The following is a 71,734-nucleotide window of genomic DNA, read 5'->3' on the forward strand; positions in this document are numbered from 1 at the left end:
GTAGCCCTTACTATAATAGTTGCTAAACCAGTATGGTTTTGTTTTTTACTTTTTGGTATGTGAGAAATCATTAATCAAACTCATAAGTATATTAATATTTAATAATATTTAGCCATGGAATATGGTTGAGTATACAAAATTATGACGAAGGATCACGGTTATTATCGACGCGTCTATCCCTGTGATAAATATTGTTTTTTTAAGTAATATTCTCATGTCATAATTGTCTGTTAATTAATTTATTGACTATAATGATGTATTTTTATTAATTATTAGTATATGCATTATGCAAGTGGGTACCGTATGTACCTAAATGTTTATCTCACTATTACGCGATTTGACATATATTAATTATTAGTATATTTAATATTACCATCTTTGAACTTAAAATGTTTTCTTAATAATTAATATATCGTGATGGTGATCTTTCAAATTTAGTGCATGATTTGTGATCTATACGACTATACCAATACAGATTAATTATAGAATACCTCATAATCTACCTATTATTCTACGACTTAAAGAACGATAGTGGGATAGGCTTATTTTTTGGAACAAATAAACTTATGACGAGCAATCTGATTATGGTTTATGAAATATATCGCGGATCTATCATCATTTTCGAACCATATATTCACGACTCGTGCAGTATCTATTGGCTATTACTATTAAAAATTTAAAAATAATATTGTAATAATGGATTCAAGGTCATAACTGTAAAGAAGGCCCAGGAACCCCCTCATAAAAATGTTTACAACTTTACAAGTAGAAACATTTTAGTGGTGATGGTGAATATAGTTTATTGACTATAGTGACTACCTATGCATTTTCAGTATCTATAAAAAATTTGGACCCCTCGAAATTTTTTTAGTTACGGCCTTGAGTGGATTAATACAGTTTTGGTCAAATGCTCAAAAACCATTATTGTTTTTTCATCGAAATAAGCTTGAATAAACAGTTTAAAAATATTATTATAATAATTATCATTTATCAGTTGGTAGTCACTAGTTAGTTCACTATTATATTATCTTTAATCGTGAGTTAGTTAGCTTAGATTTTAGTGATCTTACTATGATCTAAGCATTCTAAGCAGTGGCAGTAGCGTATATAGTATTTCTTGGGAGGAAATATAATTAAAATTGTCGATGACAAACAGCTCAAAATTGCATTAACTACTGCAGATAGTGTGATAAATAGAAAAAAAACACAACTATAACCATATAAAAATAGCTAATAAAAGGTGGTTCAAGGGGAGATATCTCCCTAATCTCCCCACGTAAATACGCCACTGGATCTAAGGTTGTTACTTGTTAGTTGTTATATGGCAATTAGTAATACGGCTGTAATCTGTAAATAATAGATATACAATGTACTTGTACTACAATACTACATCTTCTTCAATTGCAGCTGTGATCACTATAAAAAAAAATTTACCATTTACCAAAGGTGTAATTGTAAAGACTAGACTTTTTAAACCTTAGTTCGTGATAAATACTATCGTCTATCAATATACTTTTGAATTTTCAATTAACCTTAAATCCAATAATATATATTATCTAGTCTATGCTTATTACTTATTAGTTATTACCCTTGGATATAAATCTACTTTATCTAAGTACCAAGTTAGTAATTACTTTTTCGTTATTTTTATAGTACATGATACATGAATTGTTTTCTACTCATTTGGCCAATACATAATACATATACATATGTTTTATTTTGTGTATATCATAGACCATAGTTCATAGACATATGTCTATGGTGCATAATGCATAATATTATACATTTTAGTAAGAAATTGCACCCGAGAATACGAGATAGCGTCAGTAGTATGAATGATAATTGTTTACTTATTCTTGGTAGTAGGTCTTGTTGTCATATGTTTATATTATCAATAATAAATTTATAAATGCACTTTTTTTTTTAATTTAATAAATTGGAAAAATAGGCTGATAGTTGATAGTTGCAACTTCGCAAGTCGCTTAATAATCTATAGTTGACATCGACGTTGAGATTGAATTAAAAATTTATAGATTTGACCTTCGATTTCAAGGGCTCAAACTAGTTTAATGTATTTTGTAGTTTACTTAAAAATTAATTCGTTTTACCGTAATCATTAACAACACTATAATATTTCAACAACCTTGAAATTGTATAATCCAATAATAATAAAATAAAGATTGTGAATGTTGATACTTGATATACTATAATAATGAAGCACTACCTAGGTAGTTGTATTTGGTGTTAATACAATAATCATGTAAATGAGTGGGAAAAACTGAAGAATTGTAATTCTTGAGTAAAATAAAACAGTAAGTAATTTTAGTAATTTGCATACTGTTGATGATAAATGCAGACTGCAGTGTTAATTTCTATTAATTTATAATTATGTAGATATGGCATTAGTGGAAGGATTTGGTGATGAAGTTATTCAGTTTTTTGGTATACTATTTGTTGTTGTGCTAATCGTATTGCTATGGATGTCTACACAAGTTGCCGAAATGCAAATATTTCGTGGTGCTGTTTTCATTTTGGAAAGGCGTACAAGAAGAAGACACCACGATACTACAAGAACTGTTGCCGTAATTTCTAATCCATCTAATAGTAAGTATATTGTTATTTGTTGATTATTACAATAATTGTATCGGAACAATACTCTTAAAAAAACTATCGTCATGGAAAATTAAAATTTATCTAGTTATTTAGATTTAATTATTTTATTTCTAAATATATATTTATATAATACTTCAATTAAATAAAATAATAATTAATGTGATGAGTACGTATTCATAGTTATTACTTGGTTATTATTTTTAAAATGCTTTAAAAATATTTTTATCTAGGTCTTTAATTATTTATATTGTATTTGAATTTAAATGGTAGAGGATAAGTAATGTAAATAAACAGTCTCAAAAAATTGATAAATTATTAATGATTAATGATAGACATAATTAACCAGTATCATTAAAAATTACAATTTTATTCTAACTACTAACTATGTGTATATTTTTAATAATTTCAATTATTCATACTTTGTTTTTAATCATAGACATTTTATAGATACAACTATGCAATACACTTGTAATTATTATTGATGAATAAACTTTAAGAATTTATGTTTTTGATTTAAGAAATATTTATTTTTTTATTTTTATCTTTATCACTGGTTTTTAATCATAAACAAAAGAAAAGTTATTACTTTTAGGATTACTTAGTAGTTGTTTACAATAATTTTATTTTTAGTTATACATGTAAAAAATTTATGAAATAAATTACTTCAGGTGAACAATCGACAACTGAAACAGTTCCATTAAATGATGGGGATCAAACAAATTCAACTTTAAGCAATGACAATCCTCAAAATATAAATGATAATCCTGCTGCTGCCAATATTGATGGAACCAAAACTGAACAGTTCAATGAATCTAGTCAAAGCAATTGTACCAATGATATTGCTAATGAACCGCAAATATATGAAGACTCTATAAGGATACGACTTAAGTATTTAAATGACAACTGTCGTTTAGTTCAAGGCAGGTTACAAGAAAACATTGGTGTTTTCAAAAGGTATTATAACAATTGAACAATGAAAATTTTATAATATTATTATATTATTATTACTTTTTTATTGTAAATATTATGTTGTTATTTTTATTTTAGGAGACATTTTACCAATGAGCTAACATCAAATAAAATTATTCGTTTGATATTTCAAGGTAAAGTATTACATGATGATGAAGCATCACTGAGTAGTTGTGGTCTTCATGATAACTGTGTTGTACACTGTCTTATACATCAGCCACGTCCTACTGCTAATGCTCAACAAACCCCTGATACTGTAAACCATGATACTAATGAGCAACCACTACCAAATACGATACGTCATAGTCAGCGTCAACCTGGACCAGTTCAACGTGAATGGAATTTGGCAACATTGTTATCTGCTTTAATCACAATAATAATATCATTACTATGGTATGCCAGAATCCAGTTTTATACATTTTTCTCTTATACATCTACGGGTACACTGGGAATATTGACTGGAATTTTTTTGTTCACTGCCTTTCTCACTTATTTGGTGGACAACGAAGAACAACAACATCATCGACCGCAAACTGGACATTAAAATGTTATTATGCTATATTTCAGTATATAAAATCAAAGTAAGCACAAAAGCGGGTCTCAAAATATTTAAAAATGTATGTAATAAATAAGGTATTTGTATAAATACATGGTGTCTAATTTATTTAGAAAATTTTGTTTTTATTTGTTCTACTAAGACACTTAATATTAATTTAATTTCTAATTTAACTATTACTCTATAAAAACTAGTTGAATTTTTATATATGTTCTAAATTTTTTTTTTATGGCTTTTTAGAAAAATTGACCTCAAATGCTTTGTTGATATGCATGAATTATTATTATTTAACTCAAAAAATAATAAAAGTAACTTTTAAGAATTAGTAATAAAAAAAGTTTTCTGGATTAAATATTTCTTATTTTTATTATTAATAAAAATTAATTAAAAATTCATTTTGCATTGTCGTATATCTAAAATTGATCAAAATTACTCAATTTACATCTACACAACTAAAAAATGTCATAGATTTTATATATTAAAATGAAAACTATATTATAATATATAGTATAAATAGATATATTACTATACAAGCTTTATATGAGATTTAGTTGGTAAGTTTAGAATATTAATAATTGTCTGTTTTTTTATTTATATTTAACTGTTATTATATATATTGAATATAATTTGTTAATCTAATCAAGCTTATTCACAAATGTCCTAAGTAATAAAATTATTTGATGGTAGACTTACATTTTGTTTTTTCTAATATTAGTTGTAGAACATTTTTAAACTGTATTCTATTTCAATGATTTTTATTTAAGTTTAATGATATTGTGATTAATGAAGTAAGCTTATGAAAGTATGTTTAAACACTAAAATGCATTTAATAAGTAATACTATTAATATTATAGGTATTATATTTGCTGCAAAAGATTTAAAAAATAATATTGTTATATTACATTTTAGACTTAAGGGTAGATACTTATTAAATACCTACTTCATAAATATGTAAACTTAACAGTTTTCTAAGAATAGAAATAAATATTCTTCAAAACGAAATTGTTACTTGATTTTTTTACAGTTTTATGTTAAGTGTATGAGTTATAATGTGTAGTGGGTAGTGGGTACTGGATACTGCTTAATGCCTTATAGTGATCATTATAATATAATCAGTAAATTACTTTCACGAGTAATCCAATGACATTAGTATTAGTAGAGTATATAGAGTCAATCTCTTAATAAATTTAATTAATTACCACATTAAGAAGAAATAAGAATCTATATTATCACTTCATTACCTTTAAATAAAGTATAATACAGATTACAATTCACAACCAAAATTATTGTTCTACTTATTTAAATAATTAAGTGGTGAATATTCTCCTACTACATACCAACTATAAACTATAACAAAAATCACAATTATTGACATACAAATAAGTTTATTTTTAGAAAAATGTGAATCTTTGTATTTAATTATTCACGGACCACACACATAATGTGAAATTTTAAAATAAAACAAAACTGAATTAACAATAATAAAAACAAATAAGTAAAGAATATTTTATCAAGTATAAATTGTGTCGCCGACATTATGAAAAAATAATGCAACAGTCCGAGATTTAGGATTTACAACTAAATATGCGAAACTATACGGTATAGAATTTTTGCTTTCTTTTGGAAATAAAACTGTGTCATTAGAATCGAAAGCGACAACTTGGTACATCATGGACGAGACTTGTATTCCAGACCCGGGAATTTTTTCGACACTGAAACAAGCAAAACCTGAATCATCTCAAATTTATCATAGTATATTAAATTATAATTATCATGATTTATAATATGATTTGCTCACGCCAGTAAATCTTTGTAAACGTATTTTATTGCGTCCAAGTACGGTTCAATAACTACGTCGTCTTGACACCATTGACCACCGATAGAGAAATGCTGCAACAGCCGAAACATGAATTCTGCGCGTTCATCTTCGCTGTACAAAAAATATTCGTCGCATTCATCTTCAAACAGCATCTAGACGTTGAGTTATGCATTGGTATATTACTCAATCGCGTCAATATCAATATATTATAATATATTCATAAATTCATAATATATATCATATTACCATACACGCGAGTACACGACACGCTTACCTATATCGGACATCGATGTATTTACTATTTAGGTCTATGACCTGTGTTGTAATATGTGGTACCGCGATTAGAGATAGGTCATGGTAGTTTGCAGTGGAAGTATACAAAGTTTTTACACACACATTCATACTTGTATGCATATTAATATATTATTTTATAATATACCATTTACGTTATACGTATGAATCATCATAATTAAACAAATAATAAATGATACACATCGTGATTTAAAATCCATGATACACCACTTAATCACTGCATAAGCGATCGATTTTATAATATTTTTTAGGTAATGTATTATAAAAGCAATGCTGTAGCATATATCTAATATATATTATATATTAAACTATTAGGTACCTATACTACCTATTAGAACCTACTAGGCTACTAAACTAATTTTTATAAAATATTCTGATTTTAGCGTCAACTCGTAAACAGTGGATTGTTTCTTAAAGGTTAAGTTTTGAATTCATAATAGTGTACGTGTACAATGTATACATATATAATATCATGTTTAGTTACTTCTGGTCTGAACATTTGGCAATTGACAGTCAATATTGCCCAATCGTATTTTATTGATTTCGCGTAGAAACGTAAAATGTTCAACTTGTTTTGTCTTTGAATATTTATAAAATATCCAATTTATACTTCTACAGTTCTACCTAAGACTTGAAAATTTAATTCAAAACTCATTATAAGTATTCCATAGTGAAACCAAAAAATGTAAAATTAATAATTATGATTAATGATAGGTATTTAATATTTTATTAATAAATCAAAAACATTGTTCGTGGGACATAAAACTTTTACGTTTTATATTTTATAGGTACACCTATTCACATTTTCATATCTTATTTATTTGGCAAAATAAAACCTTAATGTATTATCTACGAATAACACAATAAATCAGTTTAATTTATTATAACATGTATTATGTAATATACTTATAGTGATATTATAGAGTAATAAACCGTTTTCTCTTAAAATCGTTTCTTCGTTTCTTGTATACAATGATATATTATAACAGTATAGCTCAATCGATATCTACTGTAGTATAGAGCAATATCCACTTTAAATTTATAAATATATTTCATTAGTTTATTCTTCATCATACCCGTATGCGTTGTCTCTGTCGTACTAACGTACATTATAACAAATTTTCATTCAGCAGAATACATTTTGTGATGTTAGTTTTAATATTAGAGTAAATTTACCTATTATACAATTTAAAGGTAAGAATATTATCTAGACAATGACAAATGCTTTTAATGATATTACAATTTTAAAGTGAGTTACAGCTATATAAAATATAACAACTTTAAAATGTTCATAACTCCCTTTAAAATGATAATATCAATAAAATCATATGTCATTTTCTAGATAATATTCTTACCTTTAAATTTTATAATAGGTAAATTTACTCTAATATTAAAGCTAACATCACAAAATGTATTCTGCTGAACGAAAATTTGTTATGATGTACGTTAGTAAGACAGTAACACATGCGGGTATGGCGTCCTCTTAAATAATCTTTATAAACTTAATCTACATAGGTAGTCAATATTTAATATGTTCTTATTTATAATATATTTATAATTATTCTGTACGTGTGTATAAGTCGCTGAACTGGTTTTAACGAAATGTTTTGTTTGTTTGAGTGGGTCCCTACCACGGATATAGATACTATAGATATAGTATCTATATCCAAATACTATAAATGATTTTATAGTATTTTCTATATCCGTGGTCCCTACTCCCTATCTCGAAAGAGTATAAAAGGTTTATATCCACAATTGGGCAGGTAGGCGGCGCTGCGATCGGGTATTAGGAAATGTTGACATAGTTATGTCTTGAATAACACATTTGTGAATCTTAAATGCCTGCAATGATCTTAGGAACAATAGGAACCACTCATTCTGCTATAAATACCATAATAATTAATAAGTAATTCATAAGTATTATAATATGCTTTGGATAAAGAATGAACCTTCTTGTCTAAGAAGATAAGTAGTTAAAAATTGTTGTGATTTTTTAAAAATGTTATTAGAATTTGAACATTTTGAACTGCAAAAGGATATTAAAATAATTGTACTTTCGTATTTTTTATATTTTTATTGATATATAAGAATAATTTATTGTAGAATAAAATTTTCAAGAATTTTGGACTAATGAATAATTTTTTATTGTCATTAATAGAAAAAAAAATTCAAATTTCAAATAGCTTAAATATCTTTAAGAGTCAAAATATTTAGAAAATTAGATATAACATACATACGAAAACATTCTGAAAATTCCAAGTATTGAATTTGTTATTTTATTGATTTTTTTTTTTTTGAATTACACGTAACATCAAAAATTGTTTGAGGAAAAATTATTATTATGTGGGCCAATATTATATGCTTTAAACGGATATACAAATTAATTGTACTTTCCGGTTAACTTTTTACTTTATTTTTAAGGTAGATTCTACTTAAATTACTTAATGTTTAATAATTTATTGACACAGCCACACAGGTGACAAGTACACAACTACAGAATACACCATTTATGTACCTATATTAACACAATTATACTGATTAAGCTCATAACTCCCAGACTCCCGGTGCTTTTTTAGATTCTAAAATATTATTTTTTGACTTATGTTGTAAGTAGTTAGCAATAAGCATCTATAGAAATCAGTCATCAGTGCTTGTAGATTGTATTAATATTAGAAGATTATTTTATTATCTTGAGTAAAATTATGGTATTATATATTATAATTTATTATACTACAAATTATCAAAGTATTAACTCCTATTAGGTAACACTGTACACGCATAGTTCGCTTAAAAATTAAAATACTTAATAAGAATTGTACCATTTTTAGTTTATTTGAAATGTATATGCCATTTTTGAATACTTCCATACACTGATGTATTGCATGATTACCGTTGTCACCGGTGCCGTTGCAGCAGACGATGCCTTTGTTCGGGTCCAAGAGCTTGTCGAAGAATGCCATCGAAGTAACAGTGCAAGGAATGGACTCGGTCTGAACTCTAGTTACATTGCTTCCTGTAAATACAATTACACTATTACAGTAACTAATGGATTTATAAATCCCTTTCAAACAAAAATTATAATAATATGTAGGTACCTAGCGAGATTATAAAAAATACAGTATAAGTATTGGTTAAATCATAATAGTATTATTATTGTATAAATACATAAGGAACGGGAATATATATTGAATTGAACTTCGAAAACAAGAAACTATATTAGCCTACAAACTGACTTAAGTTATAGTAACAATAGGTACTATAGGAATTTTTTTTAACTTGGTTTTAATTTAAATAACGGTCCGAAAAAAATATTAGTTCTAAAATGCAAGTAGCCGCAAGTGGAATAACTGGGTAGTGGGTAAATACTAGTTGGGGGACAAAAAATGGCTTGTTTGTTTTTACACTAGTTCTAAAACTTATTTTATGGCTTAGAAACTAATTGTAGGTACCCATATTAACATATTCCGACATACCGTTAAATGATATTAAGTACACGAGAGTATAAAAAGAATACTAAACTTATTTGAAAAGATTACGATAATTTGTAATGATAATTGTGTATTTATAATTTATTAAATAATAATATTATAGGTATTATTACTTTGCAACTCATATAATGCTAATTTGTACCTATAGTGTATTAAAATCTTATACAACAGGATACATGTTAAATAAATGTAACCTGTACTTGCAGGAAATTATTGAAAAAATCATTACATTATTTCTATATTTTAGATGATTTAAAGATTTTTACTATTGGCGTATCCGCAAAAAAATCAGAGGAAGGGGAACTGGGGAAGCACTTCCCGCAGTTCTGCTTGTCTCAAATTACACCAATGCGACTTGCGAGTATAGGTACATCTAAGTATCTAACCATTCTAAATTATAATATTATGTTAATGACTAATGTATTTTGAACAATATTATGATTTATTTAGTTATTTAGTAGATACTAGGTATAAATATTATATGATCTAATGATCTATACTAAAAAGTAAAATACTTGCCTGAAAATTGGTTGAAACTTGACTGCAAGTTTTTTGCCACATTTTTATCTCGAAAAAAATCCTATTAAAATAATATTTTTATTATATATATATATATATGGATATATACTTCCTGAGTCTAGTTATAATTATTAAATAGTATAATATTATTATTTGTTATTATGTAGATAAATAATAATTATAATCAAACCAATGCAAACTGGTTAATGTCGTCCGATTTAAACTCTTGATTGAACGCATAATAATTTATGCGTAAACATTCCTTCATTGACCTGTGACAAAACAAACACCGCAGTGTATAAGTATATTTCTATAGCCTATAACTCTATAAGAACTAATAAGTAATAACTAAAGTATTAACCGCATAATATTTTTTTTTAAACATGTATGTAAAATAATTTACATTGGTGCCGTAGATTGGTATAATTTTAACAATGGTACCTATAATACCTATGCTTAAAATGTATATGTATTTCTAAAAATAACTATTTCTGATCAATTATTTTATTAGGTATTTAATATTTATTATGTCTTGTGAGATGGTCCTACAAATATTGTACCTAATCAGTGAAAACAATTGTAATACATTAGTGCTGCAAGATATAAGTGTTACGAATTACCTACCTATATTCAAGTTTTTAGTTTTTTTCAAATTGTAATTCGTTTGGAAATTGGAATTAATTATAGGTTGTATACTTGTTTATAAATAATAAATACAATGTATTATATTACTTATATGTAATATATTATTATATATGTATACTGCATAATTGTACGCGGTATTACTCAATATTATAGTTAAGTAAAATACTAATTTAAATATTAAATAATTAATATGTATGTACAATAACCTAAATGGTAGTCAAAGTTGTTGATTAGGTATAAGATAAGTGATATCCTATAATATTGTTTATAAATTTATAATTATATATAGGTACTGACGGTACCGTGAATGTTTAAATTAGGTAGATATTATATATACATATTATATTTACATTTATTAGTATTTTTAATAATTATATAAGTACCTACAAAATGCTATTATTATTATTATTATTAAACATTTAACACACCATTTCAGAAGATATCCTTGAACAATCTTATTACACAGTCCGACTGGTTCTTTGTTAGAAAGATGATAAAATGTATATGTTAAAGTAGACATGATGATACTGTGGTCTGTGGAAATTACTTTATAATATAGATGTACAGAATAACACTTACTTATTTTTAACTACCTATAAAAAGTTATGGATTTAACTGTAGTAAGCGAAAAATCATAGATCTAACAAATATGAAACTATAGCAACTATCCTCGTTAGTTTCGGTATCTACCTATCTAATACAATTTATAATATAGATACGCTGTTAGGGCATTTAGATAACTAGTAATTGCAAATGATAAATGAATACAAAATATTATTACTTAATAGAAGTATTAGAGCTACCAACTAAAATTACAAAATAATTCGTAAGCAGTACAAGCAGACCCATAGACCCATATTTTTAATTATTTATAGATTTTTATAACATCCAAGGAATATTCAGCTGTAACTATAGGCGCAATTTCAGTTTTTGACTTAAAGTTTGAAGAGGTTATAACTTATAAATATTTAAATTTAATAAATCCGTGAGTCATAGACCATAGTCACTATAGTGTCGTATCCAGGGGGGGAGCTTTTGGGCTTAAGCCCACTCTGAAATCTTTTATTTTAAATAGTATGTGTATATATATGTTTTTAAATTATTTCCTATTTTCCTATAAAGGTAAGTATAAATGTTTAAGCCGCTCCCCCCCGAAAACAAATCTAGATATTCCGTATTTCCACGATTACGACTCTCTGGTTCAGTTTAGGGAAAAAGCACCTAATATATATTTTATACAAAGAAAAGTATTTTCTATCCATTGACCGTATACATTTTTAATATTTACAATTTTGAATAAATTATTAATGATTAAAAATAACCGGAATTATTTTAAATTAAAACATGCTTATATTTATAAAAAATGTAAATATTAAAAATCTATCCGGAAATACTCTTCTTTATAAAATATATAATAGGTGCTTTTGTCCTAAACTGAACCAGAGAGTCGTAATCGTGGAAATACGGAATATCTTTGTTCCTATATAATGTGAAAGATAGACAGAGAAAATAAATGCTGGTGTATCAGCCGCTTAATGAGGAATCTCCTATTGAATTTTCAAAAATTGGATACAAAAAGAGAAGTTTTTATGAATTTTTAACTACAAAATAATTTACTATAATCTTCAACATTTTTATAAATTTTGTAAAAATTTAAAATTTAAACGCTTATAAAAAATATTGTGACTATAGATGTTCGTTTTTTTTTTTTAAATGAAAAATGAAAAACATAAGAAACTTAGTATTCAATAATTTTCAAGCATTTCTACCCATCAAATCATTTTTAATCGTATTTTATAAAAAAAAAAACTAAAAAAATGAAAAAATGTTATGTCGATTAATAGGTTAAAGATTGTAGAAATATTTTAATAATTATAATATCACGAAAAAAAGCGATATATATACATTTGGTGGAAATTCCAAGAACCTATCTACAATTATTTGTTGAGTAACATCAAATAAACAAAATCGATTTTGTTGAAAATTGGATTTGCGTAAAAATTAACTTTTTCCTTAATTTTTTATATGTTTTCTCCGATTATAAAAATAAGTAGGAATTTTTAAATTTAACCTATCTAAAGTACAAACTAAACCCAATTTGATATTCAATACCACCTCCACTTTTGAAAATCGAAGCATTTTATTTATATCTTATTGTGTTATAATACATTAATACACAAAAAAAAACAAATTGTATACCTAACAATATAATGTTATAGGCTTATAGCCCCGTTTTTATAGCCTTATAGGTAATCAAGATAAAACGGGATTTGTACGCAAAATCTTTTTGTTTTTTGATGCAACTAAAAATAAATCGACACAAATATTTGCAACTTTCACTATCATAATAAAATGATATTATATTTATATTATATTATGATTTATCATGATAAAATTATTGCAATTTAAATTATTATTATAATATTTCGATTCTTTTTAAACGTGTGTGAAATTTTCAAAGCTTGTCAATTATTATTAATAGGTAATTTAAGTTTTTTTTTATATGAGCATCTTTAACAAGATATTATAAATTATTATATTATGCTCATGCATAAAATAACAATTTTAATTTTTTTGATGACTTAATTAAATTATAAATAACTGAAAGCACTAAAGAATGATTGTTTTCTTTGCATAAGAAAATTTTCTAAATATTTTAATACTTTTGAGCTATTTATACTTTAAATGCTTCTATTTTTTTTTTATAAATGATAACATTTTTGAAAATATAAATAGAATAACCTTCATAAGTATTGATTTTATATCTGTGTACAAATATAAAAATATAAATTGGCACAAACTTTTTAAATGCATTTAAAGGTGAATTTTTTTCCAATAAAATTTATAAAAAAAAATAAACTTTCAAATAGTTTCAATTATTTACATTAAATTATAATCCCTTGGTATTAAATATTAATTTAAAAATTATAAATGTGATACTAACATTTTTATTTCATTATAAAATGTATTTAAAATTAATTATGCATTCACAATATGTATTTTATTGATAGTTAGAAGGTTAAAAATAATTGAGTGTAGACTTACAAGTGTAATAAAAATAATAATACATTGTTAAGAAGACGCAACCGTGTGTCCATCTTACTAACATAAAAAAAATATAAATAACTTAGGGTTAGTTTAAATATTAGAATGAATTTACATATCATCAAACTTAAAGGTAAAAAAAATTTCTATGATAAGCATCAGTTTATTTTGATATTACTATTTAAAAGCAAGACATAGGTATGTGAAATATCATCAATTAAAAAATCATGAAAAATAAAGCAGACACTAAAACATAGATAATGGGCTTACCTTTAAGTTTGATAATAGCTCAATTCACCTAAATATTTAAGCTAACATGGTACATGAAATTAGTTCTGCTGCACTCAAATTTTATATGTTGTACATTTTTATGACAGATACCACACATGTAAGGGTAGTGTTCTATTAAAAAACATGTTTTAAAACTATTTTTAAAGAAAATATTATATTACATGAATATATATATGTATATTATATATTATTTACATATAAATATATAATACATACAGAATTTAACTTTGTTTAAGTCCTTTAAATCCACGAGCAAGTAAATATTTTTCTGCTGAATCTGATCGGCTGGCTTCAGGTTTTACAAATTTTACATTTGAATAAAACTTTAACAAAGTATTTTCAATCTCTGAATTTTGATTACCATCTAAAATTTTAATTAAACATGTTGCACCAACATTTGAATTTAAAACAGCAAATCTGTAAATTTTAAATGGTACTTATAATTTATTTCATGTTTTTCATTATAATTATAAGTAATTATTTCAATTACTTACCTAACTACTGAATAAGCTAATTTTATGATTAAATCATGGTCTAAATGTTTCACTCCTGAAGCGTTAGGTGCCATATCACTTAAAACAACATCTATAGGACGACCGTTTAATAATTCTTTTATCTTTTGCCAAGTTTTAGGAGATGTAAAATCGGAATTTCCTAATAATGTCACTCCTTTTATCGGATACATTTGTTGAAGATCAATACCAATCAGTAAGCCTGTTGGAATTTCACTATCTAATTAGATAAACAAAAAGTACATGTTGATTTAATTAAATATATTGAATTATGAATAGTAAAAATTACAAAAGCAAATTTTAAAGGAGAATTATCTATCTTATTTTTATTCTTTAATGCAACTCAAACATTTAACAATTGTATATATGCTATCTACTACATATTTTGTTGTATAGTATGCAGCTATCTACAGAAAGAACGTTATCTACCTATGTATATCATACTACAAGTAATGTTTTTTAGGAATGTGAAATAAATAATTTAGTCAATATTTTAGCATATAACAAGTCAGTTTAAGTATTATTTTTTAAATTTAAGATGAGTTTTTTTACTGTGAGTTATTTTTACTGGCACATCCTTGGAAATAAAGATATGTGTGCACAATTTTTAAAAGAACGAGAATTACGTATATCCAAGATTACAGGGGACAGGGCTGAAACTCAAACCATCAAAATTCTTTGGAAACGCGTAAAAAATAAGTATAACATTAAATCATGCAGAGCAACTGACTTGTTAAAATATCAACATCAAGAAGACGGTCGATTCTTGATTTGACAAAAAAAAATATATTTTAATCCAAATTTCAACATAAACAGCAATTTAAACATTGATATAATTGTTGAACAATTAATTTTTTATTATGTAGATAGAATATCAAACAGATGCTATACTTATATACATTGATTATTGGTAACTGAGCAGAACATTGATGGTAGGTAATCAATAAATTTGTACTTTTTAAAATTAATTTATGCTAGGTACCTACTAAATTATAGTATAGTACCATTCTTAAAAATATAACTTACTAGCAGAAGTTGAATTAATTTTAGATGCAGCTACTTGTGACCAGCTACCCGGAGCTGCACCAATATCTATTACACACTGGCCTGGTTTCAATAAAGAAAATCTATCATCCATTTGCAATAGTTTGAATGCACTTCTACATCTGTATTAAAAATATAAAACAAATATTTTATTGTTTTTTTTTTCTGTAGCATTTTGTTTGCCTATTTTGTTAATGATAGTCACATTAAACTAGTATGATCAATTAAATATACTATACGATTAAAAAAAAAATTATTAAACTTCATCTACAATACCTATAACTTTTTATTTTGGCTTTTTCTACATAAGGATCAGTTTTTTGTCGCAATAGCCATTCTTTTGAACTGTGGTTTCTTGTAAATGTTTTTAGAAATGACCAGTTTTTACAAAACGTAATTTTTTCCATTATACAACTTATAAACTCAACAATTAATAACGTTTGGTTTTAAAACAATATTTTGACAGTTGGAAATCCACACTTTAAGGAAAATATATTTTCAAATATTTATTATTTTTTATTTATATTTTATGTCACTTAATCACTTTAATCATTAAAGCATGAAGATTAGAGATCTAATCTTCATGCATTAAAGGATAATATTTTGATAATATTTAAAATGATACTGTCACAGAATATTGTTATGGTGTTATCACAGAATGGATAATGGAAAAATAGTGTGGAACAAATGTGTGAAAAAATGGTTATTGGAAAAAATACATTTTGGTAGAAGTATAATAATTGCTAGAACATTTTTTTAAAGAAACAAGGGCATTGGAATAAAAATAAAATTTGTGGATATTTGTGAATTAGTGGATAGTAGAATTATAAAACTACTAGTTTTGCATTAATACGCTTTGGTTTAAACAAGTTAGGAAAGCTCTGTAAGACTGTAACTCTGTGTCTCTGTGAGTGTTCTAAATTCCCACTTTTTTAAGTATTTTAATATATATGTTATATTTAATATGTAAAGCAACAAACTACCTATCAACTATCATACCATACATATTTTTTTTTTTTTTAAATTTGATAACCTTTATTTTTGTTCCAGTTTTTTTAATACGGGCTCGGGCTAGTACAGAGTACTGCTATTAGCAGGGGTGAGCTAACCCGCGGCTTAATTAATTTTACAGCCCGCAAGATTTATCGCACTTTTACAAAATATGGTAGGTAGTTTGGGTATTTTTATATTTTTTATATAAGAGTTCAGAATTTCAAATCTCAATTAAATCATTTAATATTAGAATGTATAATTTTGAATGTGGCCCGAATATGGCAATAATATGTACATATTAATGTATTATATTATTATAACGTGTTTTCAACTCCAATATGAACAGCAGTCGACAATTCAGCATGATAATTTGGGTTGGCCATCTCTTGCGCTAGTGTTAATACTTAATACTCTATAATATTATGAATTTATATTAAATATTTTCATTTTGACATCTTTTAATCCTGATTTGTATAAATATACATTGAATAGAACCTTTGTAAAATCTTAATATCAACAGTCGTGAACTCGTAACATCGTATATTGGTAACCACGATTTTAAGCATCTATTTAGCCGTGCTGCAGGTAACTGCAGACCGACGAACGAACACAGCCAGGATATATAAGTCGTTCAACCTAAAATCCTTAGAATAATGGAACACATTTTGAAATTTTATTTAACAAAACTTATGGACAATAATTATAATGCATTTTTACAAGTATACTTTGTAGGGACTTTAAACTTGAAACCTTTATCATTACGGCATTACGTAAATCAGTGGTGAACCTATGTTAAGATAACGGGGGGGGATTTTTAAAAGGCAAACATGATATCTATATATATTACGAAATACGAATAATAAACTATGAAGTGAACTATAGAAGTGAACTTAAGCCTTTGCTGGGAACGGAGGGGGGGATTCATGGACGTCATTTGGGTGGGGGGTAGGGGTTCAGGGTGTGAGGTTGCACTCCTTAATTTTAAAATATTTCCAATTAGCCCTGATGAAATAATACACGATTATTAATTTGATTAAAATTAAATTGTATTTTTATTTTTATATTGACGTTTATCAATATTATTAGTATACTGTCAATCGTGATTAAAACTTTAAATTTCATTGCAGGTTACAATGAGGCCCGGAAGTTCATTTGCATGTTTTTATTGAGTGCATCAAAAAGTTACTGGATGAGCTAAAACTTTAAATCACAATCTAACGAGTTCAAAATGAAATTTCAGTGTGCATATTTTTGCATATTTTAAAATAAAATTGCATTTTACTTGTGTTATAATTATTATTTTTTTTTTTTAATTAATACTTCATGAAAATATTGGACTTTGAGTATATTTTAAAATTTATTTGTTGAAAAATATGTCTTTATAAAAATGTTGCCATCACATATTATATAAAATAAAAATCTGATTAAAATTAAAGGTCGTAGGCACTTTAATAAATATTATATAATTTATATCTTGATATCGAAAAAAAACCTGAAATGACGTTCCTGGGGTGATCACCCTAAACATAGCCCATAGGCGTAGTATGCATGCAGGGCCAGCACTAGCAAATATTGATGAAGGGGATATAAATTAATATATGCATTTTCCGACTACATTTTAAAATCTAAAACAAAATCCGCAAGTGTTGTCTCTGTCGATAATCTCACACACAATAATAACATGGGATATTATGCATTCAGAATAATTCAATAATTAGAATAATCCATTTAATTATGTTTAGATAATTATATAGATTCTGAACGGAATGATGGAATGTATTGAATAATTATTCTACAATGATGTATATGTTTTTTTTTTATTTTTGTGTCTGCCATCATGTTTTGAAGTAGTAATAATGCTTTGATTTTTGACTTCAGCCCCTCTTTGAAAAGGAAAATTCATTTAGTTGGTACTTTTGGGGGTCAAAAGTGAAAAATTTCCAACAGTTTTCAAAAGCATCAGGAAAAACCCTGAAAAATAACAGAAAAACGGGAATTTTTACGCATAACTATTTACTTTTCGACAAAATCGATTTTTTGATTTTGCTGTAACTCAAAAATGAATCATAGTAAATACTTGAAATTTTCACCAAATGTTTATATTAGCGTTATCTATTTACGATTAAATTTTCAAAATATTTAGAATTTTCTTAAACTATTTATAAACCATTGAAATTTTCGATTTTTCTACATTTTTATTCTTAAAATGCTGTTAAAAAAAATTTGACTATCCAAAAAGTCTTTAAAATTTAATACAAGGTTTATTATAAGTCGTACTTATCGTAGTATAAAAAATCAAAAATCGTTTCTCACAATATTTGTTTATACGCATTTAAAGTTCAAATGTTTACAAAATATATCAAAATCGCGAAAATTTGCAAGGAATTTTGAAGTTGAAAATTTATAAAATTTTTGTGATTTATACCTATAAGGTGAAAAAGCCCAAACAAGGTTATCCATAAGTTTTCCTTCAAGTAACTGTAAAAAAAAATTCCAGCGTCAATATAGAAAAAATTTTATAAGCGTATGAAATGAATATTTTTTTCAAAATCAAGTAAAATAATGATATATTACAATTTAAATATAGGTAATAATATAATATATCCTACTAATTATCATTGACTGATAAATATCTCCATTCAGAATCGTTTTTCGTATACAATGATAGCTGTTATTGCATTCAAATTTAACACATCCGTTTAGTGACTTTATAGATGCTAGGGGTGCAAGAAATTCCCGGGCCCCGGACCCCAAATTAATGATCAACAATAGGCCTGTGGCCGAAATATTTGGAACTTTTTTCTAAATATTATCATGATTACAGTTTAACTAAATACTAACAAAGTAAAACAATAAAATAAAAATTATAATATTAGGTATATTCTACAAATTTAATTCTATATTCAGTAAATCAAATTTGAATCTAACTTTCCTTTAATAAGTTTCGATGAATTGAAACTTTCTGTAGTTTGTAGTTGTACCTATATATAGATCACCAGTAGTATAGAAAAAATATTATATAATATATAATATACGTGGTATAGACAAAATAAGTTGATGATGGTGTATAAATAATAAAGTGTCGACTTATAAAGGGAATATAATATGTTTAGTTAGGTACTTAGGTATGTGGCTGATCAGCAACAGGCAGATAGACGATAGTAATCAATTCAAATATTTTATGTCTTATATAAATATTATAATAAATAATATTTGAATATTCATAATGGATATTTTAGTCTTTGATATATATTATGTAAGACATTTGGTAAGTATAGGCTTTAGTAGGACTTAAATCTACATAATACTAATATTTATTATTAATGAAGATTGAAGACTTGGATTGATAATTTTATGAACTTTGATCTGTATTGAATATTAGAGCCAATCAATAGAACAATACTAAAAATATTATGAGTTGATAAGCGACACTATCTGAAAAGTTGGTATGATAGGTAAGGTAGGTATTGAATTTTTTTTAATTAACCAGATTATTTGATTTTTGATGCGATGTTTTTCATTTTCACGTTTAAGTGCAATAAAACAAATTGTTTCATAATTATTTTAATAAATACATTTTTATTAGTAGATATACATAACATCGATCCCGTTCAATAATTCACATTTTTCTTAAAATGGATTTTGGTCATTTTTGTTTTTTTGTTTCAATATGCAGAAATATAAAATTGGAAACACCTGTACGGTCTTTTTTTGGTAAACTAAGCTGAAAGGGTTTTATTTTTACTGGGGGCTCCCATAACTATTAATTTAAACGATCTTGGTAAATCGTTGTTTCAAATTATTTTTATTCCTACAATTAATTGTTCTAAGTTCTAACCAATGTTAATTCTAAATAACAGTTGTATTAATAGGTAAACAATAAACATTTGTGACAAAAATTAAAATATGATAAGTAATAAAAATCCATCGGCACCACGAATTAACGATGAGGAGTATATAATAAATATTCCTTGGATAAAATAGCAGCTGAACAAATATTTCTTAGAAAAAAATGTTTTATACATTTTGAATATTTATTCAATTTGAACAAATTGACTTTAGAACTATTATTTTGTGGAACAGAAGGTTGCATGATAACATCTATGGATGCCACGGATATTATTAAAAAGTTCTTCTTATCTGATCTGTGATAAAAAATAATAACAAAGTATTTAAATATAATATGAATATTATTATAGTTAATACTCGTTACCATAATATTACGTATTACGTAATAACAGCAGCACAACTATTGAACCTTGTTTATGCTATGAAACGACTGCTTCTTAATATTTTTTTTACTTCTACATTTAATGGACCAGAGGATTATAATATCGACTACTTCAGTACAGCATCAATTATACTGAAAAACAATAAATGAATAATTATAGATGAATATAATTATTAGTTAAATTTATTTTATTCCATAACAAATTGCAACAATGTAAGTATATTATAATTTTTTTAAATAATTAAAGTTATAGTTAGTTTTATTCTTATTTTTTTTTAGTCATCTAATGGATCATTGCTACGACGAAGATGTTTTATTTAATCAATTTTTGATATCTCTTTGCAAATCATCTGCAGAAACATTTTATCAAGCTGTTGAAAATGGATGGCCTATATGTGTTCCTAGAGAAGGTTCCTTCTCGAAAAATAAGTATTCTGAAAAAGATTTTAATGATCACATTTTAATTCCCAGTAAGTGTTCAGATTTAAAATTCATTACAATAAGTGGCTACGATGTTTCTGTAGACAACCATGCAGTTATATGTCAATATGAAAACAAGACTTACACTGTAGACATACTATTTATTGAAACATGCTATACAGAAGATAATCATAGTTATAAAATAATATGTATTGATGGTCCATTAAACTGTGCTACTATGTTAGAAGATATTATTGTAATAACATCCGTTCAAGACTGTTTAAATTTTTTGTATTCCAAAAGCAATAAATTGTTATTAAAAGACTTAAGATCCTTAATGGATGATTTTTTATTATCCAATGACTATATTAATATGTCTATTGATGGTAAGAAAAAATCCATTGAAAATTTGTATACTAAATGTTTAAAAAAAGCAAACTACCATACTAAAAAGTCCAATAATTTTTTCCAAAACAATATTAAACTTGCAATAGAGTATTATATACAAAATAAACTGTATACTGTCTTGATGAATAATATAAATGTTTTAGTGGCAACCGAAGATGCCAAGTTAAATAAACTTATACGAAATTATTCTACTGCTATGATTGACTTAGAAGTGGACCAAGAAGTAAAATCTGCAATACCAAATGCCAGATGTGAATTATCCAAATTGTATATGCATAAAACTATTATTGGAAAGTTTAAATGTTTAAAAGATACATTTTTAAAACTATCTAATGGACATAACAATTTTACAGTGGATAACATACTAAGTGCTTTAGTCCATTTAGTCATTCATTGTAAAATACCCAATTGGAATGCTCAAATATATTTTATGAAACATTTTATTATCAGCAATATTAAAGACTTTGATGATAATTTCTATTTAACTTCATTGGAAGCAGCTATTGAACATATAAAATTTCACAATTTTAATCTTAAATTATCAACAAACTTCCAAGATTCAAATTATGGTACTTTTTATAATTATATATGCAACGGACAGTACTACAAAGTTAAAGAAACCTTAGAATATGTGAAAATACAACAATCTAGCTCAAAATGTCATCCTTTATGTGAATGCGATTCTTGTATGAAAGAGGTATTAAAAGAACCGGCGGTTTGTGTAAAGTATAAAGATGAACAGGGCCTCACTCCTCTTCATGTAGCAGCTTTTTATGGGTATCCACTTATTATTGAATTACTCTTGGAGTATGGATCAGATATAAATGCTTTGGATAATTTTTCACTTACACCTGCCCATTATGCTGCACTTAGAGGACAACAGAATGCATTATTGTTTTTGTTACATAATAAAGCATTGATGATCGGGGACAATGAAGGTAACACTCCTTTGCATTTGTGTTGTTCAAATGGTCATGATCTATGTGTCAAAGCATTGTTATATTTTATGGAGTTTTCAGACTCAAAATTAAATATAAATGTACAAAACAATCAGGGAGACACACCTCTTCATTTAAGCTTTAAATGGGGTTATAGTAATGTAGTCCAAATACTGATTGAACAAGGTGGAGATCCATTAGTGTGCAATCGTAGAGGTCAAACTTGTTTTGATTGTGCTCACAATTCCAAAATGATAGAGACATTTAAAATTAATAAAAAAAATAATGTCGAAAGAGTGAGAAGAAGTAGTGTTGAAATTACATTGCAGCAAAAAATGATTGGAAAAATAATAACTGCTATATCTGATGGTGACATACGTTTAGTGCAACACTATTTAGGCATTGATGATGAAAATCAAAACATCAATACATTTATTGATATAAACTGTTCTAATTATAAAGGCTATACTCCTCTTCATGTAGCAGCAGCTAATGGCCAAACAAATATTTTAAAGATGTTGATTGGATATGGAGCAGACATTAATTCATTGACAACTTCTGAACAATATACTGCATTACATTTGGCTGTAAAGAACAAAATGAGCAGAGTTATTGATGTTCTACTAGATTCTGAAAAATGCAATATTAACAATCAAGATAATAGTGGCAATAGCGTATTGCACTATGCTTGTACAATTGGTGATCCTAATATTATAACTAGACTACTTGAACATGGTGCTGACCTTGGTATAATTAACAAGAAATTTATAAGTGCTTTGGATATTTTAAACAAAAATCCAGAATTAAGGTAAATAAAATGAAATCATATTTGTAAAGAAACTAAGTATCGCATTTATAGACTAGAAAACTGTTTTTTTAAAAATTATATATCTTTAAGTGATGCGATCATTTTAGAATACAAAACTGAAAATAGGTATATATCTGATGATAATAATTATAATAATTTAAATAATTAACTTATATTTTTTCAGGCACTTGATTTCAATTAAAAAAAAAAACACTGATATCAAAATACAAAAAAATATTTGAATCCTTCAAACAATAAGACAATTAAAATCTTATGCAAAAAAAAAGATCTATTTATTTATGTTTGATTTTGAAATTATAGGTATTTTTTTTTTTTTTTTGTATAATATTTAAATAAAGTAGAAAATGTACATAACTGATATATTTTCTGAGAAAATTGTAATACCTATTTAATTATCTAAATAAATAAAAATTGTTAACATTTTTAGTTTAAATTGCTTTATATAATATGAATATATGATAAATGTTTTTATAATAAATTGTTTGATATGATGTTTGAATATTCATTAAAAAAAAAGAATCCTATTATACCACAATCTAATATTCCTAATTGTCCTGTTACTCTGTCAGAGAAATAAAAACATCGATAAAAACATTATAATAACAAGGTACTGCTTAATTTACTAATAATGAACGTTTTTTTGATTTTTTTTAATGGCCAAATTATTCCGCTATCGTGCTTACATGCCAATTACACATTACTTTAAATAATTATTATTTATTACAGTATGCATTAATAGGTTTATCAAATACATGATCTATTCCTAAGCAATGCTTAGCAAATAAGAACATTAATTACAACACTAATTTTTAATTAGATTATGTTTTACAGTTTATCTGAATTTGTTTAGTGATTGCGACCTGTAGACCCCATTCTAAGACGTTCGCATAATCAGTAATCACATCCTATATTCCTATTGACTTAAAAAAGTAGTATTGTACTCAGGTGTCTATAAGTAATAATTATAATTATTTATTCAACTTGCTGTGTATTCTGTTATCTACAGAATACATCCAGATTTGTTTGATAACAGATAACATAAACAAGTAACAGCATAACATTGATAATAATAATGTACCAAATTACTAAACCAACTGCGAACTTCCATCATTCAGTGTGCTTCCTTTATTTTTTTTAGAGCAATTTTAAATAATATTTTAATTTTAAGATTTAGACATTTTGATGGCAATTGTGCTGTCATGTTTCAAAAGATGCTTCGATGGCATCAAGTACACAGAACATACATCCTTTCCACTAATCAACCCTATATGTTTGGATACCAGCCGAATGGGTATAAGACAATATATAATTGAATGATTGATATATTCTCTATTTAAAATGTTGTAATAATCGCAGGTAATGAAGTAGTGATCGTGAAAAATGGTACTAGAATATGCGGTAGTGGTGGTGTCTTGTGTACTGCACCAATAGTGCAAAATAAATGTTACTTTGAAGTAAAAGTACAACAATCTGGTAAGTGAAACAGCTGTGTACCTTTGTTTTGATTAATTAAATATTTATATTTCTGATTAGGAATCTGGGGAGTAGGTTTAGCTCTGAATGATGTAGATCTGTGTAAAGCACCAGGTGGTCATGATCAATACTCGTGGGTGTTGTGCAATGATGGAGCACAACGACATAACCAGCAAGTTTTAAAAGCTATAGATAATACTATTGAAGAAGGTGATATTATTGTAAGTATTAAAATCTGGATTTATTTTTTTAAATCTCGGGTGCCATAAACCAATACAATGTTTTTTTTAGGGTATTTACTATGATCATGTCGAATTAAATTATTCAATTAATGGCCAACCAGTAAATGAACCGATTACAGGAATAAGAGGAACTGTATTTCCAGCTTTATTTGGTCAGTAAAAAAAACATAGTTCATACATTAGTTTTCACATATGGTTTTTTTTTTTAATTATAATTATAAATTTGTTAAATTATTAAATAATAACTATTATGTTTTTAGTTACTATGATATATTCTCTTCAGTAAAATTGTTTGACTAAAAATGATATATCATACCAATAAACCAATGGTATATTTATTGGAAATGTTCACAGCTACTTTGTATTGAAATTTGGGGACTGTTTTTTTTTGAAAAAAAAACTTTTGTGCTGATTTTGTTATAATATTAGCTTATTGATTATCTGCATAGAAATTATCTCTGAGCTATTATTATAAATGTTTAACATGAAAAATTATTAATTCTATTGTATTTATTTCAGTGGATGATGGTGCAATATTAGACATTGTGTTGGAAAGATTTTCATACCCACCATCTAATGGTTATGATAAAATCATGTTAGAACAATCTATACTTTAACTATAATATATTGCTTAAATATTAAAGGAACAACAAATAACAAATTAATCATTCCATTAATAATAAATTATAATTTTGTATTTTTTCTATAAATTATTTTATTTTTATGTATATATTAAGCCCAATTGTAAACTAATAAATTAAATATTATTAAATAATTATATTAATTGAACATTTAGAAGGTTTATTATATTAGTACATTAGGTATACAATAAAATAATACTATTAAATATTTTTATTAGCTTAAAAAAACTTCGTTCTCGGATAACTAAACTATGAAAAAAAAACAACTATTCATTTATAATTTATATACACTACAGATAAATATTCAAAATATTTGTTTTAGTGTTCCTATGAATTGCGTTTCTCAACCTTATGTCATTTATATACCTCTTTACCTCTCACCATTGCTCTATGTAACCATAGGTACACGCCAAGTATAATATTATATTATATTTAATATAGAATATCTACTTATATATTTTTTAAAAATCGACTTTTGTGTCAACAATTAACAAATTATTAAATATTTCACAAATAACAAATTATTTCAAATACATTTTTCTCGGGTATCCCCTTATATTTTTTCACACGCCCTTGGTAAGCAAACGCTGCTATAAACAAAACAATGTATACTTTGTGCCTTCTAACTGTTCGTAGTCACCCTAAGATAAAATTTTTCAATTTTATTATATACATTATACATAGTACAACTAGTTTAATTATAGGTTATTTAAGTTATTTTTTTAATTTTACAAATATAACCTTTACATCAGCAATATTGTAAGTCCTTTAAACAAAACTTATTAATATGATCAGTATTTTAAAAATAATGTAACTAATAGTTAATCCAATATTTAAAATGAATTATAAGACTAAAAAATATTTTAATATTTATTTTTCTTTACTGTTATTTCACTGTATACATTAAAACAATGTTATAGTAACATTTTACTCTTCTTCTATTCATAGTTAAATATGTTATATTATTTTATGTACTTAATATCCATCTACCTTTGTGTTACGTGTATAATATATAATACAATTAGTTTAAATTATATATGAACAATAAAATCAGAATCTCAGTTTATAAAAAATATATTTAATTTTTTTAAACCATATTTTATGTTAATCTTCTATTTATATTCATTTTTGAAAATAAAAATAACATTTTTTTGTGTTAATGATAATGATGTGTTGGTTAAGTTAATCAGCTTAGGTTAAGTAGAATCTTGAAAATTTGAACAAAAAAATATCTATTATTAATAAGATTCTAATGGAGTATCATTAATTTATTGATGAGGAGAAAAATTATGGTAATAAGTATTTGTTAAAAACAGTAAAATTACAACTAAGCAGTTTACATGGCCAGGTAAATTATTAACTGTACAACAAGATAACCGCCAATGTTTCTTTTCACATTAAATAAAGTATAGATTTTAATCCAATTATTTGAACTTAACTTAATAGTTCTAAAAAGTTCTTGTTGAATTAATGGTAAGAGATAAGAAAGAATTGGATATTAGCCGGATTACTTTTGTAGACAATACAAATAATACAATTATAATAAATATAATTTATTTCATATCAACTTATACAATGTTAACACTAATATTTTTATTTAATCACATTCAGACTCATGTGGACACAAAATATTCACATTTTAAATATGATTAACTAAATATTGTACAAGTATATAATATATTTTCATTCACCCCTACAACATAAAAATTACTAAAATATAATTAAGTTTGAGATATTAAGGTTTTAGATTGTCAACTTACTGAATACGCACAATTTATAAATGTATACATATTTATGCATTTCTATTGTATAAACACAAAATATTTGGTAAATAATAAATATACTTTAGTTAGAAAATATAAATATAAATAAACTATATTTAATACATCTATGGCAAAATTGTGTTATGTTTTCTAGTAAGTGTTTAAATTAGTTTGGTTTATCAGGTATACAAGTTATAGTAAATTAAAATAATGTAATTAAATTGAATTGAATTTGGTTATTTTCAAATTACAGTCTTGTAAAAAGTAAAATTGATAATGAAGAATACAAACATAATTCAAATGATAACTTTGATCATAATGCATCTGTGATTCAATGACATATTTTGTTCTTATTGATATGTATATTTCAGTGATAAATGTTAATTAAATTTGGAAATTTAATTTAAAAAAATTCCAATATGGTTAATTTTTTTATCTAATTACATTAATATTAATTCTCAAATTAATAAAGATTAAAATTTAACTGGAATGGTTCTTTTACCATGGACAAATATTAATTAATATAAATATGTATTTAAGCTCTACAACTTATTTTCCTTTTCTTATGATATGAGAATATAATATTTTTTAAGAACATAGTTCCTTTAGTACAACAATAACTAAATTATATTAGTATATAAACTATATATAATTATATAATAACATTATTATTTTTCTGTATTCAATTTGTTGAATTTGAATACATTTAATTTAATTTTAGTATTTTGGCATGGCAGGAACAAGCTCGGGAAATGATTAAAGCATACATATTATTATAGAATATACATTCTTTCAAAAAAACAAGAGATCTGTTACTTTTCTTTGCTTGTTTTTGTTTAACAAAAAGAGTCATTGCTACGTATAATTTACCTCGTTGTCAGCAGCTTCAGTCTCTACTTCTTTTTCCCAGTCAAATGCAGTTTGACTTGGCAATTGGCCTAAATGTGCCCACCGTTCTTTAAAATTTGAGTTTTTTGCTCGCAATTTTTCAAATCGTCTATTATGGGAAAATAATATATTATTGGATAAGTATTAATTATACTTATAATATTAATTATATTATGTAATAGTAATACAGTACCGAAATAAATAATGCTTTGCAAAATTGTACAATTCAATGTCTAATGCATTAATTTTTTTCACTTTTTCCAACTCTTCAGCATTTAATAATGATTTATAAACAGCAGATAGAGTTGTATTATGTTGTGTAAATGTTACTGCAAATCTTAAATTAAATGTTTCTTCAAATATGTATTGATTTAACTGAAAATAAAAGTTCAATTATAATAACTAATAATTCAATATATTTTTTATATTCTGTACTTTTTGAAATTCAGTGAGTCCAAAAAACGCAATTGATAATAAATTTCTTTTAGCACTTGCTAACATGACCCTGTTCCGTTCTTCTTGATTCATATATGAAGAATTATAACAACCAATCAGAGATAGATCTGCTAACATTCTTGTTTGTCTAAAAAATTATTACAAGAATAAAAATTTATATTTTTACTTAATTTTTAAAAATAACCATACATTAAAAATAATTTTTTTTTTTTTATTACCCAAATTCTGGGATCTTAATCTATTAAATACATAATTTTGATTACCGATTGGCGGCTAAATTATATGGACAATCCGCAAACGAATTTAATGTTACATCTGTCCAAAATGTACCATTATAACATTTTGGCAACTCTTCAAGAGATGCTGGATGCCCTCCACACCAATGTCTAGACATTCTCCAAGTTGCTCCTCTTTGTACATGTTTGTATTCAGAAAGGTAACGACTAACTGGATCTCTCAATAAAGTAAGATAGAAATATCTACGGAGATAAATAATTAGATCGATTTTATTTAATCAGTAAGTATTATTATTCTAATTACCTTCGCTTAATAGATTTTCCTTCATTTTTATCAAGTTCAGAATCAACACATCCAGTTAATTCAGTAAAATCTGCATGGAGTCCACATTTCCATCCAGTAGAATATCGACTAAAAAGCCAATTTTCATTTCTACTAGGTCTAAAACAATAGCATAACTTTCTTTTTCTTTGACATGTACAAGGGCGCTGTAAGTCTAAATCCTGAACTAGATGACGTCCAAATGATGTACCACCAGTTTTCTGTATATGCAAAAACACCATAACGTCATGTGCATTCATGTCAAAACGTAATTGGTTTTCACTTTGCATATCATTGTAACTCACTCCTGTACCTGTGTCTTTAGCACTTTTAAAGTCTAAAATAAAAATAATATTTTGAAGTAGTAAATGTTGGGAAACAATTTATAACAGACATTCTTACCAGTTATGTTAGTAGATAGAAGATTCATTACTGTCCATTCTGAATAAATGGCCGGTTTAGGATTATAGGATAATGAACAACGGTTGTCTGAACAAAAATAACCAAAATATATGATACCGAATAAAGTCAACAATGCAAAGAACATGACCAGTTTCCTTAGGGTAATACGATGGTCTATTTTTCTTCTCATTTGAATGTCTTTTAGCAACCGTTCGCAGTCCGATTGTTCAACTACATTGGTAAAGGCCATTGTTTACCAATCATTTCATACAGTTAGTCATACGGAATCACCTATCATAGTTCCAACAGGCAAGTACTACTTAATGTTTGTACTAATAAAGGAATTGCGTTAAAAATATCTTGTCGGCATGAAAGCAAACAGATTTCATGACACCGACTTTAATATTCATAAAACGGTATCATAATCAATGTACAAAACGTAGTAAACAATGAAAAATACATAATGAAAATAATAAATAATATTCAAATATTTACATCCTTATCTTAAAATTTCTGTAAATTAGATAAACTGTTATCGTAGTCTGATAACTTAACAGTGCTGATCGTCCAAAATGTTACCAGCACTGCTTTTCGATACTAGCTCCATGTTTGAGCGCAATTTAGATTGATATTTTGAATTTAGTAGCGCACAGTTCGTTACTGCATCAATATATTGTATGCAGTGCAATAAACTATTGTAATTTATTAAGTTGTCTGTAGTTTGATTTATGTGTTTTAATTTCGGAGATATAATAAAATATCGGTTTTATATGAAATCCTCGACTTTCAACATATTTATTGCAGACAATTGTTTGATTATTTAATATTGTTTACTGCTATATTTGCAGTATTTTTTGCAATGAAGATAATATGGATTACTCCATTATTACTGATTCAGAGTTACCGTAAGTTATGAAAATCAATATTTTTGTTATCGATTTAAGTTGATATATTTCATAAGTTATATTCTAATAGAATTCTTAGATTAATATATTATATGTAAAAATTTATCATTTATGTACTATTGTTTATTTCATATACTTCAACTAAGTTTAGGAATTTTTATTCTGATATTTTAAATGTTGTCACTAAGATATTTAATAATTTTTATTTATTTTATTATGCATATACATATATATTATATATGAAATTATTTAGTTATACGAATAAATAATATTAGGTATTTACTGGTTTAGGATAACAGTATTACCAGTAACCAGTTACATGCTTGGGCATCTTAAATTCGGAGAAAGGTACAATTGTAGTTTTTCGATTTTTATTTTTATTTTTTTGAAACATGTAATTCAACGAGTTAAGGACGATGGCACAAAAAAAAAAAGTACTTATTTTTAGTAAATTAATATTAACTAAATAATACTAAGAAAAATAATGTATAAAAGGATATTTTGATTATTTCATCAAACTATTTGAATTTAACTACAAGAACGAAAACATCCTACTAATTTGTATGCAAAGTTGCTGCATTGATTAAAAATACAAAATAGTAGATCTGATATTAAATTTTAATATGTGAATTTTTAACGTATGATATAGATTTTTTGTCATTTAAAAAATATACAAATATTAATTATTTGTCAGTTTAAGATACAATTAAAATTTTTTACCCACGAGTACTTATTTCCGTTATTTTTAGATATTGCATGCGAAGTCATGATGTCTTTAGTTTGTTCAAACTCTTAGTAAGAATTAATTATAGAAATAATACGATCATATAAATTAAATAAATTTAAAAAAAAATAGATGAATGTATTACTTTTTTTAAATTAAAATTAATAGTTAAATGTATATTTCCAAATTATGTTCATTAAAATTAAATTTCTTATCACTTAAAATATGTTTGTATAAAGAAAAAATGCGTTCTACTTCTACACTAGTTATTGGTGATCTTTAAATTCAATAAGTTATATAGATATATATAAATAAAAATCTGCTCTATCTGACATGATTTCATAGTAAGATACTAAGATTTAAAAGTTTTATATTCTTTATTTTTTTCAATTATATACATAAATTTAGTTTTATTTTTTTCCCATTTAGACCAACGATCAAGAATATTTGTTAAAAATTTAAAATATCTTCAAGTTTTCTAAACATATTCATACTTTTAAGTAGTTCACAATTCAATTCTTCCGAGTTTGTAAGATTAATGGATAACTAAGTGTAATTTTATGAATGCTATAAATCACATTTGACTGTATTATTTTGTACAAGTTGTTTCAGCTTTTCTCCACACTGATAGCCGATAGTGATTATAACAATTAAACATCGTCTTTTAATCACAATTAAAACATTTTTTAAATTATTAACATAGAAAAATGCAGCACTTAACCATGTTCCCCACTTTTTAATAATAGGTTTGATAAGTAAAGGTATATCCGGAATTTCTTTCCTGTATTTATTTATTGTTGATAGTATTTTTAGGAAAACTTTTTTCCCTAAAATAAACGAAATAAATTACAAATGTATTTAGATTTTATATATTAAATTAATTACCATTGTTGAATAATATTTTTATGTAATTATAAATTCAATTTAGTGAAGAAGTATTTTGTTCATTAAAACACGCAGAATTTTAAAAGAATCCAAAAACGTGGGAAATTTCAAAAAATTGCATTATAAAATTAAATAGGCAGAGAATGAGAGAACATAAAGTTTATATAGACTATACATAATTGATTAGATTAAATTTATCTTAACTTCAAAAAAGTGGTAATATTAATTAAATTCTATCTTTATAGTTATAACTTATAAGTAATAATACATTTAAATTAATTTATTATGGCGTCATGGCGATCCAAAGACACAAATAAGGAGCTTTATGGCTTATGGGTCAATCATTTATAAGCAATAACGTATAACTAAAAATCAAAAGTAATGACTTTATAACAACTCTAACATCTAATAATTTGTTTTCCGAAGTCATTTGGGAGGGAGGATATAACCCCTAACTTTCCCCCCACCGAGAACGCCACTTGTACTGCGACTTGAAGCCGCACTGTCCTACGCATTTAAAAGCCCTACGGATAGTGTTAGGCAAAAAAAAAATTATTGTGTTCCTAGTAATCGCTATACTTAACTGTTGTATATGTTTTAAAATTATTTATCTTTATACTATAGATTATTTTTTATAAATTATTATTAATCATAATACAATATCTGATTCATTGTATATTGTATAATATGAATTAGTTAATAATTGATGCCAACTGAAATCGATATTATTATATTGTTATATTTATATGTATACATAATAATATATACATCTACTGAAATACGAGTAAATATACTAACTACACCGTCATGACATTCCATATATACCTAATATACTCTAACTCTTCTATTATAGTAGTACCTATCTATTTATTATCTATTATACTGTATACAAATGTAATATACCTATAGGTACTATATAACAATACTAAATCATAAGCATTACAAATAATGTACCTATATAGATATTTTTAGTATATTTGGTGTAAAAATATACTTACATAAAATATTAGTATGTACATTACATTGTTAACATATTTCACCATATAATATCTAATATCTCGCTCTACGTCACATTAAATAAAGTATACTTATATTTATAAAAATTTGATGTTGTAATATATATTGAACACAAGGATATGACAAGCTGTAATATATATTGTATTGACGTGTATAATTGATATATAGAAATTATGATATTACTATTATATATAGGTACATGATACATGTTATTAATATCAAGTCACTAAATAAATAAAATTGGTAAATAGTAGATTACTTCCTACTCTACGCTATAAATATAAGTATTAACTACTAAAGAATAAAGAATACATAGAGTTATAGAAACAAATATTATAATTATTCTAAATTTAATTTACAGGTACAATCGGTTTACATTTACAAGACGAATACAACCAATATTCATTTTATCAGAAGAGACCTTTAAGTCCTCGACCATTGGATACAATGGCAGATTTAACGAACGACCTTGGAATATGTGTTTTGAGAGTATGCAGCAATTTAACATTTATGTATTAAAAACCGTGACGGTTCGCTGGCCGAGCCGAAACTAATAATATAAAAAATCATCTTTTCTTATAAACACAAAAATAAAAACTATTTACTATTAATAAAGAATCCGAACAATGTCAATTAAAAAAATTCACTTTTAGCACATTTAAGGTGTAAATCTGCAAGGTCAAATTCATTTTGAATAATATTTGAGTATATTTCTCAATGTAACAATAGAGTTAAATTGCGCGTGACATTATGTTTGTAAAGTAATCCACCCAAATTCAAAATTTTGCATTCAAATTTTCTTCCCTGACTTCCGAATTACCAATTTATGTTTACTAGTTATTTTACTAGTTTTTAAGAAAACAAAACTTAAACTAAAAATATTTTATTTAAGCGATTAACTTCTCGAATATCAGGACATTATAGCTAAGTACTATAGGTTAGGTTAGTATATAAATACAACTACATTATAGAAACATAATTTCTATAAAATTATTTTTTATTATTATTATACAGATAAATTTTTTTGTAATTAAATAATATTTTAAGTCTTATTTTTATATTAGGTATATGTTTGAATTTTTAAATGGTGCGAATGAAGAAACTTCCATTAGTCCCACCATTTAGTATTTGTAGACTATACTAATTAAATAGGCATAGTTTAGTATTTTATGTATTATGTAAGATATAATATTTTATTATTAATAATTGAAATGATTATAGAATCAATATGGTAACCTTGCTGTTACACATAATAAATAATGTACCGACTGTCGTACTTTAATACTTTAAAATATACTGTATTTCAGGTAATTGCTGCTGGTGGTGCAATTGGAAATATTGCATTTTCTCCTTTTGGTTTAATGGCAGTATCAGTTCTACTTTATGAAGGATCCAGTGGATATTCTGCATTACAAATAAAACAATCTCTTAATTTACCTTGGGAAATCCTAGCTGTCAGAATCGGAGTTCGAGATTTAAATCGCTATCTTAAAGTAAATAGTTTAATAGTTATAAAGAATAATAATATTAATTGATCGATAAAATTTTGGTGTCCTAGACATATTTCAAAAGTGATGGATTTTTGAATGGCCTAACAATGAGCAGAGAAGAAGTATGTCTTAGGCCACAATTCAAACGAGTACTGCGATTGTACGGTTTTGATGATCCCAATAGTTTTCTTTTCGATTCGTGCCCAGAAAGTGCTACGACAACTATGAAACCACTGCAGCCCATGTCTGTTACTACACATGGTACTGTAGTGACGGAAATGACCCCAACTAGCCAAATAATTCAAGTTTCAACTAATATTACGAATAGCTCAGCTAATAATACATCGACCGTGGCAACTGAAGTTCCAGCCAAAGTAACTTACGTAGGTGACGCTAGTTTTACTATATCTAATATCGATACAAACACCAATTTACCGATGAATTCTCAAACGGTCACAATGATCGTTGATATTGATACACAACCTCATACAATGCCATTAGAATTTTCAACTAATCAAGCAATGACAACAGTTCTTATTAACGAACAAGAACCAAAATCATCTAATGAAATAAAAGTGACAAATACAAAACCAAACAAGTTGTTAACGACTAAAGAACTCATTGTAAACACTACACCCATTACCTCTGACGATCCTATGACAGCGGCAGCTACAGTAACTCAAACAAACATAGATTTCAAAAGTGGCGAATTCAATTCATTAATCAACAAAATTGTTGACACAACAAATAATAGTAAATCACAAACTGCTCCTACTGCAGACATATTTACTACTACGTGGTCGCAGCATGAAAGTACAACCGATGGTTCATCCTACATAACAATTGCAGACAATGAAATTGTTTCACCGAGTAACTCTTATGTTACGCGTGCTAAAGATAATCTCGATATTACGATAATTGCATCAACAGAAATCCCATTTAAAACTACTGCTGATAACGAACTTAACGGGATATACACTGTAATGGAAGATAAAAACCCCTTTCTTGGAAACACTGTAGAAGCTATAATGACCACAAACAATGAATTAAGAATAGACACAGAAGAAACGACTAAAAGCATGGACGTCGGAAGTACATCACAAATGATGTCGTCAACAAATCCTATATCTAACGACGACGGCACCACTACGGAGATTGAAACGAATACCGTTATTAAAGAAATAATCGATCAAACATACACGAATGCTAAATTAAATAACAATCAAGTAACGACAGTTAGTGATAATTTAATATCCTCAACAGATATTCCACTTACTATGGCGAGTTCAAGTAATGCGACTGAAAACGAAATCATAAGAGAAGCAGAGTCCAATCAACATTATCAAATAGCTGCTTTGGAAAAAAAGAGTGCCAGGTCTATGGAATCTAATAGTAATTTACCGACTTTCAACGTAGAGTTCGTGGTACGAAAAGAAGATATGCGAAACAATTGCAATCATACAAGAAAAAGGACCATTATCAAGCCTGATAGGATTTTGACGGAGTACCCATCAAATTCAGGCGTTTCAATTACACTCAGGGAATCAAATAAGCGTAGAAGAAGACATTTGAATCAATGTAATTTTAAAAGGATATGATATATACATATAACTATCTAAATATTGCCTGTTGAGAAAAATATTATATTGATTAACCATTTTAGATCAAGCATACAATACAAATCGAAACCAATGGTTTAATGGTTACAAGACTTATGGACCGCCATCTGGCTGGATGGACAGATCATCCAATCCATTTGAGTCCATTAATTTGTTCAATGCTGGTTATCAACGTATTCCATTTTTTACGTATACAGCAGTATTGCCTTTTGGATTTATTTTCGAGCTAAAGTCACAAGTTATTGAGATACCTTTAGATGTATGTATACAATAATAATGAGTATTAATTTAAAATATTAAGTATCGAACCACAGAATAGATTAAACTGCCGAGTAATATTATTATCATCGTGATAGCCAATTGATTACATTTCATACTGATAAGTGTCGACTATAATATATATATATTATTGTGAATAACAATATTATATCTAAAATTTGTGTGTGTTTACGTATATAAAAATCAAATCTAACTTAAACTTTTTACTTTTTATTAACTTGTTATGGCCGCGTTTACATTTGACTATTGACCCAATAATATTCATTGTCCTACATTCTACATGGGCAAAATAAATTATTGTAGAAAAATATATAATTTACGAAGTGTAAAAGTTGAAGCACTCGTAATTATAATATATGGAGTTCATGTATATATACAAATTAATTTTGCAATTTCCTGTCACGACGATTGTTCACGCAATAATGCACAAGCAATAATAATTATTATCATAAGGAGTGAGAAAATATAGTGGCGTTTAAAGAAATTCTTAATAGGTGGGCGAGGTTATTATACATCACACACACACACACACACACAAATATAATATAGGCGATATAGCCTTTATAGAATAGTTTTCGTAACCAAGAATAAAATTAACTTGCTTTTACATGTTTACTAATCATTTAATTGCAATACATAAGTTCTATTCGCACGATGATTTAAACCTTTTTCATACTTAGTAGTTTAGTATCTAGGTACTATCTATATCACAATATTTTATTTTAAAATAAGTTATAAATGTATAATTTAATATTATTTTTTGATTATAAATTAGGGAGAACACTTTGGGACGAAAAATGTTTTTATTTTTTTAATGTGTATTTTGATACATTATACTTTCCTACTTATTTTAAACAATTATTTAAAAAAGTTTTGAAGTATAATTTATGGCTGTAAATAAATATATTTATAACAGTATTTTGCATATTGTGACGTAAATTTTTGTGATAGGTATAACAAGTAATGAAGGAATTCAAGGAATACATCATTTATAAAATGTTTTTCCTAGGGGAAATAAGGAGTTCAATATACTTATGTATAATATGTACTTATCGTTTGACATATTTGTTATTAATTTTGATTTTTATATAATATATATAAATAGGACCCAAAGTACACATTGATGATACTTATGCCGAACCATCCGAATGGTTTGTCCGAGTTGTTGCTGCTGTTGCCGTCAATGTCTTTGCGCAACATACACAATTCTCTGAAACCGACGGCCGTTCACGCAACCATACCTACATTCAAATATACGGCCAAAGTAGATTTGACTTCAGCTTTACAACAGGTGATTGACCGTCGAGATTGAGATCGTTTAAAAAAATAAAATAAATACAGAACTTCTCGCTCAATACGTAGGTATATAATACATAATACATATATTATATACATTCGTACATATATAAAAGGAATGCTTATAGACTACAGGTAAAATAAATTGAAGTACGTTCATTACTCGGATAAGCAGACCGTGCAATTTAGTGTTTAAAGCGTATACGTCTTCCTTATAAACTATAGTTCCTTAATCGGCGTAAGGTTCAAGGGCACAACACTGCGTCAAAAACCCACCATGAACACTGCAGTTTAATCATCGTTATTATTCCATTATTATTATATTATTCATTATTTATATACCACACGTCCCTCGAGTACGAAATAAATCGTATGAACTCATAATACAACTCATATAGCCTCGTATATTACATTGTACGTGGCCTATTCGAAATAAATAGGTACCTACACAGTGCCACAGTGGTGGATTGTCAAAGATAAAAAAATAATGCTTGGAAACTTAGTGTTGATAAGAAAAACAGAAGTCTCTGAAAACCCAAAAATATTTTTATAGATGCAGAAAATAGTCCATACATTATGTTGTTATCAATACATTTTTTTGTGAGCCCAAACAATAATGTAGGTACAATTAACAGCGATTCATGTACCATAAGTATGTCAGGCTAATACTGATCATTACATTACTGCAGGCAAATCTAAATAAGTAATTATATCGGACTATATAATATATTATAATTCTTAAATGCATTTAATCATACATAATAATCTGCATGTCCAATCAATCGATTTTTATAACCAATTCTACATTTATTTTTAACTTGTGAACCGTTCTAACTCCCCGTAGAGAAATTACATATAACCAAAATCTTCCGAATAATTCTCGTAGAAAAATAAAGATTAAAAGAAGACGGTCTTTTAAAAATGTCTGTACAGTAATAATAATACGTCAAGTGTTTACTGTTTATAATGTTTATATACTCTAATATAATTATAAATTATAATTTAACGATTTCTGAAGAGATAACTGAAGAGTTAAGACTCAACAGTCAACATAATATATATATGGGTACGTATTCTTAATTCTATATGCATAGGTATAACCTATGTGGTTAATTGGGGAGATTTATCTCACTAATCTCCCCCTATAAATACGCCATTGGTCACTGGTTGTGACTAGTAACTAGGGGTGAATTATAAATGTATTGAAATTTGTAAGTATGTAATACTTACTCGATGGTTTATTTTCAACTTTGATTTTATAGAGAACTTCCTGTGACTATTAAATCCTAGTTATGCCTTTGATTGTACATTCATACATGTTGTATGTCTATTGTCTACTTAGATTGAACATGCCAATTATAAAAATAAACAACATACCTATTGCAATTACAATAAATAATATTCACAACGTTTTTCGGTTCACAGATTGGCATCCATGACGTGTTCTACAGGTACAGAGCGGATCTTTCGTTCATGTCACCGGACGCTAGATTATTCGTTAGTTCGGTCCAGCAAGTGGTGTCCGTGACGGTCAAAAAGTACAACACGCCACCGGGTAAGTGTTCAGGGACGATAGGTGCGGTAATTTACATTTATTTTAACGATGTAATTTATATTGATAAGTGTTTATTTTCACATGCAACGATGCAACTAAACAGTTAATTGTTCTATATATATAGTATATTATTATTATATGTACCATATAGTTATCTGCTTGATTGTATACCGATAGGTATTTATGCGTTCAACGAGAATTTTCATTTACAAATGGACACATTAGAAACCATATATGTAGTCTATTGTCTATATATATTATTATTTTATAACACGTAGTATAGCTTATATATTATATTTATTAATCCGCATAGGAATGTAAACAGTGACCATGAAAAATCGTATTTATTCGCTATACCTGTTTGAAATTGGATTTTCGGACGTTGGTGTCACAGTGGTCGAAAATCACCAAAAAAACTCCACCGCGGCTAATCGTCGCTGTCCTTCGGCCCCCACGACGTGTATATTGTACTATAAACTATCAACTATTGGTCTATTGCTATGTATGGTACTATTTAGTACTTATATAATATATTTTATTAAACTATTCGCCCTGTTATTGTGAACCTAATGTTTCATCGTTACTTGTAAATTAGGTATATTTATTTATAATAAATTAGTAAACCACAGATCTACTAGGTACCTAGTACCTACTACCTACAGCTTTAGGTATTTTATGTACAATGCATCGCGAGATTCTTAGGTTTCGATTCTTTAGTGTCTCTCATCGGTAAATATACCGCAGCAAATCATTTATACATTTCATCATGATTTTTTAATTGTAAATATGAAGTTTCACGTTTTTCAGCTCTTCTTGAATATATTATTCACCTCAATAATAGGTACAAGTCTTTAAAATCTTATATGATTATAACAATTTCTTTTGATCGGTAACGGCCTAAAGACTATAAACTTAAATAGATTTAATGTATCTGCTCTTTATTATTACTTTTATATTCTAGTATAACTAGTATTAGGCCAACTAACGTCGAACACAGCATTGATGTCAATCAAAATAATTACATAATATACACATAAAAATATAGTATTTTTGTGCACAGTATATGTCGATTATTGAACTGCATTCAGGAATCAGGTGCAAGTATTGATAGGTGTACTATACTATGTAGGCGCGTGTAAGTACGGTATTTTATGTCATAGCCCGTGGTCATAATACGAGTACAATACAATTATTATTATGTAGGTATCTGCATTGGACGCTGTGTCCATGTATACAACATTTTCTTCTCGGTTGATCGGTAAACCGAAACGAAGTAAACACATATATTGTCTTCATATGCGACAATGCAATTAGTCTTGAGCAAGCAATCGATCGGATCGATTTTTTTCACAAAAAAAAAACAGAGTTCAAACGTTATAATATGTACGTAGTGACTAGTCATACATATTGGCATATTGCGTCATTCATGCAGTTTCAATAGTTTCATATAGGTATTTAAAGACTTTGTCCTTTATATAATTATAAATATACATATTAAATTATATGGTTTACCTATCAGCTAATCTATTTAGATAATGATGTAAGTTGTGACGTGAAGGTAGTGACCAGCAGTTATGTATTAAGTCATTATAATAATACTTGCGGTATGGAGAATATCTATTTGACTTTATGACTAGCTAATTAGGTACTTAATTATATAAATATATAATATAATTGGTAGGTAATTGTATTTGTATAGGGTTTACTGTATTAAGCTCATCTATAGTCCAGTTGTTTATCCAATAATATATTATTTATGCTTTTAATACAATTAGTTAAACAATCTAGAATATAGATACCTAGACGACTAGGCTATAGCTTATAGATTATAATTGAAACAAGAACAAGGACAACTCTATACTTTCATGTCTTTTTTTCTGCAGCAGACAGATGTTGAAAAGTTGTTTTTAGAATACTATAGTAGATACTAAATGTTTTGATTATTTATATTTGTTTAATAATACAATGAAGTAATAGGTATTTTATACTTTATGATAACCCAAAATTATTAATTAAAAAAGTTTGGCAAGTTGGTACCGCTTTGGTCTGCTCTGCTGTAAATTAGGTATCTAATGGGTTAGTTAAAATTGAATTCAATGATATATCATTGTATATGAATAGTGGCGTATTTATATAAGGACTGGGAGGGGGGTGCTGGGAGTTTCCCCGAAGGATTAATGATTTAGCAAATAAGAACAGAAAGCTTAATTTCATTTTATAATTTGACTATTTATTTATACATATAATATATAAATATATAATGTAATAAACTTTTCACTCATCCTCCTATAGAAATAAGTTGTAAATACACCATTGTATATGAAAAACGATTCGTAGCAGATGATGGTCTGTCAGAGTGTCAGTTTATATCACTAAGTTACCAAGTATATTTCATGGTGTGTTGTTTAATATATAATAAGGTCTCATTAATCTGAACGGTAATATTGGGGAAAGGGATCGTTCGGATTGCCTATGGGCTATGAGGTTAAAACTTAAAAAAAATCAATTTTCTTACAATTTAAATTTTAAAATTTAGTTTTATCTGTAATTGAAAAACAATAAATACAATTCAAAGTTTTATTATTATATCAAATTACATATACATATTGTCATATTCACAAAATATTGAATTGTTTTTTTTTTTTTTTTTAACACTGGTTCTTATGTGTTGATCAATTATTTTGTGTTGCAAACGTCTAAGCAACAGTTTTTTTGATTTTTGTAGTAGATCTTTTTAATGAGGCAAAATATCATCGTATAGTAAAACTTTCTTGACACATTTTCTTCGGTGGCGGCATCATGCACCATTTCATCATCAGTTAAAATTTCCTGATGCTGCGTATCCCTTCTTCGTAGTTCTCTCTCCAATGCTCACTGTTGAATTTCATCCTCAGTGATTAGTTGTGGAACCAACTTGACTAAAAGTTAATTGAGCATAATGCTGTTTAATATTAGAAGTTTCATTCATAGTGACTATTTGTGGGCTAAGGATTTTCTATGTGAACGATCACGATGTAGTATGACACAAAACTCACGAACGTAATCGACTCATTTCGATATTTTTTATAAATGGCGTGTACGTTTAATGTACTATCGAAATTATTATTATTATTGTGTGGCTCTACGGAAAATTAAAAAATGTGTCTCTAAATATAGTGATGTAATAATTCTCAAGCCCGTTTGGCTTATTGCATCTTTTGGATTAACGAGACCCTACTGTATAATTATTAAAGTCATTTATTTTACGGTAGGTTAATATAACTTTTTCCAAAAATATTGCATTTATTATACTTTTAGTATTTAATTATTATAATAAATACATATTTAATGTATATAATGTATTTACAGGCTCGGATTAGAGAGGAGATAGGGGGTATGGCCAATAAAACTAAATCTACAAAACTACAAAGAAAAATAATATAATAATTGATAAATGTTATAAGATATTGAAGTTATAACTAGAGACTGGATGTATATGCGCATAAAATCTTAAAAATAAGATGTTTTAATGTTACATAGTTTCATCAAAATAATCTTTTACATACTATATACATACATAAATATATTACTTATTTTTTTGGAAAAATATATAAAATACTGAAAAATCAAATAAAAGTAACAGTATGAAAATGATAAGATAGTTAAATTAATACTAACCACCATTATTAAATAATTAATTAATAACCTATTCAGTATTCTGTATCTAGACTTCTACGGGACAACATGCTGTATTAAACGCTCAAAATAAAATGAGAATCACAATACATAGTATCCTTTACAAAATTATTTTACCCTTATTCTACTCAAAAGTCAAAATATAATACAACTGTATATGCTTGTACAAGACTATTATTATATTCTGTTTATCAACTTATCAATTGTACCCAAATTTTTAGATAAATCGTTCTCATATAGGTACTTCTTATATCTTATTTATGATTGTCCATCCATTGAAGTCAACATTTTAATATTCATAAAAACATACAATTTTTTTTTTTAATTTTCAGTAAAAAAAATTCACGAAGAATCTTGTATTATATTTTAGTGTTTAAACATTTTTAAATTAAAATAAATACCTATGTATAACTATTAACTAACTTAAGTTAGCTAATCATGTTAACTACAAAATGAAGTTAACTGGTTAACAAATCAAAATTTAAAGATAATATCTAGATATCTAATATAATAATATCGTATAATTTTGTACAATATTTCATTAATTAATTTTTTTTCCGATAACCAATGATGTATATGTGCTGACACAAAGTTCAGTTTCTTTATAAATGTAGATAACTATTAAGTATAAACACGCTGTACATGACAGTTATTTTTCTTTTAATTTAAATATCGTTGCCGCGGATGTTAAATCTATTAGAATTCGGGTCTTCGAAATTCCTACTTATTTTTTATTCTATTAAAAACATGTATGAAGTATAAAATAAAATGACAATTCGATAAACAAAAAATGTCCTTAGAGTCAATTATGCACGATACAGAGGATTTAACAATTTAGAAATACATCAATCACCAATTGGGCATTGCCATATTAAAACATGTACCGACATACGCGGAAGGTAATATATTTTTTTTCATCGTCTGAGGTCAACGTTAAATCACCATGAAAAATATCAATTATCTCGAGATCCGAGGCCTTTGTTTTTCGGTATTATCGCCAATACGGTGCCGCGTGAGAATTAGGGATCGAATTCCCTCGAAGTGCACTGACACCTACACGTATTATCGTATGAGATCTGTTGTTAACTCGAGCTGATTTTTTCTATTATTGTACGGTTATAGAGGATAGACGTCTACTACTTTCTACACAGTATAAATGTATGGCTAAATTATTATAACGTGCGTAGTGAAACCTTAACACTACCTTTGACGGCTCAGAGTGGACATCCTTTAAGAGAGTTATGTATTAATAACAAACTCCAGCATGTTAATTGCTATTTTTATTTATTTTACATAGCAGAAAGTTTAGATAATGTAAGACAACGTTGGTCGCCAACACTGTACCATCCATTATAACTAACATAATTAGTTTTTAATGTATCTTAACTAACTAAACTTGTTGTATAGTGAGGTAATAGGTGCCATAAGTCAGGAAAATTTTAAAAGGCTGTATGATGAAATGTACGAACATACACAAGCGATTTTTCGTCTATTAATTTATCACCATTTTTAACTAAATAGTTTGATTCATATATGAAATTATGTAGTGTTGTTAATTTCATACTTAAATTTCTTTGTTTATTAATTTTTCTTTTCTATCATTTTACAGTTTATGAAATTCAACGCAAATACGTAGAACAGGAATTCGTAGTGTCAAAACCATTTGTTTATTTTGTGATGGACATACATACCAAAGTCAGTCTCATAGCTGGAGTAATCACTGATCCATTAGCATCACCAATTTGGATTTGATAATAACAGAAATCTTATAAAGTTAAGGTTAATACTTAATAACAGTATCATGTTGTGGTACTGATTTGTAAAAAGAATAAATAATCATGTAAAAACAAAACTTATGTCAAAAAACATTTGTTATTTAATAATGCCAGAAGAACATGAACATCATTACAAAATAACATTTATTTATTTGCCTTTCTTGGCCTTGATCTTCCTGTGGTAAAATTCCAATTCTTTGCCTTCTAAGATGTAACCATCAGCACGTCCACATTGACCAGGCCTGCTTCCCAAGCACGCTAAATAAATATTAAAATTTAATTTAATATCATCATTTCGATAAAATATAAATATAATAAGTTTAAGGGGTTAAAACATAGTTCCTAAAACCCAATTAATAATATAAAAGCAATATTCAGAAAAAAATGATTTACATTTCATATAAAAATCATATTAACGAGATTTCTTAAACATCATAATATTGCTGAATATTTAAAAATACAGTGTTGTACAATAATCTTTTAATATTATGAAAGAAAGCATTGTACATAATATTAAGTTCAGGGTAACTATGAAGAAAACATCATAAGATAGATAATTTTATCCTATCTTAAACTTACAATTTGTCATCATAACATTAATGTACAGTACTTTAAATATGTAGTTATATATATAAAAAAAAACGCTCAGTGTAACTATGACAAAAAATGTTCATATTATTGATAGATATTAATCAAAACGATTAAAATCAAAAATTTCAATATCACCATTATAAAATTCAAAATCATCATGGCGTTTTAATAACATTTTCTTATTAACATTATCAGTCACTTGATGGTACATACCTAATAAACGTGAGGTTTGGAACTGCTCATCGATTGCAGGTTCTACTTTGGCAAAACGTTGCCTTTTCTTGTATTTAACTTCAGCCTTTGATGATCGCTTCTTATTCAATACTGCATCTTCAGCTTCAGTCTATAAATAATATAACAAATACAATACAGCTGTTAATGGACTGAAAAATTAGTTTTTATAACATAACTGTAAATAAACTAATAATTTGTAACTTATTAATAGCGACCTAAGTAATTCAAATAATGACTTTAGATTGTAGCGTAATTTATTTGTTCATATATTCACATTTCTGCTCTCAGCTAGTACACGGTCATCAATTATCAGACGGCAATTCCTATCAGAAAGGTTCATCATAACAGATTTTAATATTTAATTGAACATCAGAGCGCTGCGGAATAAATTATATCCTCATATAATTTTATCAGGAACCGAAATATTACTCATCATTTGAATTTAAATAGTCTTATAAACATATATATAAAATACATGATTTTATTTAAGTTAAAAGTTTTAGTTCTTTGTTTGTAATATATTCCTATTTCTGCAGTCAGCTAGAACACGGTCATCAATTATCAGACGGCAATTCCTATCAGAAAGGTTCATCATAGCAGATTTTATTTTCAAATTTAACATCAGAGCGCTGCGGAATAAATTATATCCTCATATAATTTTATCAGGAACCGAAATATTACTCATCATTTGAATTTAAATAGTCTTATAAACATATATATAAAATACATGATTTTATTTAAGTTAAAAGTTTTAGTTCTTTGTTTGTAATATATTCCTATTTCTGCAGTCAGCTAGAACACGGTCATCAATTATCAGACGGCAATTCCTATCAGAAAGGTTCATCATAGCAGATTTTATTTTCAAATTTAACATCAGAGCGCTGCGGAATAAATTATATCCTCATATAATTTTATCAGGAACCGAAATATTACTCATCATTTGAATTTAAATAGTCTTATAAACATATATATAAAATACATGATTTTATTTAAGTTAAAAGTTTTAGTTCTTTGTTTGTAATATATTCCTATTTCTGCAGTCAGCTAGAACACGGTCATCAATTATCAGACGGCAATTCCTATCAGAAAGGTTCATCATAGCAGATTTTGTTTTCAAATTTAATATCAGAGCGCTGCGGAATAAATATGTCCTCATAAGAAAACATCAGGAACCGATAAATTACTCATCATTTAAATATGTTTATATTTTTATTATATAAATTACTATATATAACCTATGGACAAGTCAAGAGTGCTCTCAGATAGTACACGGTCATCAGTTAATCAGACGGCAATTCCTATCAATAATGGAGGTTCATCACAGAGCAATAAAAACTTAGGTTTTCAACTACTAATAAAATATGAGCAATATTGGTTAATAATTCATTAAAGAAATTAAAAAATTATTTTGAATTAAATATTAAGGTAAATACGTACTAATTTTGTAGTCTTCCTTCTTCCAATAGGCAAAGCGTAATGGCCTTCATACCATTGACGGAATGGTGTTGCGTCTATGACTACAATTGCGTTTTTAACCAAAGTTTTGGTTCTGACCAACTCATTGTTTGATGCGTTGTAGATAACATCAATGATACGAGTTTTAGCAGAAATACCTAAATAAAAAACGATTAAATTAAATGATAGAGGAAATAACAAAATTAAATTTTAAGTTGATCTAATCATACCTTCAGAACCCCATGAAAAATTTCCTTGATCTAATCTTAATGCTCTGTATTTCTTGTTACCTCCTCGGGTACGAACAATGTGTACACGACGAGCTCCAAGCTAAAAATATTTAAGTGATATAATAAAACTAATATATAATATATTTATACTATACAAATAAATGTAAATAATAGAATATATGGCTATCTTAGTTTAAAGAAACCTATTTCAGGATATTAATAAGCGGATATGTTTACTAATCATTTCATCTCATAGTTTAATTTGTCATCATAAATAGGACTTTTTGCTAAATAAGTTATTTTTTCAATATTATTATTGGAAAAAAAAATAATAATAATAAAAACAAAAAAAACTAGTCTATTTCAGGATATTAATAAGCGGATAGATTAAATTAATCATTAATTCTTCATTATAACTAATCTCATCATAAATAGACTAAAATTACTCAATATAATTGAAATTAAATACTAATTCAAAGATCAAAAATTAACATAAGTTAATATAAATAAACTAATTGAGTTGGTCATTCTAATATATACTTTATTCAATGACAAATTTGCTAAAAAAGTATTTATTCTTTTTTTCAAAATTATTATTAAACAAAACCATGTGATTAATACAAACACTTAAATCTATTTCAGGATATTAATAAGCGGATAGATTAAATTAATCATTAGTTCTTCATTTTAACTTATCTCATCATAAATAGACACAAAACTATGCAGTTATAGCTCAATAGAATTTGAAAGAATTCGAATGCACGTCAGAACGTTAGAGGTGAAAAATATTAAATATCTTCATTCATTAGTCAGTGAAATACCTCATCATGCGTGTATTACTGTATAATGTTATATAACTAATAATAATACTTAAATATTCAGACAGAAAATCAGAACGTTAGAGGTGAAAAATAAAATAAATATATCTTCAATAATATTCGGATACAAGTCTCATCATAAAAATTTCTGTCTTTTAATCATACGTAAAATAATATAATATACTTAACAATATACCTAACTCCCTTATTAAGTAAAAACTATAAATTCAGCAAGTCAGAACGTTAGAGGTGAAAAATATTAAATATATCTCCATAGTAATTCAGACAAAAACGTCTCATCATTAACGCTAGAATTTATAATTTCTATACAGCACAAAAATACAGTATGTATATTACAAATATAACAATAACATAAAAGTAAATCAATCATGAATTAAAAACAATATTTCAATGTTAGAGAAGTGAATATTAAAAAATTAATATCTTCAATAATATTTTTAAATCATACATAATATTATTTAACTCCAAAAAACTAATAAAACCAACTCCCTTACTTAGTAAAAACTATAAATTCGGCAAATCAGAACGTTAGAGGTGAAAAATATTAAATATATCTCCATAAAAATTCAGACAAAAATGTCTCATCATTAACGCTAGAATTTATAATTTCTACACAGTACAAAAACATATTATGTATATTACAATAACATTTAAATCAAACCTAGGTTAAAAAAACATATCAAAACGTTATAGGTAAAAAAATAATCTCATTAACATTCTGTTTTTTGACCCATCACTAATGCAACTTAAATGTGTATTGAAATAGAAAGATCTGACAATGGCATGTTTGAATTACCATTTGAAAGCTATCTAGTTCACGGAGCAGATACTTGTAGAACAAGGATTTTACATTTTACAGTCAATTTATGTCATACCTTAGTGTTGGCAGCCGGGCGACCCAACTCATACTTCCTCTTCTTGCGGAGGGGCTTGCGCTTACCTCCGGTCTTCCTACGTTTATGCCATGTATCACGGGATATACCTTAAACAAAAAACGTTGATGTTATTAGGCTGCACGAGATATACGGTATTACGGTACTGCAAATAATATATCATCGATATGTGCGCGAGACGCCGGGAGCCCGATCAAGTCGATAAAAATCGTTGCTATCGACGCAACATTAATTGAATACGAGTAGTCCAAAAGCGTTGACCAAATATTAAAGCGGATGTAAACGGATAAAAATTACTTACCCATCTTGTGTCTCTGACGTTAGTGTAACACGACGGGAAAAACTAAAAAGAATGGCTCAATCGACTTGCAGAATGTAAACAAACTGCACGACGACTGAAGTGAATACAGGTTATGTCTGACCACGGTATAAGTGGGTGGAGCTAAAGTGTAACCTAACGTTACCATGATGGTTTTTGACTATAATTTCTGAAAATGTAAGTTATTAAAATTGAAAATAAACAATTTATAGCGTCATATTTTTAAGAATTTGCCGAATCGCTTTAAAGAATCATTTTAATAATATTTTATACTCGATCGACATTAATCTCACGAAAATTAAATGAAATAAATATATTATCACAGATGTTTGAGGTTATGACACACGACGTTCATGCACAGATATGTATTATATGTTTATTATACATATCTGTGCGTTCATGTGAAATAGCCAAAAACGTTTCGTACTTCATACAAACGGGAGTCTAAAATGAAATACATAATGTTATATATATATATATATATATATATGTTCTAAGAAAAAGACAACTTTTATTGATAAGATTTACGTTTCGTACAAAACCATTTACCACCATATAGATATAATGAATAGTGATAATTGATAGTGAATGTGCAACAATATACAAATTACATATCTATTACGAAGCGCTTAAGTAGTAAAGCTCAGCATACGCACGTTATCCACAGACGGTTTGCCAATAGAATTTACACGTTGTAAAGAAGTTAGGAATTTGTCACTATTTATCCCGTTCTACCGACTATCATTCCATAGCCGTGAATGAGTTTGGAAAGTTTGGCGATTCTTGACTAGCGAAAAGATATATATGTGTTGATTTAAAATGCCTGTAAGTATATTGAAGTATAAACGTTCAAACTATTTTAACGTTATCGTATTTCGTTGTTAATCCTCATTCAATTTAATTTATATGTTCTGTACTATATATATATATTATCTATTATTGTCTATATATTAAAATATTGAGATCGAATTTATTTAACAATAATACTTTTTAATATTTGGTAACATTCAGTTTGAAATAAATAATTAAAATAACACCATGGTATTGAATTACTACAGTACCTACTATCTATAGACAATTACCTAATACTTAAAACATTATTAAGGACTTATCATCTTACTGCCATTTACGGACTGGGATTTAAAAGTGTGGGATGGAATATAAAGGGTGTATATTTATAACTTTACAGACAATTTTCAATACTTTTCACTAATTAGAAGGTTGTAATTACTCCCCTTGGTAAATCACTACCTAATAACTTTGGTTTATATATTTTAGGGAAAGTATTTACATAAACAGTTTCCACACCTGTCTGCGATTGCTTACTACCAATGCTAACAATTAGATCAAATTCATCATATATACAGTTTAATGATGCATATTTGTTTATTACTCTACTTATAATTTTAACAAAGTTTCTCAATCATAGATAATGTGAACATTTAAGAAATTATTTTAATATTTTTTTCTTCTTTATAAATCACTTACTCAATATCTTTAATAGGTGTTCTTGGCAAAGAATTTAGTATTAAAAATTGGTCCCTTTCTTTTGAAAAAGAACAAGAAATAATTTATGGTTTCATGTAATAATGTGTTAGTAAATGTTTGTATAAAAAAATATTTATTAACTATAAATAATGTATAAAATATTTTTTTATCACCATATTAAGAATTTTGAACTAATTGATTTTATCTGTCACTACTTTAATATCTATTTCCTTGTTAAATTTTTTAAAACAAAATTCTTAATTTTTTGTTTTTGGTATATTTAAAGCTTAGGATATTTATGTAAGTATTTCAATTAGTTCATCAATGTATTTATAATTAAACAATTGTTAACATTACCTATGATAGGTTAAAAGTGAATCTATTTTGTATTAAGGTGTTAACTTTTTAATGAATTCACATTCTAAGATTAAATTTTATCTAAAAAGATTGTAATAAAAATGATTTATTTAGTTAGCAAAAAGTATACTTCATCCATCTGCTGTAGAAGATTTACGGAGCCACAAATTGAAGCGACTTGTACCTCGTCCTAATTCATATTTTATGGATATCAAGTGTCCAGGTAATACAAATTAATTTAATTGATATTACATTTTTAAAAATTTTTATATTTTTATAATTAAATTTCAGGTTGCTACAAAATTAAAACAGTTTTTAGCCATGTTCAAGAAAACGTGAAATGTGACGGTTGTCTAATAGTACTTTGCAGACCAACTGGAGGCAAAGGGAAATTGTCTGATGGTAATTATTTAATTTAATATTAAATATAATATAAATTTATTAATTAATATGTTTTTTCCAAAAATAGAAATTAAAAATAATAATTCATAATTTGTTAGTTACTATTATTTTTAAGAGAATATTAGCACTATATTTGTTTTCTCTCTGATACTTAAGCTTTAGAACGTGTTATCTGTCTGTTGTTTATTAGCTTTTTTAATATTTCAATTCTTTTTTGCGTTATATAAATTTAAAGTGTTATATTATGCATAGCACATACTCATACCTTGCATACAAATTGAAATATTGTAATAATTTAATGTGCAAACACAGATAATATTCCTATTTTTAAGTTTAACAACAAGTTAATTCACTTTAATATTAAAGCATGAAAGCACAGGATTGATTTTGATAAACATAAATTTGTATGATTTAGAGAGAGAAAACAAATAGTGTTTTATTGTGCTGAATAATGAAATTCTTCTATATAAAAATTATTGTTGATTAATATACCTTTTTATTATTTTTTCAGGATGTTCATATCGAAGAAAACACTAGGGAAATATTTGTTTTAAATTCAAAATTAATTTTAAATTTATTGATATTTTCATAAATAAAATTATATTTTATCTACATTATTTTTAGTAGTTTATTTTCATGTAGAATCAAATCTAAATTAAACTTGTAAGTTACTGATAAAATGTTAGCTGGTCGCTCTAAATTTGAGTTTGTAGATAGAATTTACAATATACACTGTAAATTATGAATAATATTCCTTATATTATATACTTATATAGTATGTTATTTACCGAGGGGAATAATTGCTTGCAAGGATGAAGTACCCGTTCGTATCTTAACCACTATTGAAGACTGAGAAAGTACTAATAGTTCCTGCTTTATATAGTAGGCGTTGAATTTATCTGGCATTGAGTAGGCCCAGTGGCACAACTAGCGGGTAAGTTAGCAAAGGGAAACTTTGAGGCCCCCTAATAATGCAAGTGGCTGCTCATGGCCAAAGAATAAAAATTGTTTTTTCCTATATTTGAATATAAACATCTACGTATAGCTTTAATAATATATAATATAAAATCATTATCATGGCTAAATAATAAATTAAGGCCAAGAAAAGTGTTTTTTTGAAGTATCCAATTTTCCTCCTATTTATAGAAATTTGTTATTACAACTCAACAGCTAAAGCCGATGAGCCGGAGAGTGTTATCTTAGCAACGGTTACTATTTAAGTTTTTTATTTTATAGTGTTTTCAATCCAGATTCAATAATCTAATAATCTATAAAGACAAAATTACATTTATTAATTAAATTATATATTTTTCTTATGTATATTTTGTTTTGTATACATTTTCAAAAAGTTGATATTATTTTAATGCACTAAATATTTTATGTTTATAAGTATATCTTCAATTTTTTAATTATACCTATTTACAACATTTTTAAGAGTCACAAAATAGTTAAGTTGCATATAATATTATGCTAAAATAATTAATAATTAAATTAGGTACCTATAACCATTGATTATAAATACTATTCTCTATTCGGAATGAAATTGTACCTCAGCAGCAACCAGTTTTCGTCTAGCAGCAGTCAGATAACGCCCGTTTGTCCACCCTACCGAGTCAACTATCTGTAGGCCTGCTGTGTAATAAAGCCACGCCCATGCGCACAAGCTGGCTGCCGAGGTACGATCTCATTTCGAATAGAGTATAGTATTTATAATCAATGCTATAGCTCATCATTTTTTATTTGATAAAACTGGATAATGTGTTAATTATTATTTATTATGTGTTATTGGTTATTTTCTAAAAGTAAAGAAAAATTATACATTAGTCAAGGTGACTATCAATAGAAAGTTCAAAGTATCCAAGTATTTTTATAAAGAACAACACTTGTATTTATTATTATATGTATACCATTTATTGAACTATAAGTAAAGATTATAGGTATATAAAAAAATATACTATATAGTATATTTAAATGTTTATATAAATATTAAAATATGTATATTTTATACTTGCATTTCTGAATAATTGCATTAGATTATAATATGTACTAGATATTAACTGTTAAGAGTTGATTTCGTCTACTATTCTTTTTTCTCAATATTATGTAGAGCATTTTGTAGATAATTTTTTACAAAGAGCTCTACAAATATTAATACTGAATTTAACTAATAAATTTATATTTAAAAAAAAGTTAGCTTTTAGAATAATTTTTAATTTTATGAAATTATTATCTATTCAATGGTTCTAATTATCTTATGGGAATTAGGAGAGGAGGAAGCGGTGTACCTTGGATTGTTTAAAGCTATTTACATTTTTGGGTAGGGGACCCCATTTTATACTTGACTTTAAGCCCCTCAAGTGTCTAGTTGCGCCACTGAGTAGACCAATATGATAGTTTGTCACAGTGACCAGTGACGTGCCCAGGAATTTTTGATGGGATTTAATACAGACCGAATTTAATTGCACTAAAAACAAAAATTAAGATTAAATATTTTATCACTTAAAATATGTTTATATAAAGGAATAATACATTATATTTCTACACTAGTTTTTGGTGAATGTTTAATACTCAATGTGCTCAATGGTGCATGTTCATATTCAAGCAGTTAGGCGTTATATCTAAAGAAACATCTGTTTTACTTGATATAACTTCATGTCTTTAGTTTTCATAGTAAGATTTAATAGTTTATAACCTTTATTTTATTTTTTTTCATTTGTACCTGGAATATTTGTTAAAATAACTTCAATTTACGAATAACTCAGATAAGTGTAATTTTATGAATGCTACAAACCACATTTGACTGCATTATTTTATACGAGCTGTTTCATTTTTCCACACTGATAGGGATTATTATTAACATCGTTTTTAATCACAATTAAACAATTTTCAAAATTAATTGCATAGAAAAGTGCAGCATTTAACCATGTTCCCTACCATGTAATAATAGGTTTGGTAGGTAAAGGTATACTTGGCTCCGGAATTTCTATTTTGTATTTATTTATTCTCGATAGTACGTTTAGGAAAGCTTTTTTTCCTAAAAATAAACGAAATACCTAAATTACATATGTGTTGATATTTTATATATTAAATTAATTACCATTGTAAAATAATCTATTTATATAACAATACATTTAGTTTAGTTAGGTATTTTGTTCATTAAAACACACAGAATTTAAAAAAAAATCCAAAAACGTGGGAAATTGTAAAAAATTGCATTATCGTGCATTGTGGGTCCAGTACCCCTGGATCCTGAATCGTGCAAATATGTGATTTCAATAAATTTAATATTCACAATACAAATAGTGACTAAATTGTACCTTCAATATTTTTTTCAATTTGAGTAATAATAATTAATAACTTATAACTTGTAAGAAATCTTTTATTTTTGACCTGATTATTTTGAAAATAGCTGATAAATTTGATATCCCTAAATATTTTCCTTCAGAAACCTAATGTTGAATATCTAAGCATTTTTTTTACCACGCCAAAAGGTGTCCACAGACAAAAATAAAAATATATAAAAAACAGTAAAATTAATCACTCCATTCAAAATTTAAAAATTGTTTTTACGATTTATTTTAATAGAGGCTAGGGCTTAAATTTGAAATCTCGATGTATCGAAATCATCAATTTGATCATGTACAGATTATGACCAGTTTTAAGCATTATGCCATTATGTATATTGAAACACTTGAAACACCAATCGTTTAAGTAGTTTTCTACAAACTTCAATGTATCCAAATGCTAATATTTTATATTCAAAATAATATTCATAATTTTATTTTCGACACTACTTTATAGTTATTTGATACTCATACGCATACTCATAAGTTTGTGACATAGGTAGGTATTAATGTATTATGCAGAACACCTACTTGGCAGACTTGTGTTATTATTATTTTTCACGTTGGTTTCGATTAAAATTAAAAATTTATATGATAATCACTAAGGATATTCTATATGCTAGAAGTAAATTGTTATACATTATGTGTTTAAATATCAAAAATATGATTGGCATATCCGTTATTCGCACGCATGTAATGCGTGAACATCATATTATATTTAATTTCGTTTTCTTTTTTTTAAACGAATATAATATTAAATTATTTGCAAAATAATTAGAAAGCGAAAATAATATGTCATTTCCTATTAGGCATAATCATTAATAGCATTCATAAAATATTATTTGGATTTATACCACAATTCAATGTGATTCACTAAATTTAAAGTTTAAATTAGTGGCAGTGAGCACTAGTCCACGAGGTTTATTTTTTTCTATTGATTATGTTATCTCGGACTTGATAAGAAATCTGTTAATTTGTAATAATCATAGATATTAGATATTGTTTTCTAATTTTCTATGGTAAATTATTAAATTAAGACAAATCAAAAAATGGAATTTTAGTTCTTTACTATCAAAATTTTACATTATTAATTATTATGAATGATTTATATATTCAAATAACAAATATGATGATTTAATTTAAAAAAAATTCTTATTCCTACAAACGCATTTAATAATTTTATTGATTGGGAATGAAGCGACGAAGAATGTCTGCTGAATGTGAAATGGATCATTCATATGCAATGCCTAATGTTGTAAGTTACCAATAAAAAAAATTCTAAATTCTCAGTATATTGTGATTTAAAAATATAAATATATATTCAAATTTAGAATGATAATTCAAATGCTCTATTGAAAAAAATTCAACATGTCTATGCCAATAAACTATTAAATGATATTACCCTTGTTGTGGGTGGAATATCGTATCCAGCTCATCGCTTCATGTTATGTATATCCAGTGATGTGTTTGAGGTGATTTTCAATGTAAAAAGCAATTAAACTATTCTGTAGATTTTAATATATTTATTTAATTATCTTTATAGACCATGTTGATGAACTCAACATGGAGTGACTCACATCAAGAAGTTATTGAGCTACAAGAAGTGCAACAGTGTATCGAAGTATTTCCAGTTTTTCTCCAATATTTTTATACAGGTGTAATAACGCTCGAACAATCTAATATTATGCCAATGCTAGTGTTGGCTGACAAGTATAATGTCAAGGTATACTGTACAAATTATAGATCAGTTATGTAAAAAAAATTTCATTAATTTAATATACCTTTTTTAGGATCTTACAACATTATGTGTTGAGTATATGTGTGAACATATAGCTGATGCTGCTGACCAGGGTCAATTAGTAACTTGGTTTCAATATGTGTTGTCATTAAACCAACCAACTACAATCAATGTAAATATTATTTTGTTCTATCTTATTGATTTTATCATAATATATGAAAAGTATTTTTGTTAATTTCACATAAATGAGAAAATTTACTATTTATATCTACATATAGGAATTAGGGTTTGTGATTTTTAAAAGTATATTTTTGAATGTTTTCTTTTTGTTAATATATGCTAAGTTCTTATTTTTAATCTTTTAACTTTATATTGTTAATGTTATTTGATTGAAATATGTTTCAACTTTTATAATATATGATTTTCAAACTTTAATTAAAGTATAATTTTCAAAAATTTGTTTCAGGCTTTATATTATTGTAAAATTTGGCAAGATACTGAGTGTATGGACATTAAGCCACCATGGAATAAATTACTCAAAGTGAGTTTATAATCTGTATTTTATTAATAACTTCTCTGGAGAAATTATTCATAATTTTTATTACCAATATAAAATAAAAATACTAATATAAATTAATCAATTAGGCTTGCAGAAATTATATCAAATGGAATCTTGATTCTTGTACAAAATGTTTTAATACATTTCAATGTGATATTCTTGTTGGGCTATTGAAACAGTCCGATCTTGTGGTACATGATGAAATGCAGTTGTTTGGGTAATTGTTTAAATTTAATTTTAATATTACTAATGGTGTAATTAGCCTCATAAACCTTGTAGGAAAAGAGGTAGAGTCATAATATAATATTATCAACTAAATATGAACCTCGGGGATTCTATTACTCTACCCTGCAAACTTTTTATGTCATTATAAATTTATAATATTATACATTATATTATATTTAAATACTAAACAGATAACTAACTGATAAGTGTTCTCCAGTTGACAATATGGAGTTGTCTTAATATGTGAAATGTGTGGGGTGTTAATATTTTAATAATATTACCAGTTTTCTGTAGTTAATAGTTTTTTCTAAAATTTATAATAAACCGAAGGTACCTTATACCTGGTACTAACTAATTATTTGAAAATAAATATGTAGTAAATTTTATAAAATGTTTTATTCCTTCAATTTTTGTTGAGGTTAAAAAAAAATTGGGGGCTTAGCCTCCTTCCTGATTTTGTAAATGAGTATTACTTATTGATGACACTTTAAAGATATTATAATGTATAAATATATTATAGGTGTGTTGCATCTTGGCTAAACTATCAGTCGGCAGAAAAACTACTTGAATGTAATGATTCAGATATAATTGAAGATTACATGAGTTCCTTAACAGAACATGTTATGTCATATATTAGATATCCAATGATTCTTCCAAGACAGATGGCCCAATTATTAATGGTACCTGTTGTCAAACAGAATAAAGACTTTTTTGTTGATAAAATGGCTGCAGCCATGGAATACAATTTGATTAAAATGGGTATATTATTTATAGTTTAATTATATTAGCGTATTATTTTAGTTATTTATTTTTGTTTTTAGAAAAACAGTCAGATACTGAACATATATTAGAATGTACACCAAGATTGTACACTTGTGAACGATGGGGAAATTCTTTTAGAGTACGCACAAAAGCTATCCAAAACTATCAATCTATAAAGCGAGAAATTGTAACCTGTAGCAGTCTTTTTGATCGAGAGCGAGAACTTAATGAAGAATCTAATTGGGTCTGTACAATTAAAATTACAATCATTAATTATTGTAAATTAAAATTATTCTTTTTATAAAACAGGAAATTGAAATGTACTTGAAAGGTATGTGTTTTGGCAAGGGAATGTTGGTGTCTTGGCGTGGTCCAATTGAAATACCAGAAGTGATAATCAAAACTGTGCGTGCAACAATTAAAATGAAATTACGACCAGAAAATATTGGAAAAGTTGCTCGTCATGTTCGTGTCGCCATTCTGGTATACGCCGTTCAGAATAAAATTATTCATGTTGTGACTGTTGTACAAAAGGTTGTGTTGTTTGATAATAATCAAAATCTGATAACTATTGATGATTTGATGGTGTATGATGCAGTGAACCAACCTACAACCAACGAAGACTTAATCCACATAAATGATACTAATGTTTCATACTTTATGTCTGACAGGATTCCATTAAAGTTCCATGTTATAATTACTCCTATTATTCCTGGTTTGACTGATACTCACGTTGGAACTAGAATACAACATGTGCACTTTTAAGTAATTATAAGATAAAGGAATTGTAATTTAATGTATAAAAGTTTTGTCTTTGTTTTAAATGTTTCTGTGATAATGTTCTTTACCTGATATTGGTGATATTTTATTTTGATTATGTAAAGGATTCTGTTTTGTTTATTGAACTATTAAAAGTTATGATAGTTTATTGATAAATTGTAATTACTTTTGCCTCTATAATTCATAATCCATCAATTTTTAAATTTTAAGATGGATTACATTTAACTGAAAAAATTTAAATAAATAGTAAGATATTAGTTTTTTTTAAAAAAAGCTCATTAAAATAATAAGACCAGTATTATAAAAAAAATCTCTGAATTCTGTAACTACTTAGTTACTTAAGTACTTTAGAAATTTAAAAATCTATAAAATAACTAAAATAAAAAATATTATTGAAATTATTAATTGTATGGTTTTTACATTGTCACTAGATATTTATAGTATTCATCATATTAACATTCATATTTTACAAACCACACATAAATATCACTTATATTAAATAGAATGTGAACAATAACCTACTCAGAAAGTTTTTTAAATATTTTATTTCATAATATTTGTATATTTTAATTTGGTTTTGATATTAATACATTTAGTACCCCAGAGATTATATAAGATTTAGGTAAAGGAATTATATTTTATGTGTTATTACTTATTACTCATTTGACTATTACATAAATATTAAACCAACTTAAAAAAAAAAAATTATTCAAAGATATATTTAAAGATTTATGTAAAATGTTATGATAATAATTATAATGAATGACCAAATAGTTGTAACTTGTTTTGTTTATTTATAAAGAATGAAAATCTGAACAAATTCAAATTTCAAATGAATTTTGGCAAAATATATATAAATAGTTTCATAACTATCAGATACATACAATTAATACAACTACTTTGGTTATATTTATTTTATTGATAGAAGAATCAGAATCTTTATGGTAAGAAACAAAGTAAACTTACATTTTATGGAAAATAATTATTTTAATAGTTATAATACTTCTAACAGTTCATGATATTATTTACAATGGCAACTACCTAAATAAATAATTGTATTAGATTAATATGAACAGTTAACTTTTTATGTAAAAATAGTGAAGTGAATATGGGAACATTTCTCTTTTTTAAAATTATAACTAGGAACCGTATTTATATGCAAATGCATATATGTATTGGACTATTGGAATAAGCTTTTTGAAATCTGATGAAAATTGTCTCCGATTTAGATCACTCTTATTAAAATAACACTAATTTTATTTTGCATATTTTGCATATTTCAACTTTTTTACCTATTAAATCCATATTGAATGCATATTTTTAGTTTTAATGTGCATATTATTATTTATAACATATATATTCGTTTTTCGTCGTATTTTCACATTCACAGCCACATAATATCGATAAAATTGACACCGGTTGTTATTTCGAAAGATAAGATTACATACTTCATATGGTCATATGCAACATATATAATATATATATATAGATAAATCCGTTGCTCATATAATAGAATTCAAGTGTTCCACGGTCAGTTTTCGACATCAGTCCGTGTCTTGCATTTTATGTTTAAAATTGTGCCCGAGTGCGTCGAGTTTAAATAAATTAAAAGCTTTTTTATACTTTTTTAATACCATATTAATTAATAAATATTGTTACATAATTTTACATACTACACTTACATATTTTTACATAGTTTTAAACAAAATTTAAGTGCATATTTAAGTACATATTTAAAAATAAATACATATTTTATAACATATTACAGCATTATTAAAAGCATATTTTGAGGATTTTTTGTGCATATAAATCCGGTCCCTAATTATAACTTATAGCTGTTGCCTGTTAATAGAAAATAGTTTTCTTTATCATAATTTTTTTAGTAATAAGTTATTCTGTGGTAATAATAACAAGTTTGAGCTCAGATAGCCAAATAAAACATATAATAATAATAAATACAATATAATAATTATTACAATTGATAAAAAAGTGAATGACTACTTAATGATAAACACATTTAAGAATACAATAATCTAATCATTATTACCTTAAAGTTTTAGTGTTAAATGTGTATCAATATAATATGGCATAAAACTAAATAATTTACATTTATTGCTAGCGGTATGAAATAGAAAGTAAAACAGAATCACATTTTAGACTGGTAAATTGGAAACACAAACATGATAAATTAATTTCAGTCAAAATTAGATGATAATTCATATTTATTATTTTAGTAATAAAGGATAGATTAACTATTCAATTAAAGTAATAACCATAGACCAAATTTATCCGACTGACTGACTTTCCAAATGAAACGGACATTTTAATGCTTTTATACTTTTTCCAGCAATAGAACACAACGCAGCTTAAAAAGTTCAGAATTTCTGTGTATTCTTGCACGATATTCTGTCATCATACAATCAGTATCGATGAAAAGGATATAGTGATATGTACAATCGATGGTTTTCTTGCTGGGCAGAATATAGTTAAAACTTAATATCCCAAGGCGGATCTTAGAAAGATATAGTGCAATGACCAAAGGGAACTGGATGGATTACTTAAAGGTTTGTCATAAATTATTATACAAAATTACATAAGAATTAATTTAATAATCAAAAACAGTATAAGAAGGTAGGTATAATATATTAACAAAAGTTTTTTTAAATATTTAAAAAAATTATGAAAAATTGTCATGATAGATATAATGAAAAAAATTTGTATGCTCTTAATAATAATAATAAATTCAATAACTTAATAAAAATGTTAACATTTTACGTCAAATATAAACTTAGCATTTAGTAACTATACAAATATTTTCATTGTAATTTAATCGTTTTATAGTATATTATACAGTAAATTATAATATAAATGTTAGCAATCAAATAATAAATCAAAATAATTTACTTTATAGTTGTATATTGTCTCATTTCTACAGTGCTAAAATTACCAATGAGAAGATCCCTTTTTTCAACTGGTGAGTGTACTTTAATTTGCCTCATATGTGTATCTCTTCCATTTTGATGATTGGTAATAACAGCGATTTGTAACATATATGTTTTCAATGGTGAATCATTGATATCTTTGGTCATTATTCTTACCCAACCGTATGGTTCGTTCAGTTCAACTACCTCAACTTCTTGTAAGTCATTAAAATTAGTACCAGCGCGTACTGATATACGACCAGGTGTATAACTTTCATCTAATCTATAGTCAATGTATATGCATATATCACGTACAACTGTCTTACGTCTAAATTGAATATTAACCAAATGTGGTAGTTGGCCATCTGACTGCCAGTAAGTTTCCATACAATCATCTCTTAACTGGTCCACACCAAAACCTAAAATAAATAATTATACAAAATATAAAATAGCATTAACTTAATTAAAATAATAATAGTTTAGGAGTTGAATTGTAGATAAATTCTAAAGTAAAGTTTGAGTTATATAAGTTGTGTATGTCTATGAACTTTACGTAAGACAATTGTTAACACTTTGACTGCTGACGTCGACGCATCGTTTTGTTCTATGCGGCAGACATTGACAACCTGTTTATTACTTTCTAACCTCTCCCAATAATACCGGAATACAACAAGCCATTTGTGCTTGCGCCTCCGCACAGATACGAGGTTGAAATCATTTAATTCGTGTTGGAGATTCCGGGTATTTTTGTATTATTATCATACTTACTATTATTACAAAAAAAAATGTTCCGAACAGGGGAGTCACTCAGCTACCCAGGTCAACCCATGCCGCAATCAAAGTGTTAAGACATGCAATCTATACTATGGGAATTTCCCATCACACCCCACATTGTGTCTGAATTATGCGGTAAAGTATTAGTGTACTATATATATGCTGTGAAAAAGAATCCATCTTATGAGCCATAAGCTCGGTCACCCATACCACCTAATAAAATTGTAGTTTTGAGATTACTCATGATCAATAAAAATGTACTAATGATTTAAGAATAAGTATTAAGTAAGTTAACATTTTTTCTGAAGGGCTAAATATCAAATAATAAATTTTAATGATCATAATAAGAGACTACAGCGCAAGTTATTACTTTTTATTTGTTAAATTGACAACACCAGAAAAGCAAGACCAAATATTTACATTGATTTTAAAAATACTTTTTATTTTACCTGGTTTGCACGAAGATAGACTCCATATCGCTTGACTACCAACTTCGCGTACTATTCCAGCACGTACATCCTTCATTGGATCAATTTTTTCTTCATCAGACGCATTATTGTTGTTTGGAGTTGCCATTTTTAAGTTTGTACTGTCAGGCTAAAACCAAGTAAACAAGAAAACCATCAAAAGAAAATTAGGAATATGCTTAAAATATATATAAATACCTAGTTAATACTAAAATGCACTAGAGCAGAAAACCTTGTCAGTAGTTATATATAATACTATAGAAGAGTTAGTGCGAAAACTTGGAATTTTTATAATAATTTTCACATTCGACTCCAGTAATAAATTTACCGATAAATAGAAGACACCTAGACGTGGCCTAAACGCTGGAACTGGAATAACTTGTCAATGATAGTTGATGGATATTCAAATTCAAAATTAGAAGAAATCGAGTAATTCGATAATTTTAATTTTTCAAATAATAATTATGTTTCTTATCAATCTGTGATAAAAAATTGCCGTACTGCCAACTTATTCTCAATTTGCCGCGACTTTTAAATGATAAAATAGTAATACACGTCAAATAATTTCATTTAATTTGAATATAATAAATATTTAACCATGAATATCTAAGAGAAAAAAATGAAAATTATGGAGGCAAGGTGGCTCAGTGAAAGTGCTATAAGCCGAATAAACTATAACTCAAAATTGATTATAATATGCTATCTTATTAAAATCAAGGCACATGATGTTAGCGTAAGTTTGGTTTTTCAGTTTTTAGTGCACTATTGTCTCAATATCTTCTTACTCGGACGAAGTAAAAGTATGTAATATTGTAGTATGATTGAACCGTAGTCTGCAGTCAATTATAGTTATGTAAAAATAGGCAAGTTCGGTGTTCGCGAACAGCGCATAATTTCTTTAACGATGGTGAATAGTTATTATTTATACTTTAAAATCGGATTATTCGTTGAGATTATTAAAAATATTTACCTGTAAAATGTTTACAAGTAGAACGATAACGAAACGACCAGTGTATACTGTTCAGTGATTATGGCACATGGATTTTTGAATACCAAGATTGGGCAAGAATCGATAATGAAAAATTAAATAGGTAGGTACCTAAACAAAAAAAAATATTATTGTCAAGTCTTAATAAATTGGCGGGCCTTAGAGTTATATATCTCGATAATAAATAATTTAATTTACATAATATAGTTTGTAATTGCAACTAAGTATATAGTTATTAGTTATAGTATTATTATTATATTATACAGAATATTTATTCTGTGGTATATGGTAGTTATACTATCTGGGAGTATTGCTACTTATACTTCTGTTTAGTAATTATTTTTGACCTTGTGGGTTTTTACATTTCGTTAATAGTTATTTTATTGTAATAGATATTATAATATTTATAACTTATTATCATTTCATAATTTTCTCTAAATCATCCCGTACATGTTTCCTACCTGGCTAGTGGCTACCTATAATAGGTAATTTATTATTGTATAGCAGTCCACTGACTTTCAAACTATATTATTTTCTGTAATTATATTACCATATAGATACAATATTTTACAATTATATACATTTTATATTTACAATTATTAACAAGTTATCATTTTACAGTTGTTATTGTGTAAACGACCATGAGGCATGTTTCAGGACAGAAAACAAACGTATACAATAATTTGTAATCAGGTACCTAAATTAAATACATATTTTTACTTTTTAATTATAGATAATGAAAAATTAGATAATTATTAATTAGTATATTATATATTATATAATACATTATACAATAGGACGGAATAAAGAATTGGAAAAAAGTTATTAGTTGTCTTTTATATTTGAACTAATTTTGAAAGAAAATGTACCTAGTACATTATATATTTTAAAAAACATGATAAGTAGGTATAAAATAATTGAAAATTGAAAATCAATGGAATAATTATAAGTTACTCATTATAATTTATATCGGTTTCAATTTATCATTAATATTCAATTAATTAACATCACGCGTGGTTATAGATTAAAAGATTATTACCTATCTCCAGCTTTGGTGAAATCAGAGTATTTGACATTTTGTTAATATTAATTGGTGGAATACATTATACAATCATGTGATTAAAATGTACGAGTATACGAAAAAGTTAGGGGCAATCGCAATCGCCTCCATAGTCCGTTTTAAAAATATACTCTTGTGTACTGATTATATATATATGCTTTGTCTACCTATTATATTATAATTATAAACATAATGTTATAGTTAATTTCCGTGGATCATCTCTACTATTTAACAATCTAATTTCGTGTCTATTCCGACAAAAATTAACAAAAGGTACCTAAAACCTAAGTTGTGAATTTATAACACAGTCAATTGATGTTGACAATTTTAAAATAATTATAAACAAGTCCTCAACTGCAAACAAAGATGCTTTTCGTAATTGCGTTCTTGTACAGTGTACAGTGACTAATATTTTGTGCAATAATATTTCGATCGTGTGTTGCCGCGTTAGTGTGTTGATTCTACCATGCTAGATAAATTGCCTATACAATACTCCTAGGGAAATGTCATAGTAATAACTTCAAGTCTACAATCAAAACGTAAGGGTATGATAAATGTTAACATATCTTAATCAGTCAGGTGCACAATCTACATGATCTGATTCCATTACGTGGTTGGTACTTGATTAAATCAAACAATAATAGTGAATTATATTGATCATTATATTGTGGTCGGCATTGGGTTGGACGAAACGATTGTAATAAACGATCGTCTATATTATAACCAGTGCTCCTCACATAATCACATTTTGTGAGACTATTGAATCGACGAAGTACCTATATGGCTGTATATATATATACTGCTACATACCTATAGACATCTCAACCGTTTAGTATAAGTATAATACAAATCAAGTTGTGATATCAACATATATTTTTATAATATATAGTTACACCAAAATTAATCTTAGGTTTATAAAGGTATTTTAAATGTTGTATGTTAAAAAGTGCTATAATTTTTTTAAATCACATAATACATATCAAGTTACTTATAAATTAATAAATAAACATGAAATATAAAATATTCTTGTTTAAAAATTGATTTATTTTGAAGTATGGTTTTTAGTTTTTATAAAAACTCAATTTGAGATATGTCGTGTTTCTTGAAATCTCTAATGATCATAAAGTCAGCTATCCAATTCAGTGAGTATATAAAAATAAAATCAAAATATCACGATTTTAGTAAAATAATAATAAAAAGTTTCATTTCTCTATACAGCAAACACAATTCATTTTTTTTGATAATCTCATCTTTTAGTTTGATATCAATTTCACTCTATAATATAAAAAACTGTCAAAGTATAAAAACTCAGAACTGCGTCGATTAGACTTACACCAAACGTAAATTACTAGTGCAAGACGAAGAAGACAAATAACGATGGGTATAATACGAGTGTCACTCGGAACTGTTCAAGTACCTATTAGCGACCAAATCTTATATGATTTAACTACTGTAGTTTTTTTTACTAGTAAAAAATATGTAATACGTTTATTATTATCAATTAATAATGTTCAGAAGGTAATACAATACATGCAATATGCATAAGACATAAGTCGATAAATGGCCTCGAACCTATAAACTATTTATTTAAAAATAAAATTTTACGATTGCATACGTAATTCAAAATAATATTGTAAGATTGTAATTTTTTGATAATAAATATTGTTAAATGTATTTGTGGTAGTACCTATATGTAATGTTTAAAACGATTTATCAATTTATTTTTTAAAAACTCATAACACAATATTATAAAAGTAATAGTTATTCAACATCCCAAACACACATGGTGTTCAAAATGAATATTTCCAGTTCTTTCGGTAAAGCCCACCCCACATAAAACGAACATGGCCAATTTAAAAGTATTATATCACTGCCGATACTAAAATAGGGCGCTCTTTTTAAATTGACTGCCAACTCTCAACGGGAGGGACGTTATCCCAGTTAAGATTAATGAATTGTTTCGAGACCAATTTCTTAGGGATCGTTATTTTTTCTAACATTTTTTTTTTTACGATGCTTGTCGCCTTATTACTCCCAATCGCCATTTTTAAAGACACCACATAATTTGATATAAAAAAAACATAAAGACAATTGATCGATATTTTTCTTTATTATCTATGAATATTTTTGTTTTGTTTTTCGATGAAATTATCAGGTATTTTTAATTATATATGTTTTAGATTATATAGGTATGGTATGTATAATAAATAATAATATTACTATTCCAATAGTTTTACATTAAAATTAATCTTAATTACATCTAAATATCTAATCTAGTTCGTTATTAATTTATAGATTTCATTAAATTAATTTTGAACAGTTATATATACTAAACATATTATGACAAATTTTACGACATTTTTTCTTGATTCATTTTTTTTAAATATTATATATTGTCAGCAGTACATCAAATCATAAAACAAAAAATATTATTTATCCTTACGCGTTATACTAAATGTTAGCATTAGGCAACAAAATTTCACACGGATGCATTTTGTATAGGAAAGGAAGTACACGAGGACAACTAATTTTGTATATAATTACCTAAATGCTTAATCAACCCCTGTATGTCAACTACCACCCTTAGTATATGAGTTTATTGTGCATCTTATGCATAAATTGTTTATTTTAAAAAATTTTTATTGCTTTAAATAAATCTTATTGATTAAATATTTTTTTAAAATATTATCTAAAGCTTTTATTGATTTTCTAATATTTTTTTGTAAACTATATAATTCGTTAGTTTTTATGATCAGAGACATAAATTATAAATGTATAAATTGTTTTCTGAGCTTACACGGGAGCAAGAAACGTAAGTTATTCTTATGCACTTCGTTACCCATAATGATAACGCCTCTTGTGATTCAAACTTTGTTAAATTCGTTATTTATATTCGTCGTTCACGAATTACCTGATGGCGTTCTCTTTATATCTTTATGTGTGTATTTTCGGATTATTTAAAAAATTAATAACTCGATTGTTAATTAATTTAAAGAATCAAAAATGGGCTTAAAGCCTCGACCTGAACGAGTGTTACAGTAGCATTTGTAGTTAAGAATAGCTAGTATAGTTTAGTGACATACATACAGAAGAATTATAAAAGGATATGGTAATTGTAAAATATTGTACTAAACGCGTAATAATATGTGTTGGTTATTAAGATATATTTAATAGAAAAGTTATAAAAAATTATGAAGATAAATATAAGAAAATATTATATTTAACCTAAAAAATAATTTAATTTAAATTTTTTATTGGCCATCAAATTCAGTAAGAATTTTGATTAAATTGGTATGATTCTTTAATCAAATTATTAGGAATTTGTTTGGATCGGTTTGAAAATCAAAAAATTCATGTAGTCTTATAGTGCACTAATAAGTGATGAATTATTATTGATAATATAATATCTCATTATCTTCTATCTTAACTTTTTTTTTAAATGCTGTCTTTGAAAGTATAAACTTAAAAATATTGTTAATGATACATTTGTTTTATTAATTTGTTGTTAGTTTTTCACCATTTTCTCGTAGAAATTAACATTTAAAAAATATTATCTAAGTTCCATTTATAATTTGCTGAATGAATTCGTTAACTTAAAGTCTTTAACGATTGGAATATTTTTTAAATGTACGCACAAAAAACAACCACGAAGAAGACGTACCTATATAGAATACATTTTTTTTTATCTATTTAGGTTATTAATTTTAATTAATTAAATTTATTAAAAAATAATAAAGTTAATAGTTTTAATTTTTATATTATTTGTGGTCGCCAATCGAACACTCATGCAATTGGAACTTTTTATTTCGTGTTCCAAATCCAACAAAACAATCTAAATCATAATCAGAATCAAGTGAATTAGATTAATAAATAAAGTTTTATTTAGTACATATTTATATGCTTTAGGTAGTATAAAAAAATCAAGAAGCACGTTTTAAATTGTATTTTATTAAATTGGGAGTTTTGTATTATTATAGATATTATACCTGGATATATTTTAAGAATGTGTTACTTTATCACTGTCATTTTATATTAGAACTTAATATAATACGATGTAATAAAGATATAGTAGATACCTAACGAAGACGTGACAACCATATATGACTCATATAGGCGGGTGGCGAATATTGTATACAGTCATCTATAGGTACCCAAGATCGTAGCTGTAAGAAAAAACTTGACAGTAGGTATATTTTAATAAAATGTTGAAAATTATAGATTCAATTTTATATGATTTGTAAGACGTGCTAATATACTGCAGGTTATTAAATTTAAAAATAATACGAAATAAATAATAATCACACAAGTTTGCAAATTTCAGTATTTTAATTGTACGTTTTTCGGTTGTTTCTACTTAATAATCCAGTCTCGCTCAATATTAAATTTTAAATTTATGATAATTTAAAAACAATATTAAATAATATAATTGGAAATATACATTTTTTTGATATAGGAATAAATTTACCTGTAATTTATTTTATTTTGACAGTACTTGCTACATGTATCTGCAGAGTAAGAACAATATTTATTTAATAATTATTAGCTGCTAAACAGCTGTATAATTTATTGATTATTTTTGGAACAAAAAGCTAAACAGTTTTAAAGTTTCATAAGTGTAATTTAATTGTAAAGTAGACGACTTTGAAAGAATATAAGGGTAGTTGTACAAGTTGAAGTAAAATAATCCACACCCTAAGACCTACATTTTATCCTCCTTGAACCCTTATATAGGACGTTGATCCAAAACATTATATGTGCTAAATGATAGAACTATTAAAATTCCCCTTTATTTGTTCGTCTGTACTCCATAGAAATACGTATATATATGTATGTTGATCTAAGGAATGATAGGAATTTGATAAAATGATGTAAAAACCTACTCGGGTGTCTATATCGTGTATGATGATATTTCATAAATAATATTATTTTTTTTTTTAATTTTGAGCGGAGTATTAAATGTATTTAAATATTAAGATTATACATTTGTATACCTACAATCTATATAGCTACATGATGATATTGTTATACCATCTCGTTAGCGAGATGCCGAGATGATATGATAAATATTTTATTATATATACGTTTTGAAAAAATATTACACCACCTAAAAAGCGTTATTTTTATAGTAGTCATGACTTATGATATGTAAAAAATTAGTTTTAGGCATACTGATTTAAATATCTTTAGAGTTGTCAAGTTGCGTATCTGATAATATCATGATATAGTATAACGTTTGAAAAATAATTGACGACTATATCCAAAACCTATAATATACATATTTATTATTTTACAATAAATAGAAACAAATTGTTACAATAAACAAAAATATAAAATAAAATGTGTAAGCAATATAATAGTATAATACATAGATGTTAACATATACATGTTCTATAATATATAGAAAAAAATTTAATAAATAATATTATATGAGAATCATAACTGCAAACTGTTTAATCAGATACTTTCTTATGATATGTCTTTGACTGTGTTGTATAAAATTATACCTACCTATAACTTATATATTATATAAAATAAATTTCCTTAATACTGTCCTCGGTGAGAGGTACTTAATACTGTATGTAATAACCAACATGTTTTTCAACCAAAATTAATATTTGACATTTTTAAGTGTTTACTATAATTATTATAATCTTATATAGTTATACTTAATAATATGTTGTTATGTGTACTTTTACATTGTTTGTAATAAAAGTTAATTTAAAATATTTAAATAAATCTACTTTAATTTTACGTAAATTAATTATTAAATTTTCGACGTATTTTTGGTGTATGTGATTATTAATATGATTAAATCATGCGATTACATCATATTATACGTGTGAAACATAAATATAATTATAAATACCTATACTGTCTAACCCATTTATAATAAATTGTGTGAAATTATGTAACAATATAAATATTAATCCACGATACAATAAAGTTCTCTTCATAACCATACAAAGTTATATTTATTTTAAAGTTTAGTTTAATTCTAAGTTTTCAATATTTATTTTACTGTTTAAATAGGTT

General features: G+C 26.3%; 10 protein-coding genes, 2 long non-coding RNA genes and 3 other non-coding genes across 22 annotated transcripts; 8 read left to right on the forward strand and 7 right to left on the reverse strand.

The window, feature by feature from the left end:
• Positions 1-1,926: 1,926 nt before the first annotated feature.
• LOC132921160 (transmembrane and ubiquitin-like domain-containing protein 1) lies at positions 1,927-5,140 on the forward strand. 2 transcript variants are annotated; one of them, XM_060984021.1, is made up of 4 exons: positions 1,927-2,312; positions 2,395-2,604; positions 3,282-3,567; positions 3,661-5,140. In XM_060984021.1, exons 2-4 carry the CDS (start codon positions 2,397-2,399, stop codon positions 4,124-4,126), a joined length of 960 nt encoding a protein of 319 aa, XP_060840004.1. In that variant the 5' UTR covers positions 1,927-2,312; positions 2,395-2,396; the 3' UTR covers positions 4,127-5,140. The 2 variants fall into 2 exon arrangements, with proteins under 2 accessions (XP_060840004.1, XP_060840005.1); XM_060984022.1 differs by lacking the exon at positions 1,927-2,312 and having other exon boundaries at positions 2,322-2,604.
• Positions 5,141-5,503: 363 nt separating this feature from the next.
• LOC132921161 (rRNA methyltransferase 2, mitochondrial) lies at positions 5,504-16,375 on the reverse strand. Of its 6 annotated transcripts, none has more exons than XM_060984024.1 (6): positions 14,474-14,614; positions 10,467-10,548; positions 10,277-10,337; positions 9,089-9,282; positions 5,937-6,109; positions 5,504-5,850 (listed from the first exon to the last, which is right to left on the reverse strand). In XM_060984024.1, the coding sequence occupies exons 2-6, from the start codon at positions 10,542-10,544 to the stop codon at positions 5,649-5,651; spliced, it is 708 nt and encodes a 235-aa protein (XP_060840007.1). In that variant the 5' UTR covers positions 10,545-10,548; positions 14,474-14,614; the 3' UTR covers positions 5,504-5,648. The 6 variants fall into 6 exon arrangements, 4 of the variants coding, with proteins under 4 accessions (XP_060840007.1, XP_060840008.1, XP_060840006.1 ...); XM_060984025.1 differs by lacking the exon at positions 14,474-14,614 and adding an exon at positions 14,237-14,368; XM_060984023.1 differs by lacking the exon at positions 14,474-14,614 and adding an exon at positions 11,350-12,577.
• On the forward strand, positions 15,118-16,095 carry LOC132921162 (uncharacterized). Its single transcript, XR_009660835.1, has 2 exons — positions 15,118-15,701; positions 15,820-16,095. It is a non-coding gene; the product is annotated as an uncharacterized LOC132921162 (long non-coding RNA).
• Positions 16,376-16,696: 321 nt separating the features above from the next.
• On the forward strand, positions 16,697-18,100 carry LOC132921163 (uncharacterized). Its single transcript, XR_009660836.1, has 2 exons — positions 16,697-16,978; positions 17,934-18,100. It is a non-coding gene; the product is annotated as an uncharacterized LOC132921163 (long non-coding RNA).
• Positions 18,101-20,965: 2,865 nt separating this feature from the next.
• Positions 20,966-24,123, forward strand: LOC132919925 (ankyrin repeat domain-containing protein 27-like). The gene is made up of 3 exons (XM_060981870.1): positions 20,966-21,250; positions 21,317-23,611; positions 23,796-24,123. The coding sequence occupies exons 2-3, from the start codon at positions 21,324-21,326 to the stop codon at positions 23,851-23,853; spliced, it is 2,346 nt and encodes a 781-aa protein (XP_060837853.1). The 5' UTR covers positions 20,966-21,250; positions 21,317-21,323; the 3' UTR covers positions 23,854-24,123.
• Positions 24,124-24,687: 564 nt separating this feature from the next.
• On the forward strand, positions 24,688-27,154 carry LOC132919927 (SPRY domain-containing protein 7). The gene is made up of 5 exons (XM_060981872.1): positions 24,688-24,923; positions 24,989-25,105; positions 25,166-25,326; positions 25,397-25,499; positions 25,867-27,154. The coding sequence occupies exons 1-5, from the start codon at positions 24,815-24,817 to the stop codon at positions 25,962-25,964; spliced, it is 588 nt and encodes a 195-aa protein (XP_060837855.1). The 5' UTR covers positions 24,688-24,814; the 3' UTR covers positions 25,965-27,154.
• A 371-nt stretch (positions 27,155-27,525) lies between these two features.
• On the reverse strand, positions 27,526-30,542 carry LOC132919926 (heparan-sulfate 6-O-sulfotransferase 2). Its single transcript, XM_060981871.1, has 6 exons — positions 30,056-30,542; positions 29,636-29,990; positions 29,359-29,574; positions 29,075-29,222; positions 28,833-29,014; positions 27,526-28,748 (listed from the first exon to the last, which is right to left on the reverse strand). Exons 1-6 carry the CDS (start codon positions 30,303-30,305, stop codon positions 28,607-28,609), a joined length of 1,293 nt encoding a protein of 430 aa, XP_060837854.1. The 5' UTR covers positions 30,306-30,542; the 3' UTR covers positions 27,526-28,606.
• Positions 30,543-30,709: 167 nt separating this feature from the next.
• LOC132920598 (uncharacterized) lies at positions 30,710-45,352 on the forward strand. The gene is made up of 8 exons (XM_060983102.1): positions 30,710-30,960; positions 33,948-34,075; positions 34,894-35,079; positions 35,145-36,654; positions 36,740-36,954; positions 38,080-38,265; positions 39,696-39,825; positions 45,110-45,352. Exons 1-8 carry the CDS (start codon positions 30,915-30,917, stop codon positions 45,250-45,252), a joined length of 2,544 nt encoding a protein of 847 aa, XP_060839085.1. The 5' UTR covers positions 30,710-30,914; the 3' UTR covers positions 45,253-45,352.
• Position 45,353: 1 nt separating this feature from the next.
• On the reverse strand, positions 45,354-49,975 carry LOC132920599 (small ribosomal subunit protein eS8). Its single transcript, XM_060983103.1, has 6 exons — positions 49,819-49,975; positions 49,500-49,606; positions 47,786-47,885; positions 47,538-47,713; positions 46,080-46,209; positions 45,354-45,533 (listed from the first exon to the last, which is right to left on the reverse strand). Exons 1-6 carry the CDS (start codon positions 49,820-49,822, stop codon positions 45,424-45,426), a joined length of 627 nt encoding a protein of 208 aa, XP_060839086.1. The 5' UTR covers positions 49,823-49,975; the 3' UTR covers positions 45,354-45,423.
• LOC132923570 (small nucleolar RNA SNORD49) lies at positions 46,635-46,699 on the reverse strand. Its single transcript, XR_009661224.1, has one exon. It is a non-coding gene; the product is annotated as a small nucleolar RNA SNORD49 (small nucleolar RNA).
• On the reverse strand, positions 46,887-46,951 carry LOC132923571 (small nucleolar RNA SNORD49). The gene has a single exon (XR_009661225.1). It is a non-coding gene; the product is annotated as a small nucleolar RNA SNORD49 (small nucleolar RNA).
• LOC132923572 (small nucleolar RNA SNORD49) lies at positions 47,139-47,203 on the reverse strand. The gene has a single exon (XR_009661226.1). It is a non-coding gene; the product is annotated as a small nucleolar RNA SNORD49 (small nucleolar RNA).
• Positions 49,976-50,401: 426 nt separating the features above from the next.
• LOC132922691 (small ribosomal subunit protein eS27-like) lies at positions 50,402-52,700 on the forward strand. The gene is made up of 4 exons (XM_060986336.1): positions 50,402-50,661; positions 51,796-51,904; positions 51,973-52,083; positions 52,595-52,700. Exons 1-4 carry the CDS (start codon positions 50,656-50,658, stop codon positions 52,618-52,620), a joined length of 252 nt encoding a protein of 83 aa, XP_060842319.1. The 5' UTR covers positions 50,402-50,655; the 3' UTR covers positions 52,621-52,700.
• Positions 52,701-56,411: 3,711 nt separating this feature from the next.
• LOC132922427 (BTB/POZ domain-containing protein 17) lies at positions 56,412-59,647 on the forward strand. Its single transcript, XM_060985940.1, has 9 exons — positions 56,412-56,682; positions 56,759-56,899; positions 56,971-57,150; positions 57,218-57,337; positions 57,632-57,706; positions 57,811-57,941; positions 58,470-58,708; positions 58,771-58,955; positions 59,021-59,647. The coding sequence occupies exons 1-9, from the start codon at positions 56,620-56,622 to the stop codon at positions 59,474-59,476; spliced, it is 1,590 nt and encodes a 529-aa protein (XP_060841923.1). The 5' UTR covers positions 56,412-56,619; the 3' UTR covers positions 59,477-59,647.
• A 2,433-nt stretch (positions 59,648-62,080) lies between these two features.
• LOC132922338 (anaphase-promoting complex subunit 10) lies at positions 62,081-64,123 on the reverse strand. 2 transcript variants are annotated; one of them, XM_060985811.1, is made up of 3 exons: positions 63,982-64,123; positions 63,636-63,783; positions 62,081-62,831 (listed from the first exon to the last, which is right to left on the reverse strand). In XM_060985811.1, exons 2-3 carry the CDS (start codon positions 63,760-63,762, stop codon positions 62,392-62,394), a joined length of 567 nt encoding a protein of 188 aa, XP_060841794.1. In that variant the 5' UTR covers positions 63,763-63,783; positions 63,982-64,123; the 3' UTR covers positions 62,081-62,391. The 2 variants fall into 2 exon arrangements, with proteins under 2 accessions (XP_060841794.1, XP_060841793.1); XM_060985810.1 differs by having other exon boundaries at positions 63,852-64,110.
• Positions 64,124-71,734: the final 7,611 nt, after the last annotated feature.

This window comes from Rhopalosiphum padi, chromosome 2 (genome assembly GCF_020882245.1).
Source record: "Rhopalosiphum padi isolate XX-2018 chromosome 2, ASM2088224v1, whole genome shotgun sequence".
Lineage (NCBI taxonomy): Eukaryota > Metazoa > Arthropoda > Insecta > Hemiptera > Aphididae > Rhopalosiphum > Rhopalosiphum padi.

Excerpts from the sequence above, each read along its gene's own strand:
- LOC132921160 (XM_060984021.1), top strand. The coding sequence starts at position 2,397 with ATGGCATTAGTGGAAGGATTTGGTGATGAAGTTATTCAGTTTTTTGGT. Across the intron at positions 2,605-3,281 it reads AATTTCTAATCCATCTAATA|GTGAACAATCGACAACTGAA; the intron begins GTAAGTATATTG and ends AAATTACTTCAG. Across the intron at positions 3,568-3,660 it reads AACATTGGTGTTTTCAAAAG|GAGACATTTTACCAATGAGC; the intron begins GTATTATAACAA and ends TTTTTATTTTAG.
- LOC132921161 (XM_060984023.1), bottom strand. The coding sequence starts at position 11,441 with ATGTCTACTTTAACATATACATTTTATCATCTTTCTAACAAAGAACCA. Across the intron at positions 10,549-11,349 it reads CAAGGATATCTTCTGAAATG|GTCAATGAAGGAATGTTTAC; the intron begins GTGTGTTAAATG and ends GTTTTGTCACAG. Across the intron at positions 6,110-9,088 it reads TTTCAAATAAACTAAAAATG|ATGCTGTTTGAAGATGAATG; the intron begins GTACAATTCTTA and ends CTCAACGTCTAG.
- LOC132919925 (XM_060981870.1), top strand. The coding sequence starts at position 21,324 with ATGGATCATTGCTACGACGAAGATGTTTTATTTAATCAATTTTTGATA. Across the intron at positions 23,612-23,795 it reads AACAAAAATCCAGAATTAAG|GCACTTGATTTCAATTAAAA; the intron begins GTAAATAAAATG and ends ATATTTTTTCAG.
- LOC132919927 (XM_060981872.1), top strand. The coding sequence starts at position 24,815 with ATGGCAATTGTGCTGTCATGTTTCAAAAGATGCTTCGATGGCATCAAG. Across the intron at positions 24,924-24,988 it reads TTTGGATACCAGCCGAATGG|GTAATGAAGTAGTGATCGTG; the intron begins GTATAAGACAAT and ends TAATAATCGCAG. Across the intron at positions 25,327-25,396 it reads TTGAAGAAGGTGATATTATT|GGTATTTACTATGATCATGT; the intron begins GTAAGTATTAAA and ends TGTTTTTTTTAG.
- LOC132919926 (XM_060981871.1), bottom strand. The coding sequence starts at position 30,305 with ATGGCCTTTACCAATGTAGTTGAACAATCGGACTGCGAACGGTTGCTA. Across the intron at positions 29,991-30,055 it reads TCTATCTACTAACATAACTG|ACTTTAAAAGTGCTAAAGAC; the intron begins GTAAGAATGTCT and ends TTTTTATTTTAG. Across the intron at positions 29,223-29,358 it reads TATAATTTAGCCGCCAATCG|ACAAACAAGAATGTTAGCAG; the intron begins GTAATCAAAATT and ends ATAATTTTTTAG.
- LOC132920598 (XM_060983102.1), top strand. The coding sequence starts at position 30,915 with ATGAAGATAATATGGATTACTCCATTATTACTGATTCAGAGTTACC. Across the intron at positions 30,961-33,947 it reads ATTACTGATTCAGAGTTACC|GTACAATCGGTTTACATTTA; the intron begins GTAAGTTATGAA and ends TTTAATTTACAG. Across the intron at positions 36,655-36,739 it reads AAGAAGACATTTGAATCAAT|ATCAAGCATACAATACAAAT; the intron begins GTAATTTTAAAA and ends TAACCATTTTAG.
- LOC132920599 (XM_060983103.1), bottom strand. Across the intron at positions 46,210-47,537 it reads GAAGGAAGACTACAAAATTA|ACTGAAGCTGAAGATGCAGT; the intron begins GTACGTATTTAC and ends TATTATTTATAG. Across the intron at positions 45,534-46,079 it reads CCAAACCTCACGTTTATTAG|CGTGCTTGGGAAGCAGGCCT; the intron begins GTATGTACCATC and ends ATATTTATTTAG.
- LOC132922691 (XM_060986336.1), top strand. Across the intron at positions 51,905-51,972 it reads TATGGATATCAAGTGTCCAG|GTTGCTACAAAATTAAAACA; the intron begins GTAATACAAATT and ends ATTAAATTTCAG. Across the intron at positions 52,084-52,594 it reads CAAAGGGAAATTGTCTGATG|GATGTTCATATCGAAGAAAA; the intron begins GTAATTATTTAA and ends TTATTTTTTCAG.
- LOC132922427 (XM_060985940.1), top strand. The coding sequence starts at position 56,620 with ATGAAGCGACGAAGAATGTCTGCTGAATGTGAAATGGATCATTCATAT. Across the intron at positions 57,151-57,217 it reads CTGACAAGTATAATGTCAAG|GATCTTACAACATTATGTGT; the intron begins GTATACTGTACA and ends TACCTTTTTTAG. Across the intron at positions 58,709-58,770 it reads ATACAATTTGATTAAAATGG|AAAAACAGTCAGATACTGAA; the intron begins GTATATTATTTA and ends TTTTGTTTTTAG.
- LOC132922338 (XM_060985811.1), bottom strand. The coding sequence starts at position 63,762 with ATGGCAACTCCAAACAACAATAATGCGTCTGATGAAGAAAAAATTGAT. Across the intron at positions 62,832-63,635 it reads TCTATCTTCGTGCAAACCAG|GTTTTGGTGTGGACCAGTTA; the intron begins GTAAAATAAAAA and ends TATTTATTTTAG.